Source organism: Staurois parvus, unplaced genomic scaffold (genome assembly GCF_062004578.1).
Source record: "Staurois parvus isolate SC_StPar_1 unplaced genomic scaffold, SC_StPar_1.0 ptg000446l, whole genome shotgun sequence".
NCBI lineage: Eukaryota > Metazoa > Chordata > Amphibia > Anura > Ranidae > Staurois > Staurois parvus.
The window spans coordinates 2,682,378-2,754,466 of record NW_028318242.1 but is presented as its reverse complement, the minus strand read 5'-3'; the positions used below and the strand labels follow the sequence as shown (position 1 = coordinate 2,754,466).

The 72,089-nt window shown below is 41.7% G+C and overlaps 1 protein-coding gene across 3 annotated transcripts; it reads right to left on the bottom strand.

Annotated features, from left to right (window-relative positions):
* Nucleotides 1-22,585: 22,585 nt before the first annotated feature.
* Nucleotides 22,586-65,021, bottom strand: CDC16 (cell division cycle 16). 3 transcript variants are annotated; one of them, XM_089688123.1, is made up of 18 exons: nucleotides 64,956-65,021; nucleotides 57,139-57,193; nucleotides 50,269-50,366; nucleotides 48,846-48,884; nucleotides 47,136-47,276; nucleotides 45,208-45,367; nucleotides 42,455-42,546; nucleotides 40,987-41,120; nucleotides 39,152-39,231; nucleotides 39,012-39,061; nucleotides 33,561-33,634; nucleotides 33,322-33,447; nucleotides 33,057-33,209; nucleotides 32,751-32,814; nucleotides 31,465-31,526; nucleotides 30,128-30,263; nucleotides 26,405-26,495; nucleotides 22,586-23,371 (listed from the first exon to the last, which is right to left on the bottom strand). In XM_089688123.1, the coding sequence occupies exons 1-18, from the start codon at nucleotides 65,007-65,009 to the stop codon at nucleotides 23,112-23,114; spliced, it is 1,869 nt and encodes a 622-aa protein (XP_089544249.1). In that variant the 5' UTR covers nucleotides 65,010-65,021; the 3' UTR covers nucleotides 22,586-23,111. The 3 variants fall into 3 exon arrangements, with proteins under 3 accessions (XP_089544249.1, XP_089544250.1, XP_089544251.1); XM_089688124.1 differs by lacking the exon at nucleotides 64,956-65,021 and adding an exon at nucleotides 61,780-62,041; XM_089688125.1 differs by lacking the exon at nucleotides 48,846-48,884.
* Nucleotides 65,022-72,089: the final 7,068 nt, after the last annotated feature.

Sequence of the window (72,089 nt, the reverse complement as noted above, 5' to 3'; positions counted from 1 at the left end):
GGGGTGAAAGAGAATCCATCTGCATGGCATAGACATGTCGCTAAATAGTGACAATGCAGTCATACAATGTCACAAGGGCGACTCTGCTGGTGGTGAGTTGTCATCATCATCAACTGTTACCTTGTGACATGAGCTTTAGGGTTTTTGTAATATGTCATGTGTGAGACTCTTCACTGCTGCCTGTGCAGATTGCACAAGCATTACGACTGCAAAAGGAGAAAGAGGCTATATCCATTTACTGCAGGCTCAAAACAGTACCTCTTTGCCTTAATCATCAATGTGTGTAATGATGTAGGTGCAGGTTTGATTTTAGAGCGTAAGGAAAGAAACTACCAGTTATGGTATCATTCTTTCCAAGCATATCTTCTCTACAGTTGCCCTTTACTGAAATAGAGTACAGAACAGAGAGTTAAGCCAATACTTTTGCATATTTTTTTCCATTCCTGATAGTATCGCCACCTTGTCGTGGTGGAATGGCTTGCGTGCCCAAATGACCCATGGAGCTCTGCCAGCAGGAACCTTTGTTTCTGGTGGGGGCACCCCAGCTTGTCTGGTCTTGTGGTGATGGGCCAGACCAAGAGCGATACCACCATCCTTCAAGAGGGGTTGAACATCACAACCTCTGAGGGATTCTACTAGCTGAGTTGTGCTGGAGGACACTCAGTTGGATTTTTGCATGATGATTATGACTTCAATGTATATGTGCATTTTTCCAGAACAAGAATGTTTGAGATTTTATAAAGGGTAGAATGTGTGATGGGGTAAAAGAGAATCCATCTGCATGGCATAGACATGTCGCTAAATAGTGACAATGCAGTCATACAATGTCACAAGGGAGACTCTGCTGGTGGTGAGTTGTTATCATCATCAACTGTTACCTTGTGACATGAGCTTTAGGGTTGTTGTAATATGTCATCTGTGAGACTCTTCACTGCTGCCTGTGCAGATTGCACAAGCCTTACGACTGCAAAAGGAGAAAGAGGCTATATCCATTTACTGCAGGCTCAAAACAGTGCCTCTTTGCCTTAGTCATCAATGTGTGTAATGATGTATGTGCAGGTTTGATTTTAGAGCGTAAATAAATGAACTACCAGTTATGGTATCATTCTTTCCAAGCATATCTTCTCTACAGTTGCCCTTTACTGAAATAGAGTACAGAACAGAGAGTTAAGCCAATACTCTTGCATATTTTTTTCAATTCCTGATAGTATCGCCACCTTGTCGTGGTGGAATGGCTTGCGTGCCCAAATGACCCATGGAGCTCTGCCAGCAGGAACCTTTGTTTCCGGTGGGGGCACCCCAGCTTGTCTGGTCTTGTGGTGATGGGCCAGACCAAGAGCGATACCACCATCCTCCAAGAGGAGTTGAACTTCACAACCTCTGAGGGAGTTTAATAGCTGAGCTGTGCTGGAGTACACTCAGTTGGATTTTTGCATGATGATTATGACTTCAATGTATATGTGCATTTTTCCAGAACAAGTATGTTTGAGATTTTATAAAGGGTAGAATGTGTGATGGGGTAAAAGAGAATCCATCTGCATGGCATAGACATGTCGCTAAATAGTGACAATGCAGTCATACAATGTCACAAGGGCGACTCTGCTGGTGGTGAGTGTTCATCATCATCAAATATTACCTTGTGACATGAGCTTTAGGGTTGTTGTAATATGTCATGTGTGAGACTCTTCACTGCTGCCTGTGCAGATTGCACAAGCCTTACGACTGCAAAAGGAGAAAGAGGCTATATCCATTTACTGCAGGCTCAAAACAGTACCTCTTTGCCTTAATCATCAATGTGTGTAATGATGTAGGTGCAGGTTTGATTTTAGAGCGTCAGGAAATGAACTACCAGTTATGGTATCATTCTTTCCAAGCATATCTACTCTACAGTTGCCCTTTACTAAAATAGAGTACAGAACAGAGAGTTAAGCCAATACTCTTTCATATTTTTTTCCATTCCTGATAGTATCGCCACCTTTTCGTGGTGGAATGGCTTGCGTGCCCAAATGACCCATGGAGCTCTGCCAGCAGGAACCTTTGTTTCTGGTGGGGGCACCCCAGCTTGTCTGGTCTTGTGGTGAAGGGCCAGACCAGGAGCGATACCACCATCCTTCAAGAGAGGTTGAACATCACAACCTCTGAGGGATTCTAATAGCTGAGTTGTGCTGGAGGACACTCAGTTGGATTTTTGCATGATGATTATAACTTCAATGTATATGTGCATTTTTCCAGAACAAGAATGTTTGATATTTTATAAAGGGTAGAATGTGTGATGGGGTAAAAGAGAATCCCTCTGCATGGCACAGATTTGTTGCTGATTAGTGACAAAGCACTCTTGCAATGTCACAAGGGTGACTCTGCTGGTGGTGAGTTGTCATCATCATCAAATATTACCTTGTGACATGAGCTTTAGGGTTGTTGTAATATGTCATGTGTGAGACTCTTCACTGCTGCCTGTGCAGATTGCACAAGGATTACGACTGCAAAAGGAGAAAGAGGCTATATCCATTTACTGCAGGCTCAAAACAGTACCTCTTTGCCTTAATCATCAATGTGTGTAATGATGTAGGTGCAGGTTTGATTTTAGAGCGTCAGGAAATGAACTACCATTTATGGTATCATTCTATCAAAGCATATCTTCTCTACAGTTGCCCTTTACTGAAATAGAGTACAGAACAGAGAGTTAAGCCAATACTCTTTCATATTTTTATCCATTCCTGATAGTATCGCCACCTTTTCGTGGTGGAATGGCTTGCGTGCCCAAATGACCCATGGAGCTCTGCCAGCAGGAACCTTTGTTTCTGGTGAGGGCACCCCAGCTTGTCTGGTCTTGTGGTGATGGGCCAGACCAAGAGCGATACCACCATCCTTCAAGAGGGGTTAAACATCACTACCTCTGAGGGATTCTAATAGCTGGGTTGTGCTGGAGGACACTCAGTTGGATTTTTGCATGATGATTATGACTTCAATGTATATGTGCATTTTTCCAGAACAAGAATGTTTGAGATTTTATAAAGGGTAGAATGTGTGATGGGGTAAAAGAGAATCCATCTGCATGGCACAGATATGTTGCTGATTAGTGACAAAGCACTCTTGCAATGTCACAAGGGCGACTCCGCTGGTGGTGAGTGTTCATCATCATCAAATATTACCTTGTGACATGAGCTTTAGGGTTGTTGTAATATGTCATGTGTGAGACTCTTCACTGCTGCCTGTGCAGATTGCACAAGCTTTACGACTGCAAAAGGAGAAAGAGGCTATATCCATTTACTGCAGGCTCAAAACAGTACCTCTTTGCCTTAATCATCAATGTGTGTAATGATGTAGGTGCAGGTTTGATTTTAGAGCGTCAGGAAATGAACTACCAGTTATGGTATCATTCTTTCCAAGCATATCTCCTCTACAGTTGCCCTTTACTGAAATAGAGTACAGAACAGAGAGTTAAGCCAATACTCTTGAATATTTTTTTCAATTCCTGATAGTATCTCCAGCATGTCGTGGTGGAATGGCTTGCGTGCCCAAATGACCCATGGAGCTCTGCCAGCAGGAACCTTTGTTTCCGGTGGGGGCACCCCAGCTTGTCTGGTCTTTTGGTGATGGGCCAGACCAAGAGCGATACCACCATCCTCCAAGAGGAGTTGAACTTCACAACCTCTGAGGGAGTTTAATAGCTGAACTTTGCTGGAGTACACTCAGTTGGATTTTTGCATGATGATTATGACTTCAATGTATATGTGCATTTTTCCAGAACAAGAATGTTTGAGATTTTATAAAGGGTAGAATGTGTGATGGGGTAAAAGAGAATCCATCTGCATGGCACAGATATGTTGCTGATTAGTGACAAAGCACTCTTGCAATGTCACAAGGGTGACTCTGCTGGTGGTGAGTTGTTATCATCATCAAATATTACCTTGTGACATGAGCTTTAGGGTTGTTGTAATATGTCATGTGTGAGACTCTTCACTGCTGCCTGTGCAGATTGCACAAGCCTTACGACTGCAAAAGGAAAAAGAGGCTATATCCATTTACTGCAGGCTCAAAACAGTACCTCTTTGCCTTAATCATCAATGTGTTTAATGATGTAGGTGCAGGTTTGATTTTAGAGCGTCAGGAAATGAACTACCAATTATGGTATCATTCTTTCCAAGCATATCTTCTCTACAGTTGCCCTTTACTGAAATAGAGTACAGAACAGAGAGTTAAGCCAATACTCTTGCATATTTTTTTCAATTTCTGATAGTATTTCCAGCATGTCGTGGTGGAATGGCTTGCGTGCCCAAATGACCCATGGAGCTCTGCCAGCAGGAACCTTTGTTTCTGGTGGGGGCACCCCAGCTTGTTTGGTCTTGTCGTGATGGGCCAGACCAAGAGCGATACCACCATCCTCCAAGAGGATTTGAACTTCACAACCTCTGAGGGAGTTTAATAGCTGAGCTGTGCTGGAGTACACTCAGTTGGATTTTTGCATGATGATTATGACTTCAATGTATATGTGCATTTTTCCAGAACAAGTATGTTTGAGATTTTATAAAGAGTAGAATGTGTGATGGGGTAAAAGAGAATCCATCTGCATGGCATAGACATGTCGCTAAATAGTGACAATGCAGTCATACAATGTCACAAGGTCGACTCTGCTGGTGGTGAGTTGTCATCATCATCAACTGTTACCTTGTGACATGAGCTTTAGGGTTGTTGTAATATGTCATGTGTGAGACTCTTCACTGCTGCCTGTGCAGATTGCACAAGCATTACGACTGCAAAAGGAGAAAGAGGCTATATCCATTTACTGCAGGCTCAAAACAGTACCTCTTTGCCTTAATCATCAATGTGTGTAATGATGTAGGTGCAGGTTTGATTTTAGAGCGTAAGGAAATAAACTACCAGTTATGGTATCATTCTTTCCAAGCATATCTTCTCTACAGTTGCCCTTTACTGAAATAGAGTACAGAACAGAGAGTTAAGCCAATACTCTTGCATATTTTTTTCCATTCCTGATAGTATCGCCACCTTGTCGTGGTGGAATGGCTTGCGTGCCCAAATGACCCATGGAGCTCTGCCAGCAGGAACCTTTGTTTCTGGTGGGGGCACCCCAGCTTGTCTGGTTTTGTGGTGATGGGCCAGACCAAGAGCGATACCACCATCCTTCAAGAGGGGTTAAACATCACTACCTCTGAGGGATTCTAATAGCTGAGTTGTGCTGGAGGACACTCAGTTGGATTTTTGCATGATGATTATGACTTCAATGTATATGTGCATTTTTCCAGAACAAGAATGTTTGAGATTTTATAAAGGGTAGAATGTGTGATGGGGTAAAAGAGAATCCATCTGCATGGCACAGATATGTTGCTGATTAGTGACAAAGCACTCTTGCAATGTCACAAGGGTGACTCGGCTGGTGGTGAGTGTTCATCATCATCAAATATTACCTTGTGACATGAGCTTTAGGGTTGTTGTAATATGTCATGTGTGAGACTCTTCACTGCTGCCTGTGCAGATTGCACAAGCCTTACGACTGCAAAAGGAGAAAGAGGCTATATCCATTTACTGCAGGCTCAAAACAGTACCTCTTTGCCTTAATCATCAATGTGTGTAATGATGTAGGTGCAGGTTTGATTTTAGAGCGTCAGGAAATGAACTACCAGTTATGGTATCATTCTTTCCAAGCATATCTTCTCTACAGTTGCCCTTTACTGAAATAGAGTACAGAACAGAGAGTTAAGCCAATACTCTTGCATATTTTTTTCAATTCCTGATAGTATCTCCAGCATGTCGTGGTGGAATGGCTTGCGTGCCCAAATGACCCATGGAGCTCTGCCAGCAGGAACCTTTGTTTCTGGTGGGGGCATCCCAGCTTGTCTGGTCTTGTGGTGATGGGCCAGACCAAGAGCGATACCACCATCCTCCAAGAGGAGTTGAACTTCACAACCTCTGAGGGAGTTTAATAGCTGAGCTGTGCTGGAGTACACTCAGTTGGATTTTTGCATGATGATTATGACTTCAATGTATATGTGCATTTTTCCAGAACAAGTATGTTTGAGATTTTATAAAGGGTAGAATGTGTGATGGGGTAAAAGAGAATCCATCTGCATGGCATAGACATGTCGCTAAATAGTGACAATGCAGTCATACAATGTCACAAGGGCGACTCTGCTGGTGGTGAGTGTTCATCATCATCAAATTTTACCTTGTGACATGAGCTTTAGGGTTGTTGTAATATGTCATGTGTGAGACTCTTCACTGCTGCCTGTGCAGATTGCACAAGCCTTACGACTGCAAAAGGAGAAAGAGGCTATATCCATTTACTGCAGGCTCAAAACAGTACCTCTTTGCCTTAATCATCAATGTGTGTAATGATGTAGGTGCAGGTTTGATTTTAGAGCGTCAGGAAATTAACTACCAGTTATGGTATCATTCTTTCCAAGCATATCTTCTCTACGGTTGCCCTTTACTGAAATAGAGTACAGAACAGAGAGTTAGGCCAATACTCTTGCATATTTTTTTCCACTCCTGATAGTATCGCCACCTTATCGCGGTGGATTGGCTTGCGTGCCCAAATGACCCATGGAGCTCTGCCAGCAGGAACCTTTGTTTCTGGTGGGGGCACCCCAGCTTGTCTGGTTTTGTGGTGATGGGCCAGACCAAGAGCGATACCACCATCCTTCAAGAGGGGTTAAACATCACTACCTCTGAGGGATTCTAATAGCTGGGTTGTGCTGGAGGACACTCAGTTGGATTTTTGCATGATGATTATGACTTCAATGTATATGTGCATTTTTCCAGAACAAGAATGTTTGAGATTTTATAAAGGGTAGAATGTGTGATGGGGTAAAAGAGAATCCATCTGCATGGCACAGATATGTTGCTGATTAGTGACAAAGCACTCTTGCAATGTCACAAGGGCGACTCCGCTGGTGGTGAGTGTTCATCATCATCAAATATTACCTTGTGACATGAGCTTTAGGGTTGTTGTAATATGTCATGTGTGAGACTCTTCACTGCTGCCTGTGCAGATTGCACAAGCCTTACGACTGCAAAAGGAGAAAGAGGCTATATCCATTTACTGCAGGCTCAAAACAGTACCTCTTTGCCTTAATCATCAATGTGTGTAATGATGTAGGTGCAGGTTTGATTTTAGAGCGTCAGGAAATGAACTACCAGTTATGGTATCATTCTTTCCAAGCATATCTCCTCTACAGTTGCCCTTTACTGAAATAGAGTACAGAACAGAGAGTTAAGCCAATACTCTTGAATATTTTTTTCAATTCCTGATAGTATCTCCAGCATGTCGTGGTGGAATGGCTTGCGTGCCCAAATGACCCATGGAGCTCTGCCAGCAGGAACCTTTGTTTCCGGTGGGGGCACCCCAGCTTGTCTGGTCTTTTGGTGATGGGCCAGACCAAGAGCGATACCACCATCCTCCAAGAGGAGTTGAACTTCACAACCTCTGAGGGAGTTTAATAGCTGAACTTTGCTGGAGTACACTCAGTTGGATTTTTGCATGATGATTATGACTTCAATGTATATGTGCATTTTTCCAGAACAAGAATGTTTGAGATTTTATAAAGGGTAGAATGTGTGATGGGGTAAAAGAGAATCCATCTGCATGGCACAGATATGTTGCTGATTAGTGACAAAGCACTCTTGCAATGTCACAAGGGTGACTCTGCTGGTGGTGAGTTGTTATCATCATCAAATATTACCTTGTGACATGAGCTTTAGGGTTGTTGTAATATGTCATGTGTGAGACTCTTCACTGCTGCCTGTGCAGATTGCACAAGCCTTACGACTGCAAAAGGAAAAAGAGGCTATATCCATTTACTGCAGGCTCAAAACAGTACCTCTTTGCCTTAATCATCAATGTGTTTAATGATGTAGGTGCAGGTTTGATTTTAGAGCGTCAGGAAATGAACTACCAATTATGGTATCATTCTTTCCAAGCATATCTTCTCTACAGTTGCCCTTTACTGAAATAGAGTACAGAACAGAGAGTTAAGCCAATACTCTTGCATATTTTTTTCAATTTCTGATAGTATTTCCAGCATGTCGTGGTGGAATGGCTTGCGTGCCCAAATGACCCATGGAGCTCTGCCAGCAGGAACCTTTGTTTCTGGTGGGGGCACCCCAGCTTGTTTGGTCTTGTCGTGATGGGCCAGACCAAGAGCGATACCACCATCCTCCAAGAGGATTTGAACTTCACAACCTCTGAGGGAGTTTAATAGCTGAGCTGTGCTGGAGTACACTCAGTTGGATTTTTGCATGATGATTATGACTTCAATGTATATGTGCATTTTTCCAGAACAAGTATGTTTGAGATTTTATAAAGAGTAGAATGTGTGATGGGGTAAAAGAGAATCCATCTGCATGGCATAGACATGTCGCTAAATAGTGACAATGCAGTCATACAATGTCACAAGGTCGACTCTGCTGGTGGTGAGTTGTCATCATCATCAACTGTTACCTTGTGACATGAGCTTTAGGGTTGTTGTAATATGTCATGTGTGAGACTCTTCACTGCTGCCTGTGCAGATTGCACAAGCATTACGACTGCAAAAGGAGAAAGAGGCTATATCCATTTACTGCAGGCTCAAAACAGTACCTCTTTGCCTTAATCATCAATGTGTGTAATGATGTAGGTGCAGGTTTGATTTTAGAGCGTAAGGAAATAAACTACCAGTTATGGTATCATTCTTTCCAAGCATATCTTCTCTACAGTTGCCCTTTACTGAAATAGAGTACAGAACAGAGAGTTAAGCCAATACTCTTGCATATTTTTTTCCATTCCTGATAGTATCGCCACCTTGTCGTGGTGGAATGGCTTGCGTGCCCAAATGACCCATGGAGCTCTGCCAGCAGGAACCTTTGTTTCTGGTGGGGGCACCCCAGCTTGTCTGGTTTTGTGGTGATGGGCCAGACCAAGAGCGATACCACCATCCTTCAAGAGGGGTTAAACATCACTACCTCTGAGGGATTCTAATAGCTGAGTTGTGCTGGAGGACACTCAGTTGGATTTTTGCATGATGATTATGACTTCAATGTATATGTGCATTTTTCCAGAACAAGAATGTTTGAGATTTTATAAAGGGTAGAATGTGTGATGGGGTAAAAGAGAATCCATCTGCATGGCACAGATATGTTGCTGATTAGTGACAAAGCACTCTTGCAATGTCACAAGGGTGACTCGGCTGGTGGTGAGTGTTCATCATCATCAAATATTACCTTGTGACATGAGCTTTAGGGTTGTTGTAATATGTCATGTGTGAGACTCTTCACTGCTGCCTGTGCAGATTGCACAAGCCTTACGACTGCAAAAGGAGAAAGAGGCTATATCCATTTACTGCAGGCTCAAAACAGTACCTCTTTGCCTTAATCATCAATGTGTGTAATGATGTAGGTGCAGGTTTGATTTTAGAGCGTCAGGAAATGAACTACCAGTTATGGTATCATTCTTTCCAAGCATATCTTCTCTACAGTTGCCCTTTACTGAAATAGAGTACAGAACAGAGAGTTAAGCCAATACTCTTGCATATTTTTTTCAATTCCTGATAGTATCTCCAGCATGTCGTGGTGGAATGGCTTGCATGCCCAAATGACCCATGGAGCTCTGCCAGCAGGAACCTTTGTTTCCGGTGGGGCACCCCAGCTTTTCTGGTCTTGTGGTGATGGGCCAGACCAAGAGCGATACCACCATCCTCCAAGAGGAGTTGAACTTCACAACCTCTGAGGGAGTTTAATAGCTGAGCTGTGCTGGAGTACACTCAGTTGGATTTTTGCATGATGATTATGACTTCAATGTATATGTGCATTTTTCCAGAACAAGTATGTTTGAGATTTTATAAAGGGTAGAATGTGTGATGGGGTAAAAGAGAATCCATCTGCATGGCATAGACATGTCGCTAAATAGTGACAATGCAGTCATACAATGTCACAAGGGCGACTCTGCTGGTGGTGAGTTGTCATCATCATCATCCACTGTGACCTTGTGACATGAGCTTTAGGGTTGTTGTAATATGTCAGGTGTGAGTCTCTTCCCTGCTGCCTTTTCAGATTACACGAGGGTGACGACTGTATAAGGGGGAAGAACGTATACTTCTTTATGGTGGGCAGTCAGCAGGACTTGTTAACCTGAAACAACAATGTCCGTTATGATTATGACTTCTCTCTGTGTGAGTTAAGAAAAAGATTCTAACATTAAGAAATGAGTGAAAAGAATGTAGACAATTTTATGATTTACAATGTAAAATGTTTGAACAATGTGGTATAAAGACATAAGATTACCAGGGAATTGTGGCAACTCTCAATTGATATAGTATTCGTACAAGAGAAGCATTTATCTTTAGATACAATGGTTAATTTAAATTCAAGACAATACCCGACCTGGTATTATGCAGACTCCCCAATAAAACAAGCTAAAAGAGTAGCAATTGGGATGGCAAGGAATATAAGATTTAACTTAGAAGGGTTGGGAGACCCAGAGGGTCAGTTCCTGTTTTTGAAGGGCTGTTTATATGATGTGGAATGTACACTTGCAAATATTTACTGTTCAAATAAGAATGCAACTGGTTATTTAGTGGAGACATTAAGGAAACTGATAGAATTTGAGAAAGGGAAATTAATTGTGGCTGGAGATTTTAATCTGTGCATGGACCCACAGTTGGACACCTCTTCGCATGTACAGAGAGAGAGAAGTAAATGCTTAAAAAATTTTAAAAAAGATGTTACATCAATGTCAGTTGATAGAGGCTTAAGGATCTAGGGGTAACAGACTATACTTTCTACTCCTGAAAATGGGAGAGGCTTTAGATAAGATAAACACATGAAAACTAAACGAGTCACTTTTACAAGATCAAGAGACCGAAGAATGAATAAAAAAAAGAAATTGAGCAATATGTTCAGTTAAATAATACAGGGGAAGTCACAACGGCCACTGTCTGGGAAGCCCAAGAGGCCTACATAAGGGGTATCCTGATCTCATAGAAGCACAAAAAAAGAGAGTCCGGACCGAGAGGGTCAGGATACTACTAGAATAAATACAGGAATTAGAACAAATACATAAGAGAAGAGTAGAGAGGGGATACATCATAAGATAACCTTAGAAAGAGAATAATTAAATGACTTACTGGAACAGGAGACTGAAAGGGTATTTAATAGGTTGGCTAAAGAAAGATATCAGTGGGGGAACAGACCAGGAAAAAACTTGGCAAATATATTAAGGGATAAGAAATCCGTAAACTACAGAGAAGATCAGGAATAAATAAGGAGAAATAGTATATTCAACTATAAACATTGCAAGTGCTTTCCAAGAATATTATAGTCTAATGTTAAACACAGGGATCAAAGAAAACCGAAGGGAGATAGAAGAACGAAGATACGTGCATTCTTTAAAGCAGCGGGATAATAGAAGAAGAAAGAGCGACCGACGATGCTAGATAACTCAATAACACAGGAGGAAATACAAGCAGCACTAAGGAGTACAATAACGGGTAAGAGCCTGGGGCTTGATGGGTACACAGTGAGATATGATAGGAAATTTAAAGAGAAGTTAGTACCTAGAATGTGCGAATATATGAATGCATTGGGAGAGGGAGTGGAAAGGAGGAAGGAGTCGCTTCTGGCACATATTACACTCATACCTAAAGAGGGAAAAGATGTATCTCAGTGTACAAGCTATAGACAAATATCATTGCTGAACGTTGATATGAAATGATATGCAAATTAAATGTACAGGATAAAAGAACTAATGCCAGATTTGGTTCATCCTGATCAGGTAGGATTTGTGCCATGGAGAGAGGGAAGAGATAACGGTCTAAGATCATTGCTTTTGCTGCAGAAGGGCAAAGAGAAGAGCCTGGTTATACTCCTGGCAATAGACACCGAAAAAGCGTTTGACAACGGAGACTGGGTATTTATGTTGAGTACTAGGGTTAGGGAATAAAATGATGCAATGGATAAAAAAATCTATATAGACTCCCTTCGGCAGTAGTAAAGATAAATGGTACATTGTCTCATTGTTTATATTATCTTTAGAGCCCCTTTTAGCGACAATACGGAATAATGTAGATATAAAAGGGATACGGGTTAGAGAAATAGAACATAAAGAGGCAGCATATGCAGATGATTTGTTATTTTATGTTGAAAATTCTAGACTAACATTACCAACTTTAATGAGTATATTAAGAAAATATGGAGAGTTGTCAAATTTTAAAATCAACCTTACAAAGTCAGAGATTCTGAATATAAACCTATTCAAAGCAGAGAAACAAGCAATATAAGGAACATTCTCATTTATTTGGAGAGATAAGGAATTAAAATATTTAGGAGTGAAGCTAACACTGTCACTAAAGGGTATATACCATGCAAACTGTATCCCGCTAATTAACAAGATCAAGGAGGAGTTGAGGAAAAGCCCAAAAGGAAGGCTTTTCTAGATTGGCTGAATAAATATGGTTGAGATGGTGATTTTGCCAAAAATCTTATATAAATTTGATATGTTACGAATCTATCTTCCGATGGTATATATTAGGGCCCTACAAAAAGTAATAATGAGATACATATGGGTAAATAAAGAACCAAGGGTAAGGCAAGAGGATTCCACAACAATACCAAATGTTAGCAGAGAATACCAGCACTTTAACACAAAATGTATTGAAGATATCGGATTTCGTGTATAAACAGATGGGGTGGGAATATAATTCACCATTAATACCACTAGTAGGCACAAAATATTTTTCACCGGGGTTAGGTAACATATCAGGGAGGTGGATAAGAGATAGGAATGCATATTTAAAAGATATTATGAATAAGGATGAAATGTGTTCTTTTCGGGAGTTGAAACACAAAAGAGATATGTTTTACGTGTTAGATGAATGGAAATATCACCAACTTAAACATTTTGTAGTAGCGCTTCCACAGCCAATTAGAACGGTCCAAAATTTGCACCCATTGGAACATTTAATGAACTTAAAGGGAGCACAAAAACATTGCACTTCGCGTATGTATAAGACACTCACTAGAATATTTGAACCGGTTTAACCACAATATATTGAAACATTGGAAAAAGAATTGGGAACACAGTTAAATAAACCACAGAAATAGAAAATAATTAGAATAGTACATGGGGCAACCGATATGAATACAGTCAAAATTAATTATAAATTATTGAGTAGATTGTATGATACACCAAGTAGAGTTCATAGGTAACACCCAGAAAATTCACCGCTCTGTTGGAGGAAATGCGGGTTAGAGGGTACACAATGTTACACATATGGTGGGAATGCCCCATAATACAAGATTTTTGGCAGAAGATATTACAACAAAAAATAGAAATCACAGGATAAAATATAATAATGGACCCATCAGTGTGTTTATTTCATAATACCGACAATAAAAATACAATTGTCTTTCATTTATTAAATGCAGCAAAATGATTGATACCTACATTCTGGAAGGCCCAAGAAGCACCAAAGGTCAAGGATTGCATAAGAAGGGTGGATTATGGTTATAGGTTAGAAGTGAGGAAGATAAAATGAGAAAATGTAAAAATATTTGGGAAAAATGGGGTAATTTTAGACTTACACAGAAATATGCCAATATGATGATATAAAGATGAGAAGGAAACAGTAGAGGGGGAACAGAGAGATTTGAGAAGTAAATAAAAGAATAGAGAGTAAACGATGAACAAGACGAGAAGTGATGGAGAGGTTTGAGAGATGGCAGGGTAAGGATGGGGGGGGGGAGTAAATTGGATGGTAAAATGCGTTGCAGAATATTACGTGTTGGTGTTGTGTTATAGTTTTGTAAAATGTGTTCAATAAAAATATAATAAAAAAAAATGGAGGAGGGAGAAAAGCGAGGCAAAGAAAAAAAAAGGGGGAAGAAATAGGGAGTCCAGGGTTCACCTACCATTTAGATAGTCAGCAAGGAGTGGTAGGTAGTGGTCAGTTATAATATTGCAATACTTCCAGAAATTGTTCATGTGCATCTATGAGAATAGCCATTTATCACTGCACAAAGCACCTAGTGGATCTTGCACAGTAGTTATGCAATTTTTTACTTTGTTAAAATTCATGATGTGGATCTTACAAACTCTAGCAATGGTCTGGTGGCCATAAAAATACGCGTGATTAGGATTTACTCCACTTGAAATATGGCTTGAATGGATTTATAAGGAGGATTCATATAGATTCTTTCAGAATACATTTTTCATGATAGTGCTACGTCTGATTAATCCTTACAAAATACGATCAAGTTTCTATAAAAACTTTTAGTAACATCCTCAAAAATCAGGTTCCTCAGCTCAACCTCCCTTCTAACAACTTTTGCTGACTTAGTCTCCTTTCCCTTCTCACCCTTCACTCCCATGCGCCTTAAGACTCCTATGCATTAAGACATACTATAATATACTGTATGATTTAATTAGCCACCTACCTACAGAACCAGGTTGGATTTCCTAGACAAAAGCACATACTTGACATCCAGAAAACCTCAAGTGGCTCCTGGAAACCTGGCAGGAATCTGCTGCTGACATCTTATGTTACTTTTTCCTTGGGATACCTCTAATATAATCCCAATCTGATCCATTATGCTTATGTGATATATTTCTATTCATTCCACTGTGCAAAATATTTAATAATATGCTGTTTATTGATCCTACTTTCACTTTGCAATTGAAGTTAATAGTTAATAAAAAAAATGCAAAAAATCAAGACAATAGCAGAAAATCTCAGACAAACCTTCAAAACCTGGGACATTATGGAAACTTGGCAACTATGTTTACTTCACACAGCGTTCATTCAGGGGAAGCAGCTTTTTGCAGCTCAAAAACTAGTTACATTACCCTAGGGCAGCCTTTTTCAACTAGGGTGCCTTCAGATTTATTCAGGGGTGCCTTGGCAGAATGCCTAAAAACTGTATAAACGTCAGCAGGTGGATCAAGCCTGCCTTTTAGTTACACAAAGCCACAGATTTTCATTGTACACCATTACAACTTTCTAGCTGCCAGCACCATAACTAATGATGGTATCAGTTGATAAGGACACTGGGCACCTACATAGCATCCTTACTTTCCCCTATTTGTCAGCACTGGGGACACATTAGCTGAGTGAGAGAGAAACAATGGAATACTAGTCAGTACCAGTGTGGAAAGGTGTATTTGCTTTGAAAGAATAAATCACCTCCACCATTGGGTGTCATACATGTAGAGATGTTGCTGCATTCTGTAAAACTATTTGTTTAGTTTTTTACATTTTGTAATGGGTGCCTCAACATTATGCAGAATTTTAAAGAGTGCCTCAAGATTCTCCTGAATTTAAAGGGTGCAGAATTTTAAAAGGGTGCCTTGATTGAAAAAACAGAGTTGAGAAACACTGCTCTAGGGCTTTATGTTAGTGCCCCAAACTACATAATATAAAAGTATCCACCAAACATTTGACAAGATTTTTCCTGAGAAAAAGTCTCAGTAGGTGTTGGTGCCAGTATTTATTATCTAAATGGTGTAAACTTTTACACACTACAAACAAGGGGTACAAGGATAAACCTAGGAATAATCTTTATATAAAATTGTAAAGGAATATAGCGAGCGCTCATATATACAGTTGCTAGAACACTCAAAGGAATCACCAAAACCTTGTAACATAAATCATATAAGTAAAGTGCAGCGCTGCAATTAAACTGAATATAAATGAATAAAAGTGAAAAAATAAATGAATAAATAAATGAATAGATAAATGAATGAATAAATAAAGTTCATGGAATCTTCATAAAATCTGGAAAAAGGACTTGAAGTGAAAAGTCTTCCTTATAATATATAGGTGACTGGAACTGTGTAGAAAAAAATGCGCACTCACTGACCGCGCATTAAAAATACGCATGTAAATGATCATCAATCCAGGTAATCAGCAAAACGCACAATACATCTCTCACAGGTAGATCATCAGCCTTGGGTGTAGTGATATACAGCAGGACTCAGAAAGCACACTGAACCAGTGTATGGACAGCCTAAGTGAAAGGGCTCCCTCTTCTGGATAAGATATACTGGAAACCAGCTGCTGTAAAACTGAAACCCTCAGGAAGAGGGTCAAGACAAAGAGTGCCAATAGTGTAGTAGGTAAAGCTAGTTTATTGGTAACATAAAATATATAGAATCCATGGGTTCGTGTACAAAATATATTGCCAGCATTAGTGGAAAGAAATTGCACTGACCCAGCAAGGAAAATGGCCGCCGGACCTCCTCGTGGTCGCGGCGGTGTATGACGTCACACGTGCTGCCGGCTCCTCCTGAGGCCTTTCGTGCTACGGCACTTCATCAGAGGGGAGGCCAACAGCAGTGTGACTGAACATTTCTCGTTATAAAGCGGAGTTCGCGCATGCGCATCTTCCCGAGGAGCCGGGGAAACTGCGCATGCACACCTACACGAGCTTCCATTTTGCCGTGGACCTTGTAATGGGATCTGTGTGGAGTGCACAGATCGTGGGAGCATGCTGATATATGAATAAAAGGGCACATAAGATCGGTGCCAGTCCCACAGGGGGAGGATGTGTTTGCTGACTGACAGCAATATGAGTACTGGCTAAAAATAAGGATCTGTTATCTCCCTCCTCCCAATGAATATGCTAGAGGCATTTAACCCTTGGTAGTACAAGGGGAGATATACAATATAAATCCAAATTATATATAAAACATTTATTAAGTTGTCCATGGCATAAAGGTACTCGGCTATAGGTAAATGCATTATATACAGTCATAATTATTAATAAAATGGTCCCAAAGACCATAAAAAACAATAAACATCAATATACACGAGGAATAATGTTTCCAATAAATGTGAAAAATCATAATTAGTAAATAATAAAACATTCTAATATATATTCACATTAAAATGTGTAATAATCAATATAACCCAGATTGATCCTTATAGATTCATTAATTAAAATTCTATAAAATAAACGTAAAATTTATTTTAGCTATTAGCTATAAAGCAATTTATATCGACCTCTATGTTGTGACCACGTGGGTATAAAGTATCTAGTTCGTATACCCATCGGGTTTCTGCCTGTGAGACAGCTCTAGTTTTATGAAGTCCTCTCCAATGTGGTGATATCACCTCTATACCTATAAACTTCAAAGAAGAAGGATCCTTATTATGGCACAGTTTGTAGTGGTTAGAGAGTGAGTGTTCCCTATATCCCTTCTTTATATTTGTCACGTGCTCTCGTAGGCGGTCACGTAGGCGTCTGGTGGTCCGACCTACATATTGTTTGTTACAAGGGCACCAGAGGAGGTAAACCACGTACTTGCTATAGCATGATATAAATTGTTTAATAGCATAGGATCTCCCCGTTGTAGATGAATCAAAAGTGTCTACTCTCCGTTTCCTAGTATTATTGCACTTACACATGATGCACTTGTTGCATGGGTGAAACCCTTTTAATTCATTAAAAAATGTAAACTTAGTAGGAGGATCAACCACATTAGATGCGATTTGGTGCCTAATGGTGGAAGCTTTCCGAAAAATTACTTCTGGGTTACTAGGTAATATTTGAGATAAAACTGGATCCATTTTTAGGTTATTTTTGATTATTCTTAACACTTGTCTATACTGTACAGAAAAAGTGGTTACGAAAGGACATACTTTCGGTTGTACCCCTTTGGGTTTGTGTGAGAGCATTTCATTTCTGTCTAATACAGCCACTTTATGTAAGGTGTTATCCAAACTGGTTTCTTTGTAGCCCTTTTCGAGGAATCTACCTTTTAATATATTAGCTTGAGACCAATATGTCTGTAATTCCGTACAATTGCGTCTTATTCGCATGAATTGGCCCTTCGGGATATTTTCTAGCCAGTTTGGGTGGTGGCAGCTATTTAGTGGAATGTAGTTATTCTGGTCAGAAGCTTTAAAGAAAGACTTAGTTACTATCTTCCTGTTATAATTAATCAATGTGAGATCCAAGAAGTTTATCTCTTGTTGGCTATATGTATAAGTGAGACGAATATTTAAATCAATATTATTTAGTGTTGTAAAAAAATTTATCAGAGCATCTTCCTCTCCATCCCATAGGAGGAAGATGTCATCTATATACAGTTGTGGCCAAAATTATTCAACCCCCACTGAAATTGAGTGTTTTGGCCAGTTTGACATTGCTTTTGATCATTCAGTCATCTTGCTTACATTTACATTAAAGAGGCACTTGTAGGTCAGACAAATATAACATAACAGTTATAATGAAATAACCACAAATGTCTTTTCTGTGCTCACAGCATTATCAGTTTTATTCAACCCCCAAGTGACATTCAATCTTAGTACTTAGTACAGCATCCTTTTACAGTTATAACAGCTTTTAAACGTGAAGCATAGCTTGACACAAGTGTCTTGCAGCGATCTACGGGTATCTTCGCCCATTCTTCATGGGCAAAGGCCTCCAGTTCAGTCACATTCTTAGGCTTGCGCACTGCAACTGCTTTCTTTAAGTCCCACCAGAGGTTCTCAATCGGATTTAAGTCTGGTGACTGCGATGGCCACTCCAAAATGTTCCAGCCTTTCCTCTGCAACCATGCTCTAGTGGACTTGGAGGTATGCTTGGGATCATTGTCCTGTTGAAAGGTCCAACGTCTCCCAAGCCTCAGGTGTGTGACGGACTGCATCACGTTTCCATCCAATATCTCCTGGTACTGAAGAGAATTCATGGTACCTTGCACACGCTGAAGCTTCCCTGTACCTGCAGAAGCAAAACAGCCCCAAAGCATGATTGACCCTCCACCATGCTTCACAGTAGGCAAGGTGTTCTTTTCATCATAGGCCTTGTTCTTCCTCCTCCAAACATAGCGTTGATCCATGGGCCCAAACAGTTCTAATTTTGTTTCATCAGTCCACAGAACACTATCCCACAACTTTTGTGGTTTGTCCACATGGCTTTTGGCATACTGCAGTCGACTCTTCTTATTCTTTGGAGACAGCAAGGGGGTACGCCTGGGAGTTCTGGCACGGAGGCCTTCATTACGCAGTGTGCGTCTTATTGTCTGGGCTGAAACTTCTGTACCCACATCTGACAAATCTTTTCTCAGTTCCTCAGCAGTCACACGGGGACTTCTCTCCACTCTACGCTTCAGGTAGCGCACAGCAGTCGAAGTCAGCATCTTCTTTCTGCCACGACCAGGTAGCGTTTCAACAGTGCCCTTTGCCTTGAATTTGCGAATGATGCTTCCTAAGGTGTCTCTTGGTATGTTTAACATCTTTGCAATCTTCTTATAGCCATTGCCCTTCCTGTGAAGAGAAATCACCTCTTCTCTTGTCTTCCTGGACCATTCTCTTGCCTTCACCATGTTTGTAACCACACCAGTAAATGTCTAGAAGGAGCTGAGTATCACAGTCATTTTAAAGCTGCCTAATTGGTGCTTATTATGCTTGATTGCTGCTCGGTGACATCCACAGGTGTTTTCAATACCTGATGGAAAGCACCTGTATGAACCTCTGTTCTTCAGAGTGGTAGTCTTTAAGGGGTTGAATAATTGTGGCAATGAAGAAACCACATAAGAACCATTTACTACTGTATTACATAAACAATTGATGTCATTTTAGTTGCATTTGGGTAGTTACAACGTCCTTGTAGGATTTGATTCTGAATACAATTCCAAATGTACACTATAGTCCCTAAACCCCTTTACAGCATTGGGGGTTGAATAATTTTGGCCACAACTGTATCTCTTGTACATGACTAACTCGGGCCAATCTCTGGCATATATTACATCCTCCTCCCATCGTGACATGAAGAGATTCGCTAGGCTGGGGGCAAACTTAGCCCCCATTGCAACACCCTTGATCTGTAAATAATAAGATTCATTAAACCAAAAATAGTTGTGATTCATCGCAAATTGTAATAGTTCAAGGATAAAATGTTTCTGTGTAACGGGCAAGGAACTATAATTGGTCAGGTAGAAATCTGTTGCCTCCATACCATCAGCATGGTCAATGCTTGTGTAAAGTGAGGCTACATCTGCCGCGACCAAAAACATACTAGGTGTTGTATTCAAAACCTTGACCTCATTTAATACCGGTTTAGTATCCCGCAGATATGAGGGCATCTTTATGACCAAAGGTTGTAAATGGAAATCTATATATTCCCCAATTTTGGACACAAGAGACCCTATACCGCTGACTATAGGACATCCAGGTGGATGAATCGGGTCTTTGTGTATTTTTGGAAGAATATATAGTATAGGAAGTTTGGGTACTGTGGGACATAGAAATGCTTTTTCTTTTTTATTAATAATCTCTTTCTCAAAGCCTTTTTTGATAACAGCTAAGAACGTTTTCTTATACCCTGTAAGCGGATCCTTAGGTAATAATTTATAGGTAGTTTCATCATTTAATAATTTGTTAACTTCCTCCACATAATCAGTCTTATTCAAAATAACTACTCCGCCTCCCTTATCTGCTGGCCTAATTACTAGGTCTTTCTTTTCTAATAGTGATTTAATCGCTGATCTGTCACCGGAGCCATCATATATACGCTTAGTGGGTATCCTGTCAAGATCCTTTAAGACTTTCTCTTTGAAACCGTTGATATATGAATTTGATTGGGGAGGGGGATTAAAAGTAGATGCATTTTTCAGGTTAGAATGAACCATGCCATCAGAGGGCTTAACCTCAGCAATGGGTTTATTATGAAAATACTTTTTGAGCGACAATTGTCTGATGAACTTATGCATATGTATATATGTGTCAAATTTATTCAGCTTGGTGGCAGGTGTATATTTCAACCCCTTATCCAAAAGAGTAAGTTCATTAGTTAATTGGACATTGCTCAAATTGAAAATACCTTGGCCTTTTATATTCTTCTCTTTTTTGGGGTGTCCCTTTGTCCTTCTTCCTCCTCTCTTTCCCCTCCTGTGTCTCTTCTTTTTCGTGGGTGGCCTACCTCTAAAAAAGGCTGCCTAAACTGATTGGGCTGTTGGGAATTCTTATGTGTCGAATTGTATGGAGGTTTATTATATCCCTGATGATTGGAATGATTCTGATTATCAGTTTGTTTGTGCACTGCTGTTGGCCTCCCCTCTGATGAAGTGCCGTAGCACGAAAGGCCTCAGGAGGAGCCGGCAGCACGTGTGACGTCATACACTGCCGCAACCACGAGGAGGTCCAGCGGCCATTTTCCTTGCTGGGTCAGTGCAATTTCTTTCCACTAATGCTGGCAATATATTTTGTACACAAACCCATGGATTCTATATATTTTATGTGACCAATAAACTAGCTTTACCTACTACACTATTGGCACTCTTTGTCTTGACCCTCTTCCTGAGGGTTTCAGTTTTACAGCAGCTGGTTTCCAGTATATCTTATCCAGAAGAGGGAGCCCTTTCACCTAGGCTGTCCATACACTGGTTCAGTGTGCTTTCTGAGTCCTGCTGTATATCACTACACCCAAGGCTGATGATCTACCTGTGAGAGATGTATTGTGCGTTTTGCTGATTACCTGGATTGATGATCATTTACATGCGCATTTTTTCTACACAGTTCCAGTCACCTATATATTATAAGGAAGCCTTTTCACTTCAAGTCCTTTTTCAGATTTTATGAAGATTCCATGAACTTACTTTATTCATTCATTTATTTTTTCACTTTTATTCATTTATATTCACTTTAATTGCAGCGCTGCACTTTACTTATATGAATAATCTTTATATAGTTTGTGTTCCTGTTCCATCAAACATTTAGGATTTTCCCAACTTTAACAAGCAGATATCTGTTTTCACGCATGTTTCTGTGCAGACTAGTGCGGTTTCCCTTCTTTGAAGAGGATAGCTTGTGCCAAGAGTACTCAAATTAGCGTTAAGGCTGCTTATATACTAAGGCACTAATCTGGTTTCAAAACTCACACATAAAAAAAAAGGTAGAAAAGTCTGTTGTAGCTAGTATAATTGAGCTCTATGCAACTTTGATGTAAAATGGACATAGCCTTTGGGGCAGACTGCGTATGTAGATGTAGTAAACCAGCTATCAAAGACTGGCTGACCAGTTCCAATGACTGATCCCTGGATAGATGGATTACCAAAGATTAGCCAAGAATCCTTATCATAGTGGCCAGTAGCTCCCTGTGGGGTCACAGCTGTTCAGAGAATCCTCTGCACAAAGCAAGCAAGAGGCTGTTACCAAGGAAAGTCAAGAAGGAACCTTTGTATGACCCCGTTGCACAAGTTTTCCTTGATCCTGCATCATGGATGTGATTTCCTGGGATCTGCCTGATGGCACTTTCAAGAATAGTCTAGAAAGTAGACTATATTTCCCTCTCTCTGCCACCCATCACCTTACTTCTCTTCCCCCTCCTTTTGTTTTCCTTGTAATTAGAATTTATGTATATGCCTATTTATTATTTCTAGTGAATCTGACATGGTTTAGCCAGCACATTAGAAGAATTCTGCAAACAGTACCATTGATCTGAAAGATACAGTATACTCATTGCCCTCCTCACTACAAGGTTATCTTAAATGAGTCAAGCCTGTGGCACAGCTGATGAAAAATGCAGCATAGTGCAGAAAATTAAATATAAAGGAGACGAAATGAAGATGGAATAAAAACACCATACACTGTACACCCTTGTTCTTGTGATACATTTAATACGTAAAAAGTTATAATAAAAAATCCTATCTTTCCATTTCAGTCTTTATTGCAGACATTCAAAACATTTGGTGCAACATGTACATTTCAGAAAAAAAAGCAGTTTCACATTATCACCTGGGGTGGTCTGTGGACAGAAAACACCCTTTTCAAGTTCAATTTAAAAAGTTGTATTTTCACATGCAATTTCTATCTGACATGTGACCATGTATCACTTTATTACAATTCTAATGATGTCCACAGCAGAATGTTAAAAAAAAAACCATTATAATACGTGAATGCATTTTACAATGTTTAACAGTAAAAATGTAAAACCCCTGAAGAATAACATGCCTTTTACAAAGTCCAGACAGACACGTACACAGTTCATTAGCAACAGAATACCAGTGCCTCTGTAGGGAAGCAAGGGGCTCATTCCCAGTTTTGGCAGGAAGTGGTGTATCTTCACATAAAACATCTATATTTCAGGGTGATAGAATAGTCCAAGTAAGAACAAAGTAAACCTCATGTACTATGATCGGACATTGAGGTTTCTAGCATCATATCACTCTCATTCATCTCTATTTCAAGAGCTTCTTCAACTGGAGACCTGGCATCAGAAGATTTAGGCAGAAGATTAGTGGACTCTAGGGCCATTATGCCACTTACGTCAAGAGACTGTCTCTCCATGTCAACCTCCCATGGAGAAGAAATTATGTTCTTCAAAGTTTTCATTGTGTGCACATCAAAGTCATAACATCTTAACTTGTCCTTGATCTCTGTTCCTATGAAACAATACACAAGCTATATTTGTTAAAACACAAATACCACATTTATTCATCCTCGCTTTGAATGGCCAATGAAAATAGTCAATGAAGAAAAAAAAGGTTATTCCATTTAAAGCCCAAATCCAGCTTGGACAAAAACAAAATAATTTTGCTGCAGTGCTATAAAAAAAAAAAAAAAAAAACACAGAAAAACAAATGAGCTACAGTACTCCCCTTCAATCTGGAGCTGTCCCCCGCAATACTCTAGTCCCTTGGTCTTCTGGGCTTCAACCCAGGAAAAATAGGAAATTACTGTGAATGATGGGTGACAATGTCCCCTTCCTCCCCAAGTGGGTATCACCCTGGAACCCTGCATTCACTGTAAACTAATGCAGAGAAATTGATCGTAAAGGAATGCCCATCACTAGGGAAAACCAGTAAAGAAAGACCCGGAGCATCTTGTGACTGGACAGAAAAGACTGAAAAAAGAATTAAATTAACAAAAAAGACTAAAGTACACACTGAGGGAGTCACTTGTATGGAAAGCATGAGGTTAGGCTTTAGGAAGTTTAACCAATAGACGCCCGGCCAATAGCCGTTTGGCAGCCGGAAAAATATATTAGATTTCCGGGTGGACGCCATATGGCGTACTCCCGGGCATGCGCAGTTTGCGCACTTACAGAGCCACGCAGCGGCACAATCTGTCACCAGCCGTGTACCTCGGTCATGGCCGATGACAGATCTGAGTACCGGCCCCCGTTGCCAGTACCATGTGAGTTGCTGTGACCAATCACAGCAGGTCACATGACAGTTGTATACAATGGATGGCTTCACTCATGCCATCCATTGTATACTAGTGTCTAGCTGTGAATGGTCACAGTGATCACATGCACATGTCATTAACTGTGGCCAAATCACAGCTAAGCACAAAAAAAAAACCAAAAAAAAAAAAACCCCTGAATGAATCGATATCATTCAGGTAAATACTTGCTTATAGCAAAGTAATTCTTTGCTATAAGCAAATTGTGTAAAAAAAAAAAAAAAATACTGATCACTTCCCCAAATAGTACAATGTTACTATGGTAACATTGTGCTACTTTGGCCATAGTGAAATATGAAAAAAAAATCTTAAAAAAAAAAGAAAAAAATATAATAAAAATTTAAAATTAATACAAAAAATTATATATTTTTTTCATAATGTCAGTGTCCCTGATCACCGCCATGCCACTTATATGATGACGCTGTACTGCACTGGTGACGGTATGTAAAAAAAAATTAGTGAAAATAATTTTTTTAATTTTGCAAAAAATGTTGACATAAAAATACAACTTCAAAAAACTCGCCATGCCTCTTATGAAGTACGTCGGACTGTCTACTCTGCAAAAAGGGGTCATTTGGGGGATATCTGTACTGTTCTGACACTCTTGGACCTCAAGAAATTAGATTGGCTGTCAGTACTTCAGGATTGATCAATTTTCAGATCTATACCATAGTTTGTAAACTCTATAACTTTCCTACAAACTAAAAAATACATCCTAATTTGGGTTATTTTCACCAACGACAAGTAGCAGAATACATCTCGGCCTAAATTTATGAACAACAATTATTTATTTGCAAACTTTTATAACGGAAACAAAGAAAAACGTGTTTTTTTTCTAAATTTTCGGTCTTTTTTTGTTAATTTATCAGAAAATAAAAATCCCAGCGGTGATTAATTACCACCAAAAAAAAAGCTCTAGTTGTGTGAAGAAAATGATAAAATTTTAGTTTTGGTACAATGTTGTATGACCGCGCAATTGTCATTCACAGTGTGAAAGCGCCAAAACCTGAAAAATGGCCTGGGCAGGAAGGGGTAAAAGTGCCCTGTATGGAAATGGTTGAACACCCTTTAAAGCAGCTACAACATTTAAAAAAAAAAAAATTAAATAAAAAAGTGTAAATCGAATAATAATCAAACTATTGTAAGTACCCCTAGCAGAGTTATGGTTTATTCCAAACCCTGTAACTGTTACTTTTGTCACACACACACTCCATGGCTTCTCCAGACCCTGTCACGTCTGTCACATGTGCTCAGGGTGAACCTGCACTCATCTGTAAAAAGCACAGGGTACCAGTGGCAGACCTGACAATTCTGGCATTCAATGGAAAATGCCAATCGAGCTCTATGGTGTCGGGCAGTGAGCACAGGGCCCACTACAGGATGTCGGGCTCTCAGGCCCCCCTCATGAAGTCTGTCTCTGATTGTTTGGTCAGAGACATTCACACCAGTGGCCTGCTGGAGGTCATTTTGTAGAGCTCTGGCAGTGCTCATCCTGTTCCTCCTTGCACAAAGGAACAGATACCTGACCTGCTGATGGGTTAAGGACCTTCTATGACCTTATCCAGCTCTCCTATAGTAACTGCCTGTCTCCGGGAATTTCCTCTATGCTCTTGAGACTGTGCCGGGAGACACAGAAAACCTTCTGGCAATGGCACATAAAGCAGCTGAAACTGATTAACAACCCCCTGTGCTACTTAACTGACCAGATCAATACCCCAGGAGTTTAAGTGACTGATTAAAAAGTGTGTGTGTGTGTGTGTGTGTGTGTGTGTGTGTGTGTGTGTGTGTGTGTGTGTGTGCGTGCGTGCGTGCGTGCGTGCGTGCGTGTAAAGGTGATCAGAACAAGATTTTTTTTTTTTGCTATAATGATCATTTAAAAGGAATTCATATCTAGAATGTTTAAATTATACATACAGTATAAAAATACATAAAAAAAAAATTTAGGGAGGATGGAGACTGGTATTAGAATCTGTGTAAACCTACTTATTTGCAGTACAATAAGATCACATAGCATTCTGCTTCCAGGATGCAGAAATGAAGTGCAGCAGCTGTGCTACTTTTAACCTACACTGGACATTACTCTTAAAAATAAAAAAAAAAAATTACACACACACACATTATACACTGGCCATAGACTGTCTGAACTATCCAAAAAACACCATTTAAGAATTGAATACTGACCACTATACATTCTTGCTTTATATTTTACAAAATGTAGATAAAGACCTTACCAATATATGCTTCAGAGTCTCCAATATACATTTCAATGCAATGTCCAAGCATTGTAACGGAAAATGTATCATCTCTTCTTAGACCTAAAGCCTAAACACAGGACACACATAATTATTCATGCAGAAATTATTTAATAAATAAATGGCAATGCAATACGTAATTCTTTTCAGAACATCAAGAGGTATTAAGATTTTGGTGTACCTGTAAAATTCTTTTCTTGGAGTGCATCAGATACAGAAGAGTAATTATGCAAGCCTACCTGGGTTATGCTGTCACCTTCAGTTGAATGGACAGTGACCAGAAAGAGGCAGGAACCCCTGCCCAGGCATAACATCTCCCAGTTCCACTAAGCCTCAGTTTTGTAGCAAGCAATGAGGAATAGCTCTGAGGAAGGGGGTTTGCCCCTGAAACGCATCAACTTTCCAAATGAATAGATGAGATTGCCTATGGCTGGAGTTTTCAATTTGATACTCCTGTTTTTATGAGTGTTTGTGTATGTATTTGAATTTGGATCCAATAAATGCTGATAATGGTAATGCAAACTCAAGCATGCTACCTTGGCTGGAAGAGACAGGCATTTTTTCTGGGGAAGCAACAACTTCAACTGATCTGTGTCAAGTACCAAGCCAAAGTACGCCAGACATTCAGCAAGACAACATTTGGAGGTTCAGTACTCAGCAGAATCTCTCTAGTACCATTTGCCAGATATTTGATCTCAGTTTCTAAGTCAATTGCTACCTGAGCAGCAGGTTGTCCAGATATCAAAGAATAGGAACACACAGAGTCCTCAACAACTCCAGAACAGAAGTCAACCCCTTTGTTGAAATCAATGTTCAGCTCTGCAACTAGTCTTGTTTATTAGCCAGCAAGCAATATTAAAGTGTATGTGAACCCTAACAAACATTTTTTTTTATTTGGTCTGTTTTTTGAATCATTATAGAACTGAAAGCATGTTGTTCTATCTGTTTGATCATTCAGAAAAGTACCTGTTCATTCCAGTATATCTTCTGAATTGATCATTTCCTTTGCAAACCTTTTAATTACATTGTTCTCAGCGATCTTTGAGGACTGCAGAACCTCTCCCTCTAACTTATAGATAATGGGAGAGGGGTGGGGTTTCAAAATTATTTTGTGTTTCTGTTGTCCTGATCAAAAAGAGGTTGGCCACATTCACATAGATCAGCAGGGGATCTGTCCACTGATCCCATGCTGATCAGAGCAGAGCGGGTGGATGACAAGTCCATCTGCTCAGTTTATGCAGAGCAGACATGGACTCCGCTGTCTGTTTACACCAAACTGTCCTCTGATCCAATCCACCTAGACTGAAGGGAGCGGATCCCCTTCCATTTTTCTTTAGCAGACCAGATTAGATTAGAGATAGGTGGGTGTAAACAGACACAAGTCCAAATACACCCACTGCTCCATAAGGGTGAATAGAGGGTCTGATCAAGTCCATCTGAAAAACTGACAGGCAGACCTGATCATACACTTTGTGTGAAAGGGGCCTTAGTGAGCATTGTCTCTCTAGGACAGGTGTGTAGCTGGCCAAAATCACCAGCTGAAAAGAAAAAGAAATACAGCTTTAAAAACAAAAACGAATGCAGCCACCACTTCTAAGGACTGATAAGCTGCAACAAATATGGTTTTGTTTTGTATTGTTTAGATACACTTCAACCACTTGACCTCCAGAAGGTTTTACCCCTTTCATGACCAGGGCATTTTATTGCTATTCAGCACTGTGCTGCTTTAACTGGCAAATACTTGGTCATGCAAGAGTTACTCAAATGAAACATATCTTATTTTTCATACAAATATAACCAAAATCAGTGTACACTATTTAGTCTGTGTGAACATTATAGAGTTTACAAACCATGGTATATATATTTGAAAATTGATCAGTCCTGATAGGTACTGACTGCCTATCTCATTTCTTGAGGCCTGGAAATGCCAGGACAGTACAAATACTGGGGGATATCTGACCCCTTTTTGGAAAGTAGACAGTCCAAAGTAATCAGTAAGAGGCCTGGTGAGTTTTTTAAAGTTGTACATTTTTATCACTTTTTTTGGAGAATAAAGAAATTAAATACATTTTTTTTCAAAAGTTTTCCGCATACTGTTACCAGTGTAGTACAGCATCATCATGACCGGTGTGGTGGTGATCAGGGATACTGACTGGTAACAGTATTTTGAAGAATTCATTTTTTATTCAATGTTAACTTTTTATATTGTTGTTTACAATTTCTATTTCGTTTTTTTTTTTTTACATAATGTCAACAGAGTAGTAATGTACTGCTCTGTGTGGTGATCAGGCATTTTTTTTGATGATCACTGTAACAGCAATCATTTTGAAATGTCATAAATGACTTTCATTCATGACCTATGGTTTACTATTGTGATAATGTTATTTGCCCACAGCTATCACAGGATACAGGGTGCTCTGATTGGCCCAGGTACCATGTGATCACTGGTGCCCAATCACAGATCACACACAACAGTAAACAAGGTTTACTAGGTGACGTGATTGAACAGCAATCATGTGGTATTTAGGCCACTCACAGGGGCCCGATACTCAGCACCACAATCCGCTGTGTCCATGGCGCACACAGTGCATATGAGCACACAACATATAGGCACAATGCAGTGCCTGGGGAAGCCTCCAGCCAGAAGTAAAATTAATGTTGGCTGGTCTGCAAGTGGTTAAGGAACCAAGGCACATAAGTTTGATGCCAAATGTAATTTTGTAAAGTTATTGGTGACCTGCTTTAACCTCCCTGGCGGTATGATTATGTCAGGAATTTTGTACCAAAAGCGGTACAATTTTTTGGAAAGGAAATATGTAGTTTTTTATTGTAGGCTGTAATTTTTAGGAATAACTCACTGAAATCTATCCGAAAAAGAGTCTATTAAACATTCCGGATATGATAAAACTTGAAACACGAAATCATAAATTATAATTTAATAAATAATCATAAAAAATAATAATATAATAATAATAAATTTAATTCAATAATATAATCAAACCAAAAACACTGAAATTTGAAATACAGAGGCAAATTCGCACATCGCTGAGCCAAGTCGCAAAATCGTTTTCAGTGTCTGATGACGAATTTCCCCACAAATCATTATCACTCAATTCTGCAAGTGGTTCTGATTTACTATCGCTGTTCTAAAACCGCTTTTGACGTAAAGGGACGCTTTTTGGCCGCCATGGACTTTTCTAAGTTTCCAGGCAGAAAGAACAGTCAAAATGCAGGCAGGGCACAGGACAAAGCAGTGGGGACAAAATGTATGTGAAATGCAGTGAAAAAGCAATGACAGCAAAAATGTCATTTTTTAAAAATTTCAAATTTCCCACCGGTTCGCTGCATGGTAAGCCCGAGTGTAGCTCGGGGTTACCATTCTTGGTATAGAAATTCTACCCCGAGCTACACTCGGGAATACCGCCAAGGAGGTTAAAGGATTAGATGAGCCCTATAACATCTCAACAAAAACAGCTTTTCTTGTGTGAATATGCAATATAAATGATGATTCAAGCATACAGCAATATTTAGCATTGTATCATGATAATGTACTCTTAAGAGACACTAATACTTTTAGAACTGCCAATATACAGAAAGATATTGGGCTTTCCTACTCTGACTTTAGCTGCCCACGCAACTGAGGCAGTCTGTATGCAATATAAAATTCAGATTATCCATACTCCGTTTCAGTGGTAAACTTACTGTATGGAAATAATCAATTGCACTTTCAAAATTTCCCATTAGACTGTGTATATATCCAATAGCTGAATAGGTGGAGGCATTTTGTGGTATCAGAACTAGAGCTTGACGATGATACTCTAAGGCATCTTCATATTTTCTGCAAAATAAGGAAGCATAATGCATTCAATGAAATGTACAGAGGATTTGTTTGTTTTTGATGGTCAAAACTAAAACTACTTTGACTTTTATTAAAAGGAGTAATATTATGTAATTACATTAACCCTTTAAATGTTTCTATACATACTATACATATGGGTTTTGCATCTAAATCCACTCTAACCAGAGGACCTAAATCTGGATGGAATTAACATAAAGGAAATACAACACCAATTTGGGGTGCAAACAGCAATGACATGCAGTAAAACCATAAAACCGATCAGCTTTTCTTCATTTAAACGAAAAGAGTGTAAAGCTTAAAGTTGCTAAGGGATATGGCAAATCAACATTCTATACAATACATTTAATATAAGTCTGATTAAACCCCTTGCTGCCTGTACTCATTGAAGTAGGTCTTCTTCCGTGAGGCCGCATATACCTGCTTGTGCTGGGAGGACTTAGTTCTGGATGGACTTAACATAAAGCAAATACAACACCAATTTGGGGTGAAAACAGCAAAGACATGCAGTAAAATCATAAAACCGATCAGCTTTTTCTTCATTTAAACACAAAAAGAGTGTAAAGCTTAAAGTTGCTAAGAGATATGGCAAAGTAACATTCTATACAATACATTTAATATAAGTCCCATTAAACCCCTTGCTCCCTGTACGCATTGAAGTAGGTCTTCTTCCTCGAGGCCTCATACATGTGCTTGTGCTGTGATTTGCATTTGCAGAGTGGTGCAGAGAAGCACACTCTTAATTACTCCACAGTTCTGTCTGTTTCAGGCTCTTGTATGTGATATTACTTGGGATGGACAGGAGGAGGGATAGCGGGGATCAAGGGGAAAAGGCATGTTACAAACATCAGTTTCCCTGCGGTGCTCTGCGTTTGTTAATTGTTGTTATATCTACAGCTCGCTGTACAGATTCAATGTTCTGTGAGCTGTAGATCTGAACATTTTTTTCAGGGGTTCCCCAAGAGCTCAAACTTTTTGCCAAGGGTTCCTCCAAGGTAAAAAGAAACACTGGCATAGAGCAACTTGCATTTATTGCTGTGATTTAATACCCATTATGATTATTGTTCAACAGGAGAAGAGAACTTTCTTTACTCTAGAGCGGTCTGCTAAAGTTTACAGTTTTCTATAGTCCTTTTTTATGCAACAATTTCACTTAAGAAGCACAACGAATGTAAAAACTTACTTTAGTTTTCTACGTACATGACCCAAGTTGTTTAATAAAGGTTCCCATTTATCCACAGTTACCTGCAATTGGAAGAAAAAAGAAAAAAAAAAAAATCAAACCTTTAATAAGACCCACATCTTTGATATGTCTTATGTGTGTACTGCATAGGGGCTGCATATTTACAGTACAGATGCTTTAAAAAAAAGTACACAGAGCTATAATTAAATGGGTACTCATACTAAACACAGGTTCACCCTATTTACGAATAATCCATTTGCAAAGTTGAAGCAGAACCAAACTTTCTCAACCAACATTAACTATTTCTAATCCTTATGCTGCTAGTAACAGTAAATACAGTATATAATTTACTTGTTTTATTTGTTTTTTTACATTTCTTCAGTTGCTTTGTGGTTTCTGGCCCAAGCCAAAATGATGTCATACATCCCAGGAATCTTCATGGACAATTTTTTTCCTTTTGTCTGGAGGAGGAGAGAAGGGGGTTTCTCAGCTAGGCATACCCTCTTGCCTGCATACCTTGGCTAAGGGCAGATGGATTCCAAGACGTAATCACCTTCCCTTACCCAAGATGGCTGCAGCTAAAACTGCTAGGGTGGTCTTTTCAAAGTGATTTCTCAGCAAAATAAAGCATAGAGACATGGATTGGTAGATGAGTTTGCGTTGAATATTAACCATGAATTAAACAGTGTTTTCAGTTTATGGTGCACAGATACAGTTATGTTCCGCTTTAAAGTGGTTCTAAAGACAAAAAAAGTTATTTTCAGTTGCTGTGCCCTCACGTCCTTAAATACTTACCCAAGTCCTACATTGATCCAGTGTTGTGCCCATCTGCAGTTCTGCTCTCCCCTGTCTCTGCTCCCACAAGCTTGGCTGAAAGCAGCAGGAGCCATTGGCTCCTGCTGCTGTCAGTCAAATCCTATGAGAAGAGAGCAGGGTGCGGGGCCAAGCCACACTGGCTATTCATGTGCAATTTTTTAAACACTGTTTTGTACTGTTCTTTTTAATAGCATTGTATTGCATGTTACACTGTGTTATGCTGAATTTGGAAAATCAAATTTTGTCATATACATCAAAATAAAATCTGCAATAAAGTACAATAAAGGTTGTCAGGGCTTCACTGGAGAAACCCATGAGGAAAAAAAAAAGTATAAGAGCACCAATCTAAAAAAAAATATTATCTTCTATACAAACTGTGTGATTCTAACTTCTAGTCACAAATACTAACACTTTGCCCAAGTGTATGTCTCAACTTAGAGGAATATGGCCACAGATCAGTGAAAAATTACCTCGTTTCCAATGGCTCGGATTTTCTCTAGTGCTTCCAAGAACCATTTCTCAGCAGTTTTCCAGCTGTGAAATTAGTGAAATACTGGTAAATCAGCATAATCCACAACATGCCATTAAAAGCTCACAGTTAATAATAATGTGTATCCATTACAAAAACTAAAGTCAAGTTCTATATATTATTCTTCCATCTCCTGCTTTAATTTGTTATTACTAGTGTCATTTATTTGTTTATACTGAAAAATATAATATAAAATCTAAATGTGTGCCAAGGTAACTGTCTTATAGTAAGATACATCAACACCTACTCTCCATTCTGAAATGCCACCACACCAACTTCATGCATAACAAACGGATCCTCTGGCGCAATACTCAGAGCCTGACTAAAGAATCTTTCTGCCAGCTTGGAATTATTAGTCAGGCCATACTCCAGTCCAATATACAGCATTGGCAAATGACATCTGCAAACAAATATTACAGCATTTATCAGTAATTTGAAGCTATTACAACAGTCAAATAAGTAAACCATGATTGGCCACTGTGGTGGCTGCATTAAGGATTTTCCTTTCATACCCTTTCATCAGCTGGGCTGCTGTGAAATATGCAGCCATTGCTTGGTCATGTTCACTTTCCACTGCAAATGAATGTCCATATGCAATCCAAGCTGGACCATAGCTTCTCTCTAGTGTGGTGGCTTTGCTAAAATTCAAACAATAGGTTAAAATAGAGCATGTTTTTAGAAATATGTAAAAATGTTATGTTTAATTAAATTTACATACTCATACATCAGGCATAATGCATAAAGATTTTACCTGAGATACCTTCTGGCATGTTCATTTTTATGCCCCACCATGAGATAGTAACAACCCACTGCAAACCAGGACACCTGAGGCACAAATGTAGCAAACACAATAAAATAAGCAACAATATAATCAACATCATCTTGTAATATTATGTGCTTTGGGTGTTGATTAGGAGATACTGTATATATAAATCTTTTCAGATACACTATGTAACTCAGACAACTAGAGTAAAGCAGGCCCACACATTATGTCTTTTTCATTCAACCAGCGTATGTGTGTGTATATATATATGCCAATTCCCCATCCACACATTCCCTCCTGCTCTGCTATTGTGTTCTCATGGTGGGGAGCCTTCCCTGCCATGAGAACACAATGATCAGTGCTGCTGGCTATAGCCAAGGACACTGATTAATCAGGAAAGACCTAACAGGGTGGTTATATAGAAGGCAATTGATAGTTTGACTTTTTTACAACCAGGGTGCCCACAGAGGGATTGAAATTCATCCAGTCCCTGCTGAACTGGCCAAATTTCGATCCAAGTATGGCCAGCTTAACGCTCTAAAATATAGTAAATCTGATTTAGTAAAATATAGTTGCAGAGAGTCTGAATTTGGGTCCAATGAAACTACAGAGATAAGGGCTAACTCCAAAGCAAAAAAAAAAAAAAATCAAGGTTGGGTGGACAGCAGTGTTGAAAATTACGTTGAAGGGGAACTTAAAGTGGAAGAAAAGCCCTGAACCTAACTATTCTTAACAAGGTTTGCTCCTCCTAGCCTGCATACCCTGGAAAAAAAAGATCTGTATACTTATCTATGTTTAATTCAGCCCCGTCATGTAAGCCTGCATGTCCAGCTTCCTTGTATCTGTGAGTAGCTGCTGTAGGGGACAGGGGGGAGCACCAACAACCGCTGGGACATGGCAGCCTATGACTTACATCACAGTTCCCAAAATTCACAGCCATTGTTAAGCACTGCCTTACACAGGAAACCTGAAGCTGCAGGATCACATGACTGGACTAAAAAAAGTAAGTACACAGATCTCTTTTACACAGGGTATACAGGATAGGTAAGAGGAGGAGCAAAGGAACACTTTTAGGAATAGTTAGCGTCAGGGTTTACTATCACTTAAACTCATTGATTTAACTATTTAACTAAAGGACTCAGGTTAGAAATGTTCAAGAACTGTTATTAAATCCTTAATCAAACATACCAGTGTTGATTTCTGCAGTTTTGATTCACATTCTGCATACTAGTACATGTGCAATGTATACTACATTCAAGGCATGCCTCTATGGATAACAGTCACAACTGTGCTTATGTCAGCTTTCAACCCATCTTGCAAATCTTCAAGTGATAGGTGGCATGGGTCACATGTGCAGCACCATGCAGATCTAAATAGAGTCCAACATGCCTCTTCCTCAGTGGATAGCAGGATTTAGTTCTGCTCTAACAGAATGTCCCTCCACGCACACCCATGCCAAAATCTTTCAGCTTTCTTTTAAAGTGATACTAAATGATATGCTTATTCTTCAAAAAATAATCCATACATGCCCACAATATTGGCCATGTAATCTATTTTTTCATTACATAAATTCTTAAGGTGTTCTTTGCGTCCTTGTAATGTCCTCTGTGAGCTTCCAAACCTCTCCCTTCCCTCTCACTTTCCCTTTTTGGAATGAGCAGTGCACATGGATTGTGGTCATGTGCACTGCTCTATGCACTCTACAAATCCCATAGTCCACAGTCCATCTCAGGAGCAAGCAAGAGAATGGTACCATGGAGAGTGACCTCAGTTACCCTCTAACAGGAAGTTGGATCATAGCAGCAAAAAAAAAAAAAAAAAAAAAACATGGAAAAGGCTGAGAGCAATATGAGCTACTTTTTTTAGTTAGCATACTTGGAAGTTTTTTTGTTTTTTTTTTTAATCGAAGTTTAGTGTCGCATTAACTAAAATGTGGTAGAGAGATACAAGGCCAATGTTGATGGGATTTTTTTTAATTCAGAATTGCTTGTCTCCTCATAAAAGTCTATAGGAATGCAGCTTCAAGCACATCAAATGTACCTGGAATGAATTCAAACTGATTTCAGAAGCTTCTCAAACTGATGTCCAAAACACATTACATTTGCCCATCCATAAACTGGCTAACAGTCTACAGTCATATATGTTGGCAACAAACACAGGAAAAAAGGTGGGAAATCTAACCAACAGGTCTCTGCACTGAAACCCAGATTGGTGGGTTAACAACAACTTACATTACACCTATCTTATTTGAAATCTTTTTGCTTCCATATGAAACAATTTGCCACCATTTGTGGAAAAAGAAACCAAGGTCTTTAAGATTTTAGAGCAAGGTCCTGCTATCAGAAGCTTGTATGGCTATACACTGTGTGCACAATTATTAGGCAAGTGAGTATTTTGACCAAATCGTCATTTTTATGCACATTGTTTAACTCCAAGCTGAGTAAACTTGAATGTTTATGGGATTTAAGCACATCAGGAGATGTGTATTTGTGTAATGAGGGAGGGTGTGGCCTAAGAAGATCAGCACCCTATATCAAGGTGTGAATAATAATTAGGCAGCTTCTTTTCCTCAGGTAAACTGGGCCAAAAAAAAAAAAAAGATTTAACTGACTCTGAAAAGTTAAAAATTGTAAACATTGTCAGAGGGATGCATTACTCATGAAATTGCTAAACTATTGGGGTGCGATCATAGAACCATCAAACCTTTTGTTGCAAATATTCAACAGGGTTGCAAAAACAAACAAAAAAAAAAAGATGCAAATTAACTGCCAAAGATTTGAGAGGAATCAAACGTGAAGCTACCAGGAACCCATTATCAGGGATGTTCAATTTCTATCGCCCGAAGCCTGGGACATTGTAGTTCCTGGCGCAGGGCAGGTACTTTTTTTTTTTCTATCATTCAGCCCTGCTGCGGGCAAGCAGCAGGTCTCATCTGTCAGGTGAAAGCATTCGGGTGGCAGCGCTGCCGCCAATTGCTTCCACACAGTGCCAGCCTCCGCTCCACCTGCATGAACCGCCCACTGTCTCCCAGGCTCTGCTTGCCCAACTGTGAGCCCTGGACCGGCTCACCGCTGTCAGCTAGAGGGGAGGGAGGAGACGGACACATCAGTTCTCCTCCCCTTCTTGTCCTGACCCGGAAGTGACATTATGATTTCACTTCCAGGTCCCTGTTCAAAGATTTCCTGGCCATCAAGGCCTGGAAAGAATGTAATACAGTGCGATGTGCACTGTATTACATTCAGGGGAGGCATCCAGGGTGTTTTAGACCCTGGGTGTCTCAATAAAGAGAACCTGTCACCCAAAATCATCACATAGGGGACTTTGTTCCCTATATGATGAAAAAAAAAATTAAAAAAGTTAAGAAAATGTTTTTTTACTTTTTTTTTTAATTGTAAAACATCAAAGTTACACCCAAGCACACAACATCCCCCCCCCAAAAAACAATTGAGGCACCCCCACATATACACACGTAAAAGCACACGCTGGGGTACCTACACATGAAAACGCTGATTACGATACACATTACTTATCACCGCACACGCCAGAGTGAGAGCAATAATTCTAGCACCAGACCTCCTTCGTAATGCTAAACTGATGACCTATAAAGGGGGCTTTAAAAGTGTTGCCTATAGAAAATACGGGGTACTGAAGTTTGTAGCCATTTCATAAGTGCATGCAAAGTTAAGTTTTGACATGTTGGATATCTATTTACTCAGTGCTACCTGGTCTTTTATATTTTACAAACAAATATGGTCATTTTTTGCTTTTTTTGTCCCCTAAAATTTTTTAACTAAAATTCTGCGGTAATATCATGAGACATTAAAAATTGGAACTACCACTATTTTATTCTCTAGTCTCTGCTTTCAGAAAATATATGTTTGGGGTTTTGTGTAATCTTCTGGCCTAAAATTATTTTTTAAATGTGTGCAAAAAACACAAAAACAGCTCTGGCAGTGAAAGGGATAAAGGGTAAGCCCCCTTTCCTGACAAGTACCCAATCGGTGCTCATTACACTGCAAAGTCTCTCCCCTCCCTGTTAGTCCCTGGCTACGGAGCTGGAGAGAGGCAGGGAGGGGAGGAGGAGATAAATAGCGCAATGTTAAAATTATTAAACGTTTAAGTCGTCATAAAGCCCCTTTTAATTTTAAAAGCCCCAGACATTCCTAAAAGCAGCTCAGATTTAAATACGGTTTTGGTTCAAATGTATCTTTTTTTATCTGGACAAGTAGATTATCATGAGGAACAAGTAGATTGGGGCACTGATTTAGTTCCTGGGCGAGTTTTTTTTTTTTTTAAATTTTCACACCCCCTGCATTATCCTCCAGTGCTGTCATTCTAAAACTGCAACCTACCTGGAGTGCCCAGCAGTACAAGGTGTTGAGTGCTCAGAGACATGGCCAAGGTGAGGGAGGCTGAAACCCAACCACCACCGAACAAGGCACAAGTTGAAACGTCAAGACTGTGCCAAGAGATATCTGAAGACAGATTTTTCAAAGGTTTTATGAACTGATGAGAGTGACTCTTGACGGACTTTTTCGGGTTGAAGATGGACTCAAAATCAACTCCCAAACCTACTGCCAGTTTTTAGAAGACACTTCCTTCAAGCAGTGGTACAGGAAAAGTCTGCATCTGTCAAGAAGACCATGATATTTATGCAGGACAATGCTCCAGTGGCTAGCCAGTAAAGGACTTAAAGATGAAAGAATAAAATTACATGGCCCCCTTCCTCACCTGACCTAAACCCTATTGAGAACTTGTGGGCCCTTCTTAAATGGGAGGTTACAGAAACAGTACACCTCTCTGAACAGTGTCTGGGAGGCTGTGGTTGCTGCTGCACAAAAAAGTTGATCGTGAACAGATCAAGAAACTGACACTCTCCGTGAATGGAAGGCTTATGACTGTTATTGAAAGAACGGTGGCTATATTGATCAATGATTTTTTTTTTTTAAATGTCAGAATGTTTATTTGTAAATTTTGAGTTGTTCGTTTATTATTCTCATTTTAGCAGATGAAAATAAACAAGTGAGATGGGAATTCTTTTGTTTCTCATTTAGTTGCATACAAATTCTGCACATTAATAGTTGCCCAATAATTGTGCACACATAGATATTCTCCTAAGAAAGCCAAAACCTCACTTTTACTTTCTTAAATATTCAGGTTTGCGGTTTATAAACATTTTGAATGAGAACTGTAGTTGTTCAACATTGAAATAATCCTCAAAAATACACCTTGCTTAATTGTGCACACAGTGTATTCTATAAAAGTATAAGGTAGAATTGCACACTACAAACCAAATGGGATAAAACATGTACATGTCACAATGTAACTGCATTCTCATGTGGTTATGGCAACACAACATACACAGTGTAAAAAGGAAAAACACCAGCACTTTTCTTTTTTTTTTTTTTTTTTTTTAGATATAAACACTTCAATACTTACAGGATTATTTGGATATAAATCAACTAGTTTATGTGAGAGATAGAAGAGTTCTGTAAAAACAAAAATGTATTTTTTGAATATAAAAGATCAATTAAAATTACTATGCAAATAGACACACAGAATGTCAACTAAGAACTTACCATTTGCTTTGTTCAGCTCTACAAGAGTGCCTATATGTACAGGTAAACAATTTGCATGAAAGGGATCTTTTTCCATAACCCTGAAAATGCAAAAAAAAAAAAAAAAAAATGTATTGCACTCTATAAGTCTCCAAAACCTTTTCTTTATCTCGTGCAGCTACTCCTAGTTTCTGCTTGTGTTTCCCATAACATGTGGCTGCTTTTTCCTAAACGGCCATATTTCAATTGTACAGTTTCACTATTATTTATCTTGAGAATCTCAGCTTTGTCTTCGTTTTGGATAAAGCAGTAGCGGTTAGAACCACTGTCAGGTTTTTATTATTGTGTGTGTCACACTCATCTTAAAATGTCCTGATCACCAAATTTCAGTAAGAATTTTGAGTTGCCATCTGAACAGGAATAGAGGGTCAATCTTCCAATGAGACACTTGACCTGTGACAACTTAAGAGGGGATGTCCCTCGCATTAGAAAGGTATTACTCCCTAACTGGACACCCAAACTGGATGGGGTGGGGGGAAAAAAAAGACAATTGACAGCAGTTTTAACCGTCCCCTACTTTCTCCAAAATGAAAATAAGGTTTGGGGTTTAGATATATTTTAAACTTTCGGTTATGTTCAATACCTGCCTATACGTCCGGTCTCACAGTAAGAAATATGGCTTTACTCATCAGCAGATACCACAGACTTTTTTCCTCATTTCAGTGATTAGTGTTAACAGGTCCAAAAATATGTAAACAGGAAATTATGAAAAATAATCCCAGCTGACCTCACTTCTACACTCCACAACTCAGAATTAAAATTCAGGGAGACATGGAGGTCTTGGCGATATTTCATCACCACCACTGATCCAAATCTACAAGTAATGTCCTACATTTGGAGAGAGTGAATGTAGTCCTGCTCTTGCTTGCTACTGAGTTGATAAACCCATTCCCTCACTGTATAATTTTAGGAAGTGACACCCCATCACTTGCATCATTTCTACCCCTTATCTTTACTAGAAACTGGTACCAACAGTTTTCCTCATTCTCTAAGCAAACATACTATGTGGTTGCTATGTCTCTGAAAGCGACATATCATTGGGTTACTGGTACCTGTGGGTTCAAGGGTCCCTTCACTCTGTTCTTTGAAAACTCAGAGCATGCTGATGCTTGTAATGCGTTCCATAAAAATATCTTTAATTGAATGACTCTAGCAATAATCACTGTGTTCTCCCAGCAGGCATGACTCCCTCCACCACCCCCACCAAGGGAAAACACAATAGCTCCGCTGGAGGGATTCCTCCATCAACACTGACTGTGTTGATAGTGGGATCGAGCAATTCACATCCTCTATGGCTGGCTTAAGACCTGTACTTTGAAACAATTCTCACTTCAGCTTACTTACTGTTGCTATTGCTTTTGTAATGGGCTCAGGTAAGATCATGTAACAGATATTTCTGTAATGAGAAGTGCTAAAATAAAAAAAAATCCCCCCAAAAAATCTCAGCCATGATCATGTCCCAGTCAACTTCTTCTGATTATACTGATGTTTTTCTTCAGTTCACGGGTGTGAATAATTGAATTAATGTTAGAATATTCAAAAAACATGTAGAAACATTTCTGGGTCTTGATACAAAAATATAAGTTGATTATATTGAGCATGTATACACATTGACTATATACTAAAGTATATTATATTATTTGATTATTAATTTATTTCACTAATCATATTTATTTATTCCACCAAATCCTATCAATAATCACCTGTCCTTACCAAACAGAATTTAGCAGAGCACAATTTTATAGAAATACAAAAAAAAAAAAAAACAATTAGAGTAGTGAAACACGTTTACTTACGCAGATGTAAGTTTATAACACATCTTGAAGTCACAGTTGTAGTAATGTCTTTCTGCCAAGGAGACCACTACATCTAAGTTTTCCTGAAGCCCATCTACAGATTCTGGAATTACTGTTTCACTAGGCTTATTGTACTGAAAAACACAACCATAGTTAAGGTTACAGCAGCAAAGAGGTAAAAACAAAGACAACAAAAACTTGGGTTTTATTGTATTCTTTTATGCAGTAAATAAACCTGTGATAAAAAAATGTTATGGTATTCTGCATAGCTGTTGACTTTGGTATAATTTTTTCCCATGGTACCCCTGCATCCATTAAGATGTGCATGCTTCCTTGCTACTCCCCAAGAGCCACTTATGAATTAGCCAAGGGAGTATGTAGATCAAAAAGAATCCTTGAGAAGCCTTTTTTTTTCCAAAACTCCATAGGTAAGGGCACACTGTTGACTTTATTCAGTAACAATTAAAGCATGAAACAAGAAGAAATTTGAGTTGGCAGGACCTTTGATGATCCCAGTATAAGTCTCTATGAATGACAAGTAAATGAAAGAGGTTAGACTTTATTTGTAAATATGTTCTATTTCGCTGGCTACAATGAAACAAGCCAATGTGATTTACAAACATATTTATTCTTTAAATAACTGCTGTAGAAAATAAACAGTATGTCTGCGGAAAAACCCAGCTAATGAGCTTTTACTTGCGCTGAAAGTCTGAATACAAACATAAGACATTGGTTGGTTAAGCAACCTCCTTTATGGCATCCTTAAGAGGAAAATCTATGTAACAACTGCTTCATAATAGGATTCTTTTTTCTTTTTGGTTTGGAGGGTAAAAGATGGAATTTTTTTGCATGGGACTCGAGTGGTTGTAAAATCAAAAATTTGTTTTACCTTAATACATCCCTAAAAACTTACCTGTCACCAATCCTGCGCTGTCTCTGCTTCAGCACAGCTCCTCTCACTTCCTGATCTTACAGGGAACACTGAGAGCAGTAGGAACCACAGGCTCCTGCTGTTGTCAGTCAAACTCCTGTGAGAAGGAAGCAGGGGCATGGCTAACTAATGCTGTGTCTACGGATGCACACAGCCCAGCTTGGAAGCATGTGCACCCAGCTGAGGGATGAGCAGACAGTGCAGGCGAGGGCCTGCCAAAGAGGAGGTAAGTGATCACTCTGTGCAATATTGTTGCACAGAGCAGGTAAGTATAAAATCTTTATCTTAAAAAAACAAAAAAAACTACCTTTAATATCACTTGTATATCATTTGGTATATACAGTATATAAAACAAACACTCTCTTGCCTCAGTTTTCATTTTATAGGCTTTAAATTTGCTCTTATTCTAAAAGAAATTCACAAAGAGCTTTAGTTTATTTTGCAGGAGTAAATGCTTATTTGTTCCATCAAAGTTATTCAAAATACATAAAATGAAATCAATTAATTGAGTATTTACATAGCAGTCACTCTTTTTACCTTTTTCAGCTTGTTTTCAAAGAGGAAACGGAGGAGTTCTTGATCTTCTGGACATTTCTTACTGAGGGGTAGCGAATCAAGAAGTTCTTTCTCTGCAAAGTAAAAATGTATTTCAGAAGGTAGTCCTGAACCAAGCCATAACCACTGGTGTTTTCACAAGTGAAATAATTTATTATATGGTAGACTTATGAAGAATGGTCTTAACCACTTGACCTCCAGAGGATTTACCCCCCTTAATGACCAGGCCTCTTTTTGCTATACAGCGCTGCACTAATTCAACTGATAATTGCGCTGTCATGCAACGCTGCACCCAAACAAAATTTATGTCCTTTTTTTCACACAAATAGAGCTTTCTTTCGGTGGTATTTGATCACCTGTGCATATTTTGGAGAATATATGTAGAATGGAGGAACTTTACCATATGGAGGAAGATAAAATGGAGGAAGATAAAATGGAGGAAGATAAAATGGAGGTATTTCGTACAAGTTGGGAAAAGTGGATACAGTTTAAAAATTCAGAGGTATACCTAGAATATGTGAAAAGAAGGGGAAGGGGATAAATTTAGTACAGTATAATACCAGTAATAGCTAAGGTTCAGGATTTCTAGAATGAAGTTAAAAATGCATAATCAAAGGGTGGGGTAAGGGGAGGTGTAAAAGGTCACCGAGATTAACTACTTGCCCTCCTAAGGATTTACCCCCCTTAATGACCAGGCCTATTTTTGCTACTCGGCGCTACACTAATTCAACTGATAATTGCGCGGTCATGCAACACTGCACCCAAACAAAATTTACGTCCTTTTTTTCACACAAATAGAGCTTTCTTTCGGTGGTATTTGATCGCCTGTGCGGTTTTTATTTTTTGCGCTATAAAAAAAAAAGGCTGACAATTTTGGAGGAAAAAAAAAAAACAATATTTTGGACTTTTTGCTATAAAACATGTCCAGTAAAAAAAAATTTAAAAATCAAATTTAGTCATAAATTTCTGCCAAGATGTATTCTGCGACATGTCTTTGCTAAAAAGAAAAAACCCAATACGTGTAAATTAATTGGTTTACGTGAAAGTTATAGCGTTTACAAGATACTGGGATTTTTAGGGTTTTTTTTATACTAATAATGGCGGCGATCAGCGACTTATGGCGGCGATCAGCGACTTATGACGGGACTGCGACGGACATTCTGGCATTGGGGGGTACTGACTTGGGGTCACTGACATCCCCAGTGACACCAAAACAGTGATCAGTGCAAAAAAAAAAAAACACTAACACTGTACTAATGGCACTGGGGAGGAAGGGGTTAAGTTTATTATTCAGGGAAAGGGTTAACTGTGTGAGGGGAGTGTTTACTAGGGGGCGGGGATGTGTACTGCTGGGAACACCGCTGATCGGGAGAGAGAAACTCTTCTGTCCCAATCAGCTTGTCCTGGAGCTGTCAGGGAACTGACAGAAAGCACAGCTACTGCAGCTGTGCTCTCTGTCAGCGATTGCCGCCGATCGCCAGGACATAGCAGGTAACGACCGGCTGTGACCCGGCGACTGACATCCGCGGCTGTGATCGGCGGGACAGGTAGGGCGGCAGCGCGCCTCGCGCACGCCCCCCGTTTTAAAACGTGGTTTTGCCCAGCCGTGCCACCCTGCCGCCGTATTTCTACAGAGGCTGGGCGGCATGTGGTTGATGACCTCACTGGCCTAATGTTCTGCAACACTAACATCCCCCACACTCTGTCAACACAATCGAATAATACCTTGTCAGTCAGGAAATAATGACTCACTCCCTTCTAAGAATTCTCCAGAGCTTCTTCCTTCCTATGTAACTCCCTACCCCAATTTGTCCAGCTATCTCTTACTCTGTCCACCTTTCAGCAATCTTTGAGATCTCCTTTCTTCAGAAAAGTCTAAGCCACCTCTACCTAAAAACTGTACTTTTACTTTCTCCATTAACTCAACCCTCACAGTTAAAGCTGAATTCCAGACGTTTTTGAGTTTACAAAAACTGTAGCTACTGACTTTTAATAAACACACACTTACCTGTCCCGGGGTCCAGTGATTTACTCACCCATGCTGACACTTCTCTCCACTGCGCCTGCATCTCAACTGTGGGCACCAGGCTGTGACAGCTTGCATCTTCACAGCCGGGTGCCCACTGGGCATGCGTGAGTCACGTTGCGCATCCTGATTGGTCCAGCTGTCTTCTGGGACCTGTGAAAGTTCCCAAGAGACTGCAAAAGGAAAGAGGGGGCCAAACTTCCAGCTCACTTCACCACAGCAAACTGAGCCAGAAGTGGGAGCGGGTACCTTTCAAAACCAGGTACCCCCTCCCCCACCAAAAGGTGCCAAATACGGCAGTGGAGGGGGGAGGAGGCAAACAAGCGAAGCTTCCACTTTTGGGTGGAACGCCGCTTTAATCCTTAGATCACTTGCCCCTCCCTTTATAATGTAAGCTCCCACAAGCAGGGCCTTCCTAATGCATAATAAACTCTTAACAATAATAATTTACACTGTTACTCGCAGATCAGGCAAAATTAGCACACACAGTACCATCAAACTGTAGTTCATATGAAAATATACCTATATTAAGTAGAAGTAGTTTAATGTAATGCTTGATTGTAGTATGTAGCTCCAGTGCAGCTATACAACTGAAAGCAGAAAACTACTAATAGAGCTCCCAAACTACAGTATACCATGGTTTGTATAATCCTCATAAATCTAAGTGCATTCTAGTAATGAATTAGCGGTTATGGTGAAAATTCCCAACCTTCTTGTGCTGTTAGCATATGGTGTGCTGTTAAAAGGTCAAATGCTTCAAAACAGTAAACATCAAACTTCAAGGCCTCTTTGTAACTGTAAGTTGCCAGTGTTCGGTTATCCAAGGCATCATATATCTTCCCACGCAACAAGCAAATGGAGCTCTTAATCTACAAAATGAAAAAAAAAATTAAAAACTGAAAACCCCAGAATAAAATAGGGAAAACAGTAATAAAAGCTATTTGACAACTCTGTAGACTATTATTTTCTTTAACATGAATTTAAAAAAGGTTTAATTCATTGAGTTTAACCCATGTTCCTAGGAACCTGAAGTCAAAAAAATATTAAGTTGGAAAGAAGCATGGAAGCATGTGTTGCGTTTTTGAATTTGTAGTACGACGTTGATGTAACTTTACACTCTCTGGAACTCAGGTAGTATCAAAGTCGCATCAAAGTAGTACAGGAACCTTTATGTGTCCAAAGGCACATGTTAGGGTTAGGGGCTAGGGTTAGTGGTAATCATCAGGGTTAGGGTTAGTGGTAATCATTAGGGTTAGTGGTAATCATCGGGGTTAGTGGTAATCATCGGGGTTAGTGGTAATCATCAGGGTTAGTGGTAATCATCAGGGTTAGTGGTAATCATCAGGGTTAGGGTTAGTGGTAATCATCAGGGTTAGGGTTAGTGGTAATCATCAGGGTTAGGGTTAGGGGTAATAATCAGGGTTAGGGGTAATCATTAGGGTTAGGGGTACTCGTCAGGGTTGGGGGTACTCGTCAGGGTTGGGGGTACTCGTCAGGGTTGGGGGTACTCGTCAGGGTTGGGGGTACTCGTCAGGGTTAGGGGTACTCGTCAGGGTTAGGGTTAGCAGTAATTGTTAGGATTATCATTCTAACCCTGACAATTACTGCTAACATGTGACTTTGGACACATAAAGGTTCCTGCACTATTTTGATGCAACTTTGATGCTACTTGAGTGCCAGAGAGTGTAAAGTTGCATCAAAGTCACACTACAAGAACAGAACTGTCATACTTTTCTATTGGCCCCCCCAAAAATGCAAAAAAACGCATCAAAAACACAACACTAGCGTTTTTTGGTGCATGTTTATTGAAGTTTATTACACACAAAATGCAATCTGCTGCGGGAAAAAAAGTCCCGGACCCTTTCCAAAAAAATGCACGGGCTCAAAATGCACAGATGTGTGATCCATAGGAAACCATGTTAAATGGACAATAGTGCATTTCTGCAAAATACACTAAAACATGCATTTGTGTGAACCAAGGGTAAGAGTGTATCCACTATTTCCGACAGAAAAATGTATACTGACATTTTACTAATGTTGTATGTTCTACAGCTGTTTGTTGTTTTAATACAAAAAACCTTCCTATAAATACTTGCAATAAAGTATTTCTATAATACTTTATTTTCTTCATTGATTGTATTATTTACATTTGGTGAGTTTATCTACCAAGACTAAAATAGTGGATAGGAAGACATGTTTTCTCAAGTGTCAAAAAAGGTGATGAAGTAAATGCTTTTTGAATTAAGGGACATGAACGGTTTGTTTGAATCTTTGACCTTTGGGGGTATGTGCACTGATTGTAGTTTTAACTCTGTCATGATTATGTATCAGACTAAAGATGGCCATACATGGCTCAAATTTTGATGGTTTCCTGCTGAATTGGCTGAAATTGGAGCCGTGTGTGGCCCTGTCAGCACTACCTGGCTCTGCAAACTTTGACTGAAAAACAGAAGCCACCAGGTTTAAAATTGTTGGGTGAACAGGGACAGCATACTGTCAGTTGCAGTTACTGTTTGGGTAGCAACCAGGAATGTCACAGCTGATTAAATATAATATCCAGCAGCAGGGTGAATGAGGTCATCTTAATGCAAATAATCTTATCAGCCTGTGGCAATAGTTTATCAACTCAGATTTTACCGAGGACTGAGACATTTGCCATTCTCCGGAACTATCCCTTAAGATCTTTTCTTCTTTTGCACTCTTATCAAACAGCTTTTTACTGATGGGCTCCTCCATATCTAGGATATCAAGAGCTTGCTGGTACTCTTTTGCTGCGTACTTGAAAAGAAATAAGAAAAGAGAAAAAGAGACCATGCAAATAATGAGTATGTTCCAGATAAAAATTTTACAAAAGCAAATAAACACCTTATGCCTCAAAATGCTTCCCAAACCAGGCAACAAACTAATCATTATAAGCACCTTAAAAAGAATACCTCATTCCTATGACCAGCTGATGAGGTAGAATCCCCAGCACTACACACACTGTAATGACTAGTAAAGGGCCTGCCTCCCATGCACCAACAACCAGATGTTAGCTACTAGCTGGCTTCAGAATCCCCCTCAAAAAAGTGCTGGTCAGCACTGTGCAGCTCCGAATTCAATATTTAAACCTTGTAGCTGCTAAGCAGCTCATTTCAAAGACCTGATTAGCAGAGATATGGACTCCATAACCCCTTCCTCCCATCACAGCCCACAGACCTCAGGATTTTCTAACCTGAAATCTAGAGATGACAAGCCCATTTGATTGGTCAACAACACAAATTACAACTTAGCTGATCTAGAACATCTTTGTTAAAGGAAAAGTGCAGAGTCTATAATTGCTAACCACATTGTAAAAATGCTACTTGACTATCTCAGGCGTCAACATTTTCAGACACACTGACCCAGTACAAGCACTCAGATTACAGAAAGTGAGAACTCCTAACCTGCATATTTGTTCCAGTTAAATGGGAAATGGCTGGAAAAGTACTGAAGCATCTAGATCAGCATGACAGCCTGGGATCAGAGAACATCAGAGAACTATCTGCCCTTTATAAGTACTGCCGATAACATCCACGGTGTCTGGACTGACTCAGCAGACAGGTTCAAGAGATCAGATCGGCCACATCACACAAAGCTTAGATAACCTCTGTGTGTGGGGATAAGATTATGGCGCCATTTCCACTACTGTACTTAAAATCAAATAAAAACAATGTCATAGTATTTGTCTTACTGAAACAAAATGACCACCAATACCTATATAACTTCCTGTCCATTAACGCTCTAGAATGCTGCAAGCTAAATCTGGGTAGTCTCTTTAAACTTGCAATAACTGACAGAACAAAAGATGGCACGGCAAAGTTAAAGCAGGTCTTCACCCTCCATGTAATCATCCCTCCTCCAGTGCTCTGTACAATTAGAATTTTTTCTAATTTACTTTTTTTCCATGAAATTGTCTGGCCGCCCAAAATAACATTCGTCTAGGTGAATGACGTGCACGGTTCCCCCTTTGCCTCTCGGGATATGAACATCACATATCCCAGCAGGCATTCAGTAAAAGAGGGGGTGGGCCTAGCAGGGCATCACCAAGCCATGTACCAGCTGAGCCCAGAACAGCTGGCATCCTCTCGATGACATCACGGCAAAACTTTCCGCTGCAGAGCTGCCAGAAGAGAGAATTATCTCCGCTGGACAGCACTGGATAAGCTGGGTGGGTATCTAAAATTTGCTGATCTCACCATCATGACGGTAGGTGTTAATATACAAAGTGCAGAGGTGGTGGGGAGGGTGAAAAACTACTTTAAGAAAGATGCCACTATATGCTTTTACAAATGAACATTATTTGTGAACAGGCAGGATTCTACATACATGACATCGAGCTGCAAGATAACGACATGCTTCAAACACCTATAATGAAAAGTAAAATACACATAAATAACACTAAATCTTTTCGATAAAATTCCATCAATTCAATGCTACTCTGGTATACTGCATGTGAACATGCTTCTATTCTGCAACCCTTCAAAACAAAAATAAAAAAATGTATCTTATGTTTCTATGTTCATATGGAAAAAGTGATGATCAAACTTGCTCCCTGTCTACTAATATGCCAGTGGCTTTTCAACAACCCTTTGTTACCCTCAGGCCTCTCCCCTCACCGTTTCTCATGGTGGATTAACAAGGGTATGTACAGGATAGGGCTCTTTCTTGACCATAGAGGGAAAAAACCAGTACAATACTTCCTCCAAACTCTTGGGATGCTCTCGTTGGAAATGTTCTGCTTCCACCAAAAACTCAACTTCTTGAGTTCCCTTAAACAGAATACAGATGGCATTATCTCGAGGATACTTTTTGAGAACAAATGCATCTGGGATGCCGGTTCAAGAGGGGGTGTATCAATAATGTACCTTATACCTTTCCTCACCCTGACAAAATTACCTGATCAGCATGGGAAACATATCAGGGAAAAGAAATAGAAGTGGAGAACTGGTCTACTATAGTGCACAAGGGGATCCTCAACACAACACTCGCAGAGGCGAAGTATAGAGTTCTGTCTCGTTGATATATGGTGCCATCAAGACTTGCCAAGATCTTCCCCGATGCCTCAGCACTATGCTGCAGCGTTGTGGACAGGAAGCCACCATGTACCATGTATGGTGGACCTGTCTGAAAATTAAGCACTTTTCGACCAGAGTGATCCATTTTGTGACCTCTGTTAACCTAGTTAAAAAATGCAAAAACTGTGTTTTTTTTACGATTTGATGGATGATATTCCCACACATACCCAAGCCCTTATTTTTAATATTCTACTAGCTGTGAAAATGTCTGGTGATGAACATAGCCACAACTAAATTCAAGCTTTCTTGGATAATTTTTCAGGAAAAGCTGGCTAGTATTCTTCCCTGCACATACTGTACATGGATCGAAATTCATCCGGTCTCTGCTGAAGCGGCCAAATTTCAATCCATGTATGGCTAGCGTTAGTTTACTTTACCACATGTATCATAATTAAAGGTAGTCAGTAGACCATATAATATATTTGAAACATGATATCAAGTTTATTTACTGCTAAGATTAGCCCCCCCGAGGTTAGCACTTAATAGGGCTTTGGCATGTTAATTCATTTGAGGTAAGCATTTTTGCTTTTTTTTACATGCTATAAAATCAGTAAATATTAAAAAAAAAAAAACAATACAGTTTACATACATACATAACAAAAAGTAACTGACATGCAAAAACGGGGACTTTATAGGAGAGCTGATCAAATTTGTCGGCTGTGGCAAAAACGTACCTTATCCAATTTTCGTGACCGTAAAGCATGTGATGCTCTGTGATACTGAGTAGTCAGATACAGACATTGTGCCAACCAATAAACATCTTGTGGTTCCTCTGGAAAAAAAAGAACATAAAGTCCTTTACATTTAAAGATTTACAGGATTTTAACCACTTGCATAAATCAAAAGTTCCTCAGGGGAAGAAAAAAAAAAAAAAAAAAGACAGGAAACAAAATATTAATCTAATACCTGGAGTGATACCAAAATTAGTCCCCTTCCACATAGGACAGACTCCGCCAGGAGTCCGCTTGCTCAGCGGGGGGGGGGGGGGGGGGGGGGGGGGGGGGGGGAATCAGTCTGCACACAGATACAGCCCGTTCACCTCTATGGGCGGTTGGATGTAAAAAGGACTGCCTGTCCGTTTACACCCGTCTACCATACGATCTGTTTTTAGCAGATCAAATTGGATGTAGGGGGGTGTAAATAGACACATGTCTGTTTACATCCACTGCTCCATAGAAGCCAATGGAGGGTCTAAACAGTTCTGCCTGAAAAACTGACAGGTGGCTCTAATCAGCTCGCTCGTGTAAATGGGGCCTAAAAAGTTAAAAGTTTGACCGCTTCAACAAGGTGATCATTATCAGCCAAGTGTTTCCCATTATGATTTTCTTACAAATAGGTGCAGAAGTTTTTATGTTACATGTGTTCCGTGTTTAAGAGAGCAGTCATGTTTAGGTTTTGGTTAAATAAAAAAAAAAAAAAAAAAACAGTGACAACTACATCATCTATTAAGTTTTTATAACTGTGTAAGTCTACCTTAGGGAGGTTTGAATACCCAAACAAACAAAACGGCCTGGTGGTTATAATATCAAAATGAAGAAAAAAACAAAAAAAAAAAACAACCTTGCTAAAACCATACGTGCTCTGTTCAACAAAATGTACGCATTGTGGAGTAGGAGGACATCATGGGTAAGGATTTATCCTGGAGAAAAGAAACAAACTGGGGAAATCTCAATGGAGCAGAAGAGGCACAGGGCTGCAAGATTGAATGGAAGAGATGCAGAAGGCAGAGGGCATGGTAGCTTCACAGTGCTGGCTGTAGGTCCCCCATAGAAATGCCCATCAATTGGATTTTAATCTGGAATGGAGCTGCAGCCAGCACAAGCAGAAAAAAAAAAGTTCTATTTTCCAACCACTGGTATGTGCGTTCGGTCCTCTGGAGGGTTTAGGAAGGATTTTCAACTTCTGGGTGAGAACAGTTCTCCAGGGGGTATTAGGTAATGTTTCTACATAATGTGCCCACATAGTTTCTTACTAGCCCGATCAATAGTAGTTATATTTCAATGGGCACTTTAAGGTAGAGAAGTTTCAAAAGAACCTGTAAAAAAACAAGGTGCAGGCTCTGGGACATTCATTCTGATCCTAGCTTCACTATCTAGTGCAGCGGTTCTCAACCTGGGGGTCGCAACCCCTTTGGGGGTCGAACGACCATTTCACAGGGGTCGCCTAAGACCATCGGAAAACACATATTTCCGATGGTCTTAGGAACCGAGACACCGCTCCTCTGTCTCAGGCGATCTGTGGGCGGGCTGCCCCTGTCACCTGGCCACACCTCCGGGATCACTCAACAGCTCCGCCTCCTCGCCACTGATTGGCCACCGGAACTGTAGCTCAGGAAATGCACACAGGCGGCCAATCACCGGCGAGGAGGTGGAGCTTGGAGAGGAGGACCGAGCAGCAGCGCGCGTAGATCAAAGAAGATCGAGGGAGCTGCAGGAGAGAGGCCAGAGAAGGAAGACAGCTGACAGGTAAGTGCAAATTTTGCTGCTGCAGCCAGGTATGCAGGCTGTAGATGGGAGAGGGAGAGAGCGAACCCAGGCTGGAGCAGGGGTCAGCAAGGTAAGTATCATTGGTGTCAGTGGGAGGAATAGTGCCCCATCATTTGTGTCACTAATACCAACGATGGGGCACTATTCCTCCCCCCACTGACACCAACGATGGGGCACTATTCCTCCCCCCCCACTGACACCAACGATGGGGCACTATTCCTCCCCCCCCACTGACACCAACGATGGGGCACTATTCCTCCCCCCCCACTGACACCAACGATGGGGCACTATTCCTCCCCCCCCACTGACACCAACGATGGGGCACTATTCCTCCCCCCCCCCACTGACACCAACGATGGGGCACTATTCCTCCCCCCCCCACTGACACCAACGATGGGGCACTATTCCTCCCCCCCCCCACTGACACCAACGATGGGGCACTATTCCTCGCCCCCCCACTGACACCAACGATGGGGCACTATTCCTCCCCCCCCCCCACTGACACCAACGATGGGGCACTATTCCTCCCCCCCCCCCACTGACACCAACGATGGGGCACTATTCCTTCCCCCCCCCCCCACTGACACCAACGATGGGGCACTATTCCTTCCCCCCCACTGACACCAACGATGGGGCACTATTCCTCCCCCCCCCCCACTGACACCAACGATGGGGCACTATTCCTCCCCCCCCCACTGACACCAACGATGGGGCACTATTCCTCCCCCCCACTGACACCAACGATGGGGCACTATTCCTCCCCCCACCGACACCAACGATGGGGCACTATTCCTCCCCCCACCGACACCAACGATGGGGCACTATTCCTCCCCCCACCGACACCAACGATGGGGCACTATTCCTCCCCCCACCGACACCAACGATGGGGCACTATTCCTCCCCCCACCGACACCAACGATGGGGCACTATTCCTCCCCCCACCGACACCAACGATGGGGCACTATTCCTCCCCCACCGACACCAACGATGGGGCACTATTCCTCCCCCCACCGACACCAACGATGGGGCACTATTCCTCCCCCCACCGACACCAACGATGGGGCACTATTCCCCCCCCACCGACACCAAGAAGGGGGCACTATCTCCCCCCACCGACACCAACGATGGGGCACTATTCCTCCCCCCACCGACACCAACGATGGGACACTATTCCCCCACCCCACCGACACCAACGATGGGTCACTATTCCCCCCCCCTGACCCCAATGATGGGGACTATTCCTCCCACTGACACCAATGATGGGGCACTATTCCTCCCACTGACACCCACGATGGGGCACTATTCCTCCCACTGACACCCACGATGGGGCACTATTCCTCCCACTGACACCCACGATGGGGCACTATTCCTCCCACTGACACCCACGATGGGGCACTATTCCTCCCACTGACACCCACGATGGGGCACTATTCCTCCCACTGACACCCACGATGGGGCACTATTCCTCCCACTGACACCCACGATGGGGCACTATTCCTCCCACTGACACCCACGATGGGGCACTATTCCTCCCACTGACACCCACGATGGGGCACTATTCCTCCCACTGACACCCACGATGGGGCACTATTCCTCCCACTGACACCAACGATGGGGCACTATTCCTCCCACTGACGCCAATGATGGGGCACTATTCCTCCCACTGACACCCACGATGGGGCACTATTCCTCCCACTGACACCCACGATTGGGCACTATTCCTCCCACTGACGCCAATGATGGGGCACTATTCCTCCCACTGACGCCAATGATTGGGCACTATTCCTCCCACTGATACAAATGATGGGGCACTATTCCCCCCACTGACACCAATGATGGGGCACTATTCCTCCCAATGACACCAATGATGGGGCACTATTCCTCCCACTGATACCAATGATGGGGCACTATTCCCCCCACTGACACCAATGATGGAGCACTATTCCTCCCACTGACACCCACGATGGAGCACTATTCCTCCCACTGACACCAATGATGGGGCACTATTCCTCCCACTGACGCCAATGATGGGGCACTATTCCTCCCACTGACGCCAATGATTGGGCACTATTCCTCCCACTGATACAAATGATGGGGCACTATTCCCCCCACTGACACCAATGATGGGGCACTATTCCTCCCAATGACACCAATGATGGGGCACTATTCCTCCCACTGATACCAATGATGGGGCACTATTCCCCCCACTGACACCAATGATGGAGCACTATTCCTCCCACTGACACCAATGGTGGAGCACTATTCCTCCCACTGACACCAATGGTGGAGCACTATTCCTCCCACTGATACCAATGATGGGACACTATTCCTCCCACTGACACCAATGATGGGGCACTATTCCTCCCACTGACACCAATGATTGGGCACTATTCCTCCCACTGACACCAATGATTGGGCACTATTCCTCCCACTGACACCAATGATTGGGCACTATTCCTCCCACTGACACCAATGATGGGGCACTATTCCTCCCACTGACATCAGTGATGGGGCGCTAGTCCTCCCACTGCAAAATTACAGTTATGAAGTAGCAACGAAAATAATTTTATGGTTGGGGGTCATCACAACATGAGGAACTGTATTAAGGGGTCGCGGCATTAGAAAGGTTGAGAACCACTGATCTAGTGAGTAACTGACTCAGAATAATCATGCAGTCAGTGAAGTCTAAAGGCTTGTCCAAGTCAGTAACTCACTAGATAGTAAAACCAGCATCAGCATGACAGCCTCATATCTTGCACTTCTAAAGGAATCTCTGTATTTTTACTCTTACTGGAGAACATCAGCAAGCTGCTCAGCTGTACCTTAGCAGATGTATTACTGTATTTATGAGAAATCTTCCCTTTGCCTAATCTGTCACCATATAGCTAGCTATGATGGATAAAACGTATAGACTATAAAATCTACTAATTATTTTTAAATCACACTTTACCAGGTACCACCGTAACAGTTATTCAATAGATCAAGACCTTACATGGACATAAGTACAAAAAGGATTCTTCTTTATGAAAGTGGAAATAGAAATCCAATTGATTATCCCAATATTCAAAAAACAGTACTGGGAACTTTTTCTTTAACCAATTGATCCCATCTGCTGTTTGAAGGTGGCCCTGGTTTCTAAATTATTTGTCGCAGAACCATTTGGATCAGTAGCTGGTCTCAGCAACTGTAGCGGGTCTGACAGGATTAAACACTGGAACCAGTAACTGTCAGTGGCAGCTACAGTCCAGAACTAATCCTAGGTGATGAATTGATTAGCTCATAGATTAGCAATCCTGTTATGAAGCATTCATCAAGAGTTCTCTGTAGTAATGCAGTGCAATGATTAAAAAGGGGACATGTTGAGATGTCTCTACCTCCTCTAAGCCCAGCAGCCATCTTTACACAGGGCAGAGGGTGTGAAATGTACAAATCTTTGCAAATGTCACCAGTGAGCTAATTTCTGCCTATGCAAACTCAGCTTGATCTTATCCGATTACAATATTAATTTGCAGAATTTTTTTTTCCTGTGTCTGTACCAAGATGTAACTTGAACAAAGTAAAAAAAGATTGTCCTTAAAGTGATATTAAAGGTTTTTTTTTTTTCGATTTTAAAACAAACATGTCATACTTACCTGCTCTGTGCAATGGTTTTGCACACAGCAGCCCAAATCCTCTTCTTCTTGGGTCCACTGCTGGTGCTCCTGGCTCCTCCCCCTTGACCGGTGCCCCCATAGCAAGCCGCTTGCTATGGGGGCACTGGCGCATGGTCACTTATAAGTCCCACTCTATATGTCCATAAGACATAGAGCTGCAGCTCGCCTCCGACCCCCGCTCTCTCCTCATTGGCTCACTGACTGTGAGCAGTGGGAGCCAATGGCTCCCGCTATTGTGTCTCAGACAAAGAGGAGAGAGAGACCCAGGGCAGCCGAAGCTCCTGTGCACAGCGCTGGATCGACAGGGGGCTCAGGTAAGTGTTGGGGGGGCCTGTAATGGGAGCAGCACACTGAAGGTTTCTTACCTTGGTAACAACCCTACAGCTTTACAACCACTTTAATTAGCAAGTGCAAAACACACACTTTTGTGATTTCCTTTTAGAAAGAAATTTCTGTGCATTACATTTTGTAGCAGCTGTCTGGGGACGTGCAAATTATGTGAAAATATATGTGTTCAAGTCCACTATTAAATTACAATACACCTAAAGAAACAACTTTTTTCCTCAAGTTTTATAGAGTAAAGCTTGCTTCACATCTGAGTGGGTGGTGCCGCTCCGGGGCCCACGCAAATACCTGCAGTCGCACAACCCACAATGTGGGATCTGCAGGCGGGTGCCATTCATTCTAAATTGCAACCATACTGGGAACCTTGGTTCCCATGCGGGCTGCGATTTCCAAAGAAGCGCAGGGACTTCTTTCCAGCGTGTCCCGGGGCACGGGGGGAGTTAAATCAATTGAATGGGCTCTCGTGCCCGCGCAAATCACGGCCTGCACATATGTGAACCTGGCCTAAGGGAGGGCTATAACCCCTATCAGTTTTTTTTTTCTTGGTTGCCATTTCTTTCCCACTGGGGGGGGGGGATTTCACCTTCACTTCCTGTCCCATAACCAAAACGGGAAGAGATAGGATATCCCTTCAATATGAGGGAATCCTTGGCTGTCAAGGGGGTCAGCAGTACTAGTGTTTCCATTATTTTACTTTTCAGGGGACAACCCAAAATTAGTGATTTTTCTTTTACTGTTACTTTCACTTTTGTTGATAACGGTAAACGTAACAAATAAAGAGAGTGAATATCCCTAATGGAGCACAGAAAAAAAAAAAAACTGACAGATGTTCTAACTTCTCTCCACTCTATCCAAAACTAAATAAATAAATGAGATAGATAGATAGATAGATAGAAAGATAGATAAAAGGATGGTAGGAGGAAAAAAGCACTTCAAAATGGTTAGAGAAAACCCATAAATGAAGAACAGTCAAATTTGCAGAGTATCCTGGACAAAATAAACATTTTTGTATTAAAGCAAAGCAGTTTTATTGTGGTGACAGACGACAAGGGGTTCTTACCATGCGATAGTGAAGCTACCTTATCTGCCCAAAACAAGGCACTCTGGTACTGTTGCTGCAAGACACAGAAAAGCAACCAAGTATTATTCAGTGCAAGTATTCACTTTTACACAAGATGCACAACAGATTTTGTACCTAGTAAACCAGCTGACACTTGAGTTTCTAAAGCTCTGAGGAATTTTTTTTTCTGGTCTGTGCAATTCTCTTGACATTAACCACATTAAAGGAGTTCTATGGTCACAGAATACACTTTCATATAACATCAGCAATATGATAGCAATACAAACAATAGTTATTTTTGGTAGGCTAATGTACATAAAACATCTTCTTTCAGGTTGTGAGTTCTGCCTGTCTTCTGACCATCTCTTTCCACAACTTCCTGCATTCTTCGCAGCTTCTATCTGCTGTTTACTTTTAATTTCTAAGGACTACATACCCCACAGTACCTTGCTGCCCCCAAGCAGTGATTCCTGTACTGACTCTGCCTCCTGAAACTCCTCCTCTCAGCACTTCTGTAGTTCAGAAGGCAGGATCTGTGAATTCTGTGACACAGCAGATGAAATCTGGTACTGCAACATGACCGTGATGTGTATACCCTGTATAGCAGGGGTAGGCAACCCTAAAGAGGTGGAGATCTACCTGCACAACATGGAAGAATTCAAAGATCACAGGACACAGTGTCACTTCTCACACCCGATTTAAACCTGTAATTGCTGTACTACTGTGTAGCAATTGAGTGCACTGCACGCAGGGTGGATAAAAATCAATGATTTTTAAAAAAAAAAATAAAAAAAAAAAATCAGATTTTTTTTATTTAAATCGGATTTTTTTTTATTTAAATCTGATTTTTTAAAATAAAATGCTTTTTGAGGAAAATATATTACCATCCAAAGGTTATTCCATCATGAAATAAAGATTAGTTTTTTTAATTATGTAGAATAAGGCTGTATATGTTTAATTTTTTTGGTAAATAAATTCCATTAATCCATTCACAATGTCATGTTCTTCCAGAGGTTTTTGTAAGATTATTGGGCAGTTTCTCTGCCTACAAGATATTATCACAGATGCTTGGTTTACTTTTGCAGTTCTCAAAACTGAATTTGACTCAGCGGAGATCACATGCCTCTTCTTCACAGCAAAAATGTTATAACATGAACAGAGTTAAGAAAAAGACCTTAATCCTAACTTCTACAAACCTATGAATACAGAATCAACCCCTTCAGTGCTAAGTTTCAAGAAGTTCAGTGAATAGAATAGAAACAATATTTTTCTGATTGTTTGGAGTGGAATAGATCTGCACAAGAAGAAAGTGAAACGAAGTGTGAGGAGGAAGGGGCTGACAGTCTAAGTTTCTTAAAATATATATATTTTGTTTAGCCAAATTAGTTAAACATGGATGTTTGTTTAAGCAAATACCATATGCTGGAATGTTATTGTTTCAGTTGAATAAATCTATTTAAATTGTTATTATTAAGGTAATGATTATTTTTCTCCTTCCTAAATACAACAGAAAAGTTGTCCAAATATGAATGATTAACCTATTAAACTGGGGATAAAAAAAACTAATATGAAAAGTTGTTATTCTAAAAATCTTCATCTACTTGCATATTAAAGTTATACCAGCAAGAATTAGTCTTTATGTTGAAAACTATTTATTTATTTATCGAGTTTATATAGCGCCAAAGGGTTTGCTCAGCGCTGTACAATAGAGGGGGGACAATACATGAAACAGTACAGTAACATCAAACAGCACACAAGGGGTAAGAGGGCCCTACTCTTTCGAGCTTACAATCTAGGAAGGAGGGGGTAGAGGTACAGGAGGAAATGGCTGTGGGGGATGGAATGGTAGGAGGAGGGAAGGGCAGCGGCTGTTAGGTGAGGGTGGGGTAGGCTTCCCTGAAGAGGTGGGTTTTCAGGGAGCGCCTGAAGGTGAGGAGGGAGGGTGACAGTCTGATGGATTGGGGTAGTGAGTTCCAGAGGATGGGGGAGGACCTGGAGAAGTCTTGCAGTCGTGCGTGGGAGGAGGAGACCAGGGAGCAAGATAGAAGGAGGTCCTGTGAAGAGCGAAGGGTACGGGTAGGGTGGTACCTGGGAATCAGGTCGGTGAGGTAGTTAGGGGCAGTGTTGTGAATGGCCTTATAGGTCAGAGTGAACAATTTGAATTTAATGCGTTGGGCAATGGGGAGCCAGTGGAGGGAGAGGCAGAGGGGGGTGGCAGAGGTGGAGCGGTTGGTGAGGTGGATGAGTCTGGCAGCTGAGTTCAGGATGGTCTGAAGCGGGGAGAGTTTGCACTGGAGTAGGCCGGTGAGGAGGGAGTTGCAGTAGTCCAGGCGTGAGATAATCAGGGAGTGTACGAGTAGTTTAGTGGTGTCTGGGGTAAGGAAGGAGCGTATCTTGGCGATGTTGCGGAGGTGGAGCCTGCATGTATTTGTAAGTGATTTGATATGAGGTTGGAAGGAAAGGTTTCAGTCCAGAATGACGCCAAGGACCTTGGCTTGCTGGGCGGGATTGATGGTGGTGTTGTTGGTAGTGATGGAAAGGATGGGGGGGGGGGGGGCGCGGGCTGGGGGGGGGAGACGAGAAGCTCGGTTTTGGAGAGGTTGAGCTTGAGGAAATGGAGCGACAGCCAGTCAGAGATGTCGTTTAGGAGATGAGTGATGCGGGCGGAGAATGTGGGGGTGAGGTGAGGGGTGGATAGGTAGATTTGAGTATCATCAGCGTAGAGGTGGTAATTGAAGCCGTGATTTAAATCAAGCCTTACTGACTAGTGATTTAAATCGTGATTTAAATCAGTTTGATTTAAATCAAATCCACCCTGACTGCACGACAATCATTGGTTTAAATCAGGTTTTAAGAAAGCAAAATATCGCCTCCTTACCACCTGGCAAACACACTCAGATCACTTTTCAGAGGAGCAGCATTGCCTGCTGCACTTGTGAATGAGCCCTTCAGCAGCAGCACCCTTAGAGCTCGATCACAGGTAAAGTTGGAGGGTGGGAAAACCCTGCGGTTGAGTTGTGGTTTTACTCCCCGCCCCCCCTTAATCCTTACCCCCTTTAGCTGCTGAGGAAGCAGCTAACGGTGTACACATGCCACAGCAGGATTTAAACCCCCTGTTGCTCTTGTTGGGTGCTACTGCCTGTCAGCCGTGACCCAAGTAAATGGGGTCACTCTGCAGGCATCCTGCAACTCAATGCTTCTGTGAAGCACAAGGGGTTAAAGCAGGTGGTGAGAAAGCAACACAAAGCTGCCTGCTTTAACTCCTTCTTTGCTGTACTGCACAAGGTTGCAGGGCACTTGCAGAGCAGCCTCATTCACCTGAATGGGTAATGCTTGGCAAGTGCTACACCCACCGACCATGACAGGACGTATAACTCCTACTGCGGCTGTAACATGTGTATACCCCTGGCCACTGCAGCTAAGGGGGAACTTGCAGAGCAGCCTCATTCACCTGAATGGGTAATGCTTGGCAAGTGCTACACCCACCGACCATGACAGGATGTATAACTCCTACTGCGGCTGTAACATGTGTACACCCCTGGCCACTGCAGCTAAAAGGGGTGCGGCTGGGGCGGTAAAAACACATCGTTACCTATGGGGTTTTAACACCCCTAAACTGCAAATAATCCCTTACTGTTCTGAGTCCCTATAAGGCTTCCTTCACACTAATGTGCTGGGGTTTATATACACTGCAAGTGCAGCGCAGCGCATCTGAGACTTTCCTGGGTTAGCTGCACTTTTCCATAGGCTTTGATTATATCCTGCAAGTGTGGAGCACTTTCTGAAAGCACACCAAAACTCCTGCATTTTGGAGTTTTGGTGAGCTTTCATACAGTGCACCAAACCCGCAGGATATAAGAGAACTCTATCTGCAGGAAAGCTGCAGGTACAGTGAACTGCACCCGCGGTGTTGGTAAATCGCAGCGCATCAGTGTGAAAGCAGCCCTGTACTGTATTGCTTGACACTGACCTGAAGATCTCTTCTTTCCTGCTTCTGGCACCACTCTGGAGACCGCTAGCCAGGATAAGAGGTGAGTGCAGGTGGTATCACTCTGCATGGGACGGGAGCCGGCACTCCGTATGGGGCGGGAGGCGGCACTCCGCATGGGACGGGAGGCGGCACTCCGCATGGGACGGGAGGCGGCACTCCGCATGGGACGGGAGGCGGCACTCCGCATGGGACGGGAGGCGGCACTCCGCATGGGACGGGAGGCGGCACTACAGAGGAGGCATCGGCTTATGCGGCTCTTGCTTCCTATTACAGCTCCAACCTTACAAGTAGTCCCTCTGCATTGCACTCTGATGTTCTATGATGGCGGGTCAGCAAGCCCAGACCCTGATCTACTAGACAGCTGGCCACGATCTACAGGTTGGTGACCCCCGTATAGCACGCCCTGCTCCAGCAGCAAGCTGCATGTGAATACATTTTATGATTTTTATTCCTGACCAGCACAGACCAAGGAAATCATACTGTAGGTTATAACAGGCAAACCATATTCCTGGCTCGGCTCAGCCATCACACAGGTCACCCTCCATATGGGAGGAAGAGGCACACTGCCAAGCCCAGCAGCGTGAGTCTGCACCCACCCTAGCAGGAGGCACTGTCGTATCACGTGATGCACGGCCGTCACGTGTTCTCACCTGCTCTATATACTGCCGCACTCGCTTTCGTAAACGATCCAAGTTCATGTTTGTAGCTGGGTGACGAGGCTGGAGGGAGGCGCGCCCACGAGGAAGGTGCGCGCCTCCGGAATTGGCAAACGTGAAATACACTGATGGGCACCGGCGATAGCCTCACCCCCTGGACGTGTAACACCGGTTCCGGATCTTCATACACGCCGGGGTGCAGAAGTACGAGCTGCAAAAGCGCTCAGGAAGAATCGGTGTTACATAGATCGCTCACCGGCCGGAAACTCTGTACGACGCTTACTGGTTCCGGATGGCACAACACAACAGTAGAGTAGAATAGCATGGCTGCTGCATTCTGGATGTATATGTGAAGCTTGGAGCTTTCCAGTTGTTTTTGCTTCTATACTGACTTATATGGGAAAGAAAAGCAGAGCTCTTTTTGTAACCTGTAATTGCTGTCAACTTAACCGCTTGCCCCCCAGAGGATTTACCCCACTTCCTGACCACTACATTTTTGTGTTACTTTATCTGACAATTGCGCAGTCATGCAACGCTGCACCCAAATTAAATTTACATCCTTTTTTCCCCGCGAATAGAGATTTCTTTCAGTGGTAGTTGATCACCTGTGCGGTTTTAATTTTCTGAACTATAAACAAAAAAATACTGACCATTTTGAAAAAAAATATTTTCAACTATAAAACACATCCAGTAAAAAAATTTAAAAAATCAACTTTTGTCATAAGTTTAGGCCAAACTGGATTCTGCTACATGTCTTTGCTAAAAAAAAAAAATCCTAATACCTGCAAATTAATTGGTTTACTTGAAAGTTATAGGGTCTGCAAATGGCGGTATATATACTGGAATTTTTATTTATTTTTTTATACTAGTAATGGCGGCACTCAGCGGGACTGCAGTGGGCATTCTGACACTGGGTGGGAACTGACTTTGTGTCACTGACATCCCCAGTGACACTTAACAGTGATCGGTGCTAATAAAAAGCACTGACACTGTACTAATGACACTGGGCAGAAAAGGGTTCACATCTGGGGTGATCAAAGGGTTAACTGTGTGCTGTTTTGCTATGTGTGCTTTACTATGCAAGCACGCTGCTTTGTTTTGCTGTGCTATGCAGAGCAATACAAAGCAGTGTGCAGGAGCTGACAGGGGAGAGATCTGTATTGCTTACATACAGCCCTCTCCCCTGTCAGTGATACTCGACGATCACCCGGTGCTGGCGGGGAATCACCAGCCGGGACCCAGTGATCGACAGCTGAAGCTGCCAATTGCGGCACGAGTGGTGTGCCTCCTACCCGGAAATACAAAATTACATATATATGCGGGATTTTATGCATCCCTGTAGCAGTAGTTCTCCAAGTGGGCGGTCCAGAAGTGGTTAATATATAACATAAGGAATTTTTTGTTTTGACCAGAATGGAGACCCCTGTCAGGTTTGTATTGCTGTATGTGCCACAGCAAGATTTTCCCTCTCTATTCTTGTTCTGTGTTTAATCACATAAAGTAAGGGCAAATCCCAAACAAGAATCGAGGGGAAGTCTTCCAACGGGTACACTAGTTCTGGTGAAACCACGGGAATCCCTCACCTTGTAGGGATTTTCTGTCACTTCCTGTTATGGCTATGAGACAGGAAATCAAGAGACGTCTCCCCAATAGGATAAAGATGGCAAAAAAACCCAACGGGGTTTAACCCTCCCTCTTTCTATCCAAAATAAAAATGTGAAAAAATAGCCTTTAGTTCTATTTTAGGAGATATAGGTGGCGCTATATGCGGCGTTTGACAAATAATCCCCAGCATAGGTAATGCTGAAGGGCACTGTTCGAACACCCCTTACATGTTGGTGGAAATGATGGTCAGAGAAAGAATAATTTACAGGTTTGGCTAAAAACTTCGGCTGCATTCACACTTGTGCGACTTTACAGTGGGACTTGATGTGACTTCGGATGAGAGCAACATTGGCTTTGAACAGGAATGATTGTTTTGCTGTACAAAGTCACACACAAGTTGCATGTATATCATTCAGACTTTCATGCAGTTTTGGAGGGTTTACATTGACATCTATGGCCCTCAAGTCGCATGAAAGTCAGACCAAAGTAGTGCAGGAACTACTTTCAAGTCGCTGTGACTTTAAGTCGCACAGATCTCAGTGGTATTCATTGTGAAACATGGGGTGCGACTTGTCGTGACTTTAAACCCCAAAGTCGCATGACAAGTCGCACAAGTGTGAATGGGCCCTTATAGAGGAGCTTCACTCCCCCTTTAGATTTTTTTTCCCCTCTGCTGCTGACTGGATTCTGCACTGCCATCCTCAATACCGACATCATCAGAAGGCCAAGTATCTTTTCCAGTTCTTGCACATGACTCCCTGATGACACAATGCCACACATGTACAGCACGCCTGGTTTTACCCTGAATCCTCCTGGGATGTGCGATATAAATGTCCCACAAGGCTGGGGGAAGGCAAGTAAAGCCAGAGGAGTGGGTCTGGGTTCTGCAGAGGTATTTTGGGGGTAAAAAAAAAAAATAATATCTGATGTTTTAAAAGGGAGGGGTAATGAAACACAATAAAGTACTTAGCAAGGATGACAGTTCACTTTGAGTTGGCCATACACTGGTATATTTTTAGACGAGCGTTCTCGTCAATACATATGATAATGCCAACAGAGGCTTGATGAATGTTGTTCAAAAGTACTGCTGTGCAGAGAAATACAAAGCAACATGTCCATGCTGGCAGGAGAGAGACCTGAGTTGTTTACACACAGGTCTCTCCCTTGTCAGCTTTACTCAGCTATTGCCGGGTGTCGGCGGGGAATCTCTGTCCAGGACCCGGTGTTTGACATCCCTAGCAACCAATGATGGTGCGGGTAGGGCGGTGCATGCCCCCTACCCTGAAATAGAAATCACGTGTATATATACGTGTGTCCTGCCTTCTCTGCAGTTATGAAAGGGTTACAGAGGATTACAGGCAGTATAACCTTTGATGTCCACACAGTAAAGAGTCGATGATTGATAACCGATGATCTTTTACTGATAACATGTGACATAATGAGAATGAATGCGCGTGAATAAATGTGGTAAAACTGAAATACAAACAGAATAAACAGACATGAGTACATATCTAACTACCTAGCTATATACATAACATTCCTCAGTACATAGGAGGGGTACTTACAGACTTTGGGGGTCTAATCAAGCCCATATATGAAGAGGGAACAGCATCCCACATGTACTTGCATTGTAGAATTTCTTCAGTCTGAAGAGATGAGGTCACTTCCTCCCAAGTTAGCAGACAGGACGTCCCTAGCCTTAAAGGGACAGACACTGCTGAATGCTAAAGAATGCCTTGTGTAATACAAGGCAGCACACTCCCCACCTGGCATAATAATGATATGCCACTATTAAACTCTTGGAAGGAGTAAAATGACTTCCGTGATGGGTCTAAGGTACACCTTAGGGGTGCCCTGTTTTACTACTCTGACCTCTACTTTCCTGACTCTGCTATCACTACTAGCATCAGTCCCCACAATGAGTCCAATTGGCCACTCGTTCCTGTGGACCTGAGAGTCTTTTAGTAGAACAACATCTCCAACTTGTAAGTTGGGCTTGTCGGCTTGCCATTTGTTGCGTGGTTGGAGGGTCGTCAGGTACTCCTGTCTCCATCTCTTCCAGAAGATATCGGCAAGGCTTTGAACTTGTTTCCATTGCTTGGTGTACAAGTCTTTAAGATCAAAGTCCCCGTTGGGAGTTGTCACCATCTCCATCTTCTGGGTCAGCAACGTTGCTGGTGTCAAGACGGTTGGCATCTCTGGGTCAGTAGACACTGGGACCAAAGGTCTGGCATTCATGATAGCCATGACTTCAGCCATTAGCGTGGTTAAGACTTCGTGTGTGAGACGAGTAGATCCAATCTTTAGAAGCATTGCATCTAGAATGCGACGAGCTACTCCAATCATCCTCTCCCAAGCTCCTCCCATATGTGAGGCATGAGGAGGATTGAAGATCCAAGTGCATCTTTGATTTTGAAGATAGTTACTTGTCTCTGAGTCTGTTGCAACAATCTTCAATTCCTTGCAGGCTCCAATAAAGTTTGTGCCACAATCAGAACGAATCTGTTTTGCTGGTCCTCGAATGGAGAAAAATCTTCTCAAGGCATTGATGAAGCTTGAGGTAGATAGAGACTCAATTACCTCAATGTGAACTGCTCTGGTACTCATACACGAGAAAAGAACAGCCCAGCGTTTGCTCTCTGCACTGCCTCCTCTGGTCTTGCGAGAAGAAATGTTCCAAGGACCAAAAACATCCAGGCCCACATTTGTGAATGGAGGATCTGAAGCCAGCCTGTCTGGAGGTAAGTCTGACATCTTCTGGACTTCAAGTTTTCCTCTGATTTTCTTGCAAGTTACACATTTGTTAATCACACTGGAGACTAGTCTTTTGCCTCCTAGGATCCACAATCCAGCTGAGCGGACTGCTCCTTCAGTGAGGTGGCGACCTTGATGTGCAACTTGCTCGTGGTGGTGTCTTGTCAGAAGAACGGCAACGTGATGATTCTTGGGTATGACCAAGGGATGTTTTTCTAGAATAGTCATATCAGCTACGGGTAGACGTCCTCCAAGTCTCATCACTCCATCTTCATCAAGGACAGGGTTCAACTTTTTGAGTGGGCTGTGTTTAGAAAGTTCTTCTTTCTTGAGAAGACCTTGAATTTCTTCCTTGAAGGCTTCCTGCTGAACACATCTGATAATGGTGACATTGGCTTGCTCAAGATAGTCATTGTTACCCTGGTCAACACTGGCTGTTTTGCTGAAGGATCTGGCCAAGCAGATGAGTTTCCCTATGGCACGGATGAGTGACTTCCAGCTGGAAAACCTTTCGAACCTACATGAGCCAAGACCTTCTCTGTTGGTTAGAGTCTTGTAAACTGCAACTAGAGGTCTTACCTCTTTGTCTTGGTCTGGTTCTACAAGCTGAAAAGTTCCTTTCTGATCAGTCTCTTCAGTTTCTGGTCCAGTCAAGAAGGATGGACCTGTGAACCAGTTAGTCTGTTTGAGGACAGCAGCTGGTACCAGTCTAGTCCCATGGTCAGCAGGGTTCTTGTCTGTACTGATGTGATGCCACTGTTCTGGACTTGTACACTTTCTGATACGTGTTACTCTGTTCGACACGTATGTGTAGAATCTTCTTGAAGCGTTGTGGATATAACCTAAAACAATCTTGCTGTCTGTGTAGAAGTTCACTGCATGGATCTCGATGTCCAGTTCTGCAATGAGTAAGTCTGCTATCTCCACAGCTAGGACAGCAGCACAAAGTTCTAAGCGTGGGACCGTGTGAGCAGGTCTTGGAGCCAGTTTGGACTTTCCCAAGATGAATCCTGCATGGCTTTGTCCCTGAGTGTCTATAACTCTAAGGTAGGCTACAGCTGCTATAGCCACGGTGGATGCATCTGAAAACACGTGTATCTCTCATCGTTTTGTAACAGACAAAGAAACAGAGACGTATGGTCTTTGGATGCTAAATCGCTCAAGCTCCAGCAAAGAGTCTTTCCACAACTTCCACTGCATTTCTTTCTTTTCAGGTAGAGGTGTGTCCCAATCACTTTGTTCTAGCTCAGTTGTAATCTCTCTCAAAAGAGCTTTGCCTTGAATGGTGATGGGTGCTACGAACCCCAAGGGATCGTAAAGACTGTTGACCGTAGACAAGACACCTCGCTTTGTGAAAGGCTTCTCTTCCCTGGATACTCGGAAGGTGAAGCTGTCAGTTTTCAAGTCCCAACTAAGCCCTAAGCTTCTTTGAAGGGGTGGTGAATCTGTACCTAGATCTAGGTCTTTAAGGTCTTTTGCACGGTCTTCTGCTGGGAATGCTTCCATTACTTTGCTGTTGTTGGAAGCCACTTTGTGCAGTCTTATGTTAGATTCTGCTAGCAAGGCTCTAGTGCTTTTCAAAATGTCAATGGCTTCTCCACTACTGGAGAAGGAAGCAAGTCCATCATCTACATAAAAGTTTTTCATAACAAATTGTTTGGCTTCAGGGTTGTGTCTGTCACCTTGCTGCGCTGCTCGTCTCAAGTTATAGATAGCGACAGCTGGTGAGGGACTGTTCCCAAACACATGTACTTTCATCCTATACTCTATGATACCTTTGTTGAGGTCGTTGTCTTCATACCATAGGAACCTCAGGTAGTCTCTGTGGTCTTCACGGACAAGGAAGCAGTAGAACATCTGCTGTACATCTGCTGTTACTGCAACAAGTTCTCTTCGGAATCTGATAAGGACTCCAAGAAGTGTGTTGTTCAGGTCTGGTCCGCTGAGAAGTACATCATTAAGGGAAATACCTTCATGCTTTGCACTGGAATCAAATACTACACGTATCTGACCTGGTTTTTGAGGATGGTACACTCCGAATATTGGCAAGTACCAGCGTTCTTGTTTTTCATGCAGTGCTGGTGCTTTTTCAGCTTGATCTTTGTCAAAGATTTTCCGCATGAATTCTTGGAAGTGTTCTTTCATGTCTGGCTTTCTTTCAAGAGTGCGCTGCAATAGCGCAAGGCGTTTCTCTGCTTGCACTCTGTTGTTGGGAAGACGATGCCGTGGTGTACGGAATGGTAGTGGGGCTACCCAACTGCCTGCTTTGTCTTTGAAGACTTCTCTGTCCATGATCTCAAGGAAGAGGTTATCTTCAACAGATGGTGCTAGTTTGTCATCATCTTGAGTTCTCTCAAACACTTTGTGGCCTAGCTGATCTGAATCTCCAGCTGAGGCTGTATCTTCCAGGAACCTCTGGGTGTTCTGGGGATGTGTTGGGTTAAATAGTTTCTCTTTAATCTGCATGCTGTTGTTACATGGGCAAAGGCATGACGTGCGACCGTTCTGCAGCAGATTTGTTCTGTAGACATTCACCTTTGCGGGTTTGTGAAGTCCGTCCAGACATACATTTCCAACGATAACCCATCCAAGATCAAGACGTTGAGCAAATGGTGCATTGTGCGGCCCATTGTATTGTTCTCTGACCTTGTGCACTCTCAGTATGTCTCTTCCTAGTAGAAGGACGATTGCAGCATCTGGGTTGAGTGCTGGGATCTTGTCTGCTATTCGCATGAGATGAGGGTAGTGACGTGCCACTTCAGGTGTGGGAATCTCTGACCTGTCATCTGGTATCATGTCACATTCTATGAGGGTAGGAAGAGTCAGCTGCGTCTTTCCATCTAATGACTCGATGGTGTAGTTGTTTGCTCTTCTCCCTGATGTCTCTATAACTCCAGAACATGTCTTCAAGGTGTATGGAGTTGAACTTCCTTTGTCACCGAAGAGGTCGAAGAACTCTGTCTTTGCTAGAGACCTGTTGCTTTGTTCGTCTAGGACTGTATACATCTTCACTGCCTTTTCTCTGAGACCATTGGGATACACTTTGACTAAGCATATCTTGGAGCATGATCTAGAGAGTCCTGGTTCTGTACAGATCTCAGTACACTTTGAAGTTATCGCTGGTGTTGCACTTTCTTTTTGCTCCCCACCATGATCTTCTTGAGTTGCTGGAACTTCTGATCTCCATGGTGGTGGTCCTGGGTGCAGTGCTGACAGATGTCGGTCATTGTTGCATTCTGTGCACCGTATTTCTCTCTTACAGTCTTTTGCAAGATGTTGCATTGAGGCGCAGCATCTGAAACAAATGTGATTGTCTTTAAGGTAAGCCTTGCGCTCCTCTAATGTCTTACTTCTGAAACTGCGACATTTTCTTAGTGGATGAGGCTTGTTGTGTATTGGGCACTGTTTGTCTGGATCTTCAACTTCCTTGCTTGTGTTGTCTTCCTGATTGGCTGCAGCCTCAGGCGGGACTTCTGTCTTCCGCACAGACACTGTTGCTCTGCGTTCTTTGTAGTGTACTGGCGGCTGCTTCTCTGTCCTTGGGGAGCTTGCAACTCTCTTGTTCAGGAAGGCGAAGCTTGGGTCATTACGTGTCTTAGCTTGGTCTACAACGAATTCAGCAAGGAAGACAAACGGTGGAAATGCAACTCGATAGTCTTTCTTGTATCTGGATGCTTGAGAGACCCACCTTTCTTGCAGGTTGAAAGGGAGCTTCTCGATTATGGGCTCTACTCCACGTGCTGTGTCTAAGTATAAGAGACCTGGCAGAGTTCCACTAGTCTTTGCTGCTTCTATCTCTAGGAGTAGGTCTCCGAGCTCTCTCAGTTTCTGATTGTCTTTGTTTGTCATTTTCGGGCAAGTTTCAATTTTCTTTAAAAGTGCTTCTTCTATTACTTCAGGTGACCCATAGCAGTCTTCCATTCTCTGCCAGACCATCGCAAGTCCTGCTGTTGCATCATGGACATGCACTGACCTGATTCTTTTGGCCTGCTCTGAGGACTCTGGTCCTAGGTATTTGGCGAGTAGGTCGAGCTTCTCTCTGTCTGTCAGCTCTAAGTTTTGGGTGCTGCTTAGGAAGGATGACCTCCAGGCCCAGTAGTTTTCAGGACGATCGTCGAACTTCAAGAGACCAGTGCTCACCATCTCACGGCGCATCAGGTATTTCGACACGTCTGTAACCCTTGCTGTGTCAGGTGCGTTTGTTCTGGGTACAAACGCGGGACTACTGGCTGATAGTGACTGATGGGTTCGTTGAGGTATTTGACTAAGTCTATTTTGGTCAGATGGTTGCTCTCCTCTATTGTAGTCTAGATCTGGTTTTGCACGAGGAGAGGTTATATCGCCATCTACTTGGTTTCTTAGCGTGTTGGCGGTTTGGTATCTGAGCCCCTGATTGGTTGACTTATCACGTGGCGGTTCAGGTTCAGTCTTGTAGTGATGCGTAACATCAAAGCTGTCTGCTCCCAACTGGGTCCTTGATGGTTTCGGTGCGTCACTAGGCTGTTTATCAGGGTACAGGGTTGCTTGTGATTGCACGTACTCACGGGTGCGCTGGAATGTACTGAGAGGTGTTATCGGGGTTTCCAGTACATCGCTCTCTACAAACTGAATATCTGCAGCTCTCGCGAGAACTTCGGCTTCAGCTATGGCTGCTGCAGCGATTTTCTGTTGCTGAAGTATGTGCAAAGAGGCTTGCACTTCTGCCTTTCTCCTTTTTTGCTCTCCATCTAGGTAGCCTTGCTCTTTCATAAGCTCTGCTTCCTGTATAGCATAGGAGGCCATGGCGCATGCGGCCTCGGCCTTGGCTTGTGCCCTGGCGGCGATAGCGCTGACTGAAGACAAGTTTGTGACACTAGAATGTCTGGAACTTGTATGCTTACTCCTGGCTGCCCCAGCACTGACTGACGATAGGTCTGTGACGTTTGAATGCCTGGAACTTGAACGCTTAGATCTGGCGGTTTCTGCTTTGGATGACGACAGATCCGATTTGTTATAAGTTCTCGGCGTGCTGCATTGTGACCTAGTTTCCAGCGTACTGTGCATATTTTCTTCCTGTTTGCACGAGATTTTAGGAAGGGTTAATTTAGTGATATCTTTCATATCTTTCTCTGTGTCTGTGTGCTGCATTGTGCTTGAGTGGAGTACACAGCGTGTACACGAAGCTGAGTTAGTTTCACTTTGCTATGCCTTAGACTGGCTGTGCTGTGGGGATTTCACACACACGTGCTGCTGCACCAACAGTTAAGAGTCTCCTCTGTGTTGTGGGGCCTGCTGTAGATTTTTCACACAATGTGCTCTGAAGTAACCGTGTAAGTCTTTTTACTGTCCTGCCTTCTCTGCAGTTATGAAAGGGTTACAGAGGATTACAGGCAGTATAACCTTTGATGTCCACACAGTAAAGAGTCGATGATTGATAACCGATGATCTTTTACTGATAACATGTGACATAATGAGAATGAATGCGCGTGAATAAATGTGGTAAAACTGAAATACAAACAGAATAAACAGACATGAGTACATATCTAACTACCTAGCTATATACATAACATTCCTCAGTACATAGGAGGGGTACTTACAGACTTTGGGGGTCTAATCAAGCCCATATATGAAGAGGGAACAGCATCCCACATGTACTTGCATTGTAGAATTTCTTCAGTCTGAAGAGATGAGGTCACTTCCTCCCAAGTTAGCAGACAGGACGTCCCTAGCCTTAAAGGGACAGACACTGCTGAATGCTAAAGAATGCCTTGTGTAATACAAGGCAGCACAACTGTGATTTTGCACAGCCGTGCCGCCCTGTAGCAGTAGTTCTACTAAAGGACGGCAGGCAAGCGGTTAATATTTTGTTTGCTAATTCAACAACCTTCCGGTCCATCAAATGCTCTCATCAATATGATCAAAAACAATTGTTGATTTGCCCCAGTAGCCATTAGAAAATCAAACAT

What these genes read in the sequence shown, in the direction of transcription:
- CDC16 (XM_089688123.1), bottom strand. Translation starts at nt 65,009, where the DNA reads ATGTGGGATGCTGTTCCCTCTTCATATATGGGCTTGATTAGACCCCCA. An exon ending in TCCGAGCCATTGGAAACGAG is followed by an intron (nt 31,527 to 32,750) that starts GTAATTTTTCAC and finishes TTCCAATTGCAG; the next exon opens with GTAACTGTGGATAAATGGGA. An exon ending in CATGTACGTAGAAAACTAAA is followed by an intron (nt 30,264 to 31,464) that starts GTAAGTTTTTAC and finishes CTTATTTTGCAG; the next exon opens with AAAATATGAAGATGCCTTAG.